The 52,641-nt window shown below is 44.5% G+C and overlaps 1 pseudogene; it reads right to left on the reverse strand.

Moving 5' to 3' along the window:
* Window positions 1-20,899: 20,899 nt before the first annotated feature.
* LOC123631056 lies at window positions 20,900-21,024 on the reverse strand (annotated as a pseudogene).
* Between the last annotated feature and the right edge of the window lie 31,617 nt (window positions 21,025-52,641).

Genomic DNA, 52,641 nt, shown 5'->3' on the forward strand with positions numbered 1-52,641 from the left:
TCATTCAAAATATGAGGGAACTAAAAACACTATTTTAAAAAACTTTCCTGTTTATGGAGCCAGTTACCATTTCCCCCCTTCTCTTTGTTCATTCCTCAATCTTAAGGAATCGAGGCATGGATTGAGCTGGCTGCTTCCTGCTGAAATGGTGTGTAATTGGGGTATGAGGAATGCAAGTTTTTAGCCTGTTTCTGAAAGTGTTCACAAGTCATAAGTGAATGACTAAATGTCTCCAGTATCATTACTTGTGTGTTTTTGTTTGTTCGTTTGAAATAACATTTTAATTTATATTTAATTAATGTATGTGTTATGAGGTAAATCCAGAAAATCAGTAGTAAAAGGGAACAGCTACCTTTTAAGATCTCTGAAAGAATATCTTGAGGAATCCAAGAGAATAATCTTGAGAACCAATCTCTCATTTTCAAACCATCTCTGTTAACCTGTTGTAACCATGAAACTTGTCTAATTTTATCAACATGTGTTTCCACTTCTGTGGAGGTATTCATATAAGTGCAGCATAAAGAATTAGCTATAACACAAGCACCCCTTTGTTCTGTTAAAATATAGTCAAGAGCAATGTGATTATCAAGAACCACTTTGTAACTGGCTCCATGAGCAAAAAAACACTTTTTATAGCTTTTTTGTAGTTCTCTTATGTTTCAAGTTTCCAGGCCAGTAAGATTTGCTGACCAAAACTTTGTAGCTTCTCTTTTGCACAGATGCATTCCCTTTTGAGTTTCTTCCCCAGAAAGATTGGAGGCTCTTTGCAGTCACAGGATTGTTACAAAGCCTTATACCATGTTTGTCCATAGAAGACAAAATAAGAGATACCCCATGACAAATCGTGCCCAAGGACCTACTGAGCTTGCACACAAGATTGAAAGAATGACCAATATTAGCCCCTAACTCATTGTAATACTAAATTCTCACCCTGGGAGGGACTTATCCACCATTTTCTGATCATGGGATGTATGTAGTAGCATGAATTTCTCACTGTGCCTGTGTGCCCTGCACTCCACCCCAAACACATAATGATGCTCACTCCCCTCATGCATTATTCATTTCACCTCCAGAACCACCACCCCCCTGACGCTAGTGATTAGGGAGGCAGATTTCAGGCATTTCATACCTCCCTCTTCCCAGTTGACACGTCCACTGAAATAAATGCTTTCTTCCTTGCTGATCCTCCTTGTCTCAGTAGGCAAACAACTGAGTAGGCAAGCAAGCTTCGTGGCAAGCAACAGTGAATACCCCCTGTGGGTTCATTAACAATTTGAACTAAAGAGTCTAAAGATTTTTGCTGAGCAACTATTGCTCATGCAGTTTCATTAGTGATACTTTTCAAGGTTATGGATAGGTTGCAGAGCATGCATTGTTGAACTGTCACTCCGACCAGGGCAGTAGGGTATATTCAAAGAGTTAGTCCTCTCCATCTGGGATTTCCCCAGGGAGGTACTGTTTTGGGGCTCCCCAGATGGGTTCCCATCTAAAATTCCCCTAGTTATTCTTTTTTTTTTTTTTTGAGACAGAGTCTCACTTTGTTGCCTAGGCTAGAGTGAGTGCTGTGGCGTCAGCCTAGCTCACAGCAACCTCAAACTCCTGAGCTGAAGCGATCCTACTGCCTCAGCCTCCCGAGTAGCTGGTACTACAGGCATGCGCCACCATGCCCGGCTAATTTTTTCTATATGTATATTTTTAGTTGTCCAGATAATTTATTTCTATTTTTAGTAGAGACGGGGTCTCACTCAGGCTGGTCTCGACCTCCCGACCTCGAGCGATCCACCCACCTCGGCCTCCCAGAGAGCTAGGATTACAGGCGTGAGCCACCGCGCCCTGCCTTCCCCTAGTTATTCTTGAAAACAATTGCAGGAAACTGGTCCAGTGAGCAAGTGCAGATCTGTTATGGACTGAGAAGGGAGTGGTGAGGAGTCCTAATAAACAAGCGTCCTCCATTGTCCAGTAAGTTAAGCAATCCTAAGCCCAGGGAGTTCCTTCTTTGCCTCTGCAGACAAAAATATGTCCAAGGGGTGCACAACATTATCTGCGCCTGTTTGAAGATTTATAGAACCATTTTTAGGTAACATTAGGGTTAAATTTTTAAACTGAGGATCTGTATAAGGGAGTTAATCTTGTCCCTCTGGGAAGTGACAGGCTGCTAGTTTCCCAAAGCCTTGAGGATACACCTTTTGCTGGTGTACTATGGTACAGCATGGTCCTTATCTGAGGGGTTAAAACATTTGTTAATAAGATAATCTAAAGAGGACAGTGTGGAAAAGATTGTAACAGTCAAGTTTTTACAATAGGTGGTCAATCTAGAGAGATCAATTGCCCAGTAGAAAGTACACTTGTGAGAGTATGGGTCCCTCCTGTCACTGTGTATATAATGTCTGATAAGTGGCTGGGTAAGAAAGAAACATGGGACCTCTGAGTACGGAGTTATTAGTTGCACCCTGTAGGTGATCCAAGAGACAGACTTCTATAAGTTCAATGTATAGGAGGGTGCAATAGTGAAATTGTATACAGGGACAGCTATAGGGTCAGAATGGTCTTGCACTGAATGAGGTTTGGGATGACAAACCCAGGAGTGAGACAGGTTAGCAGAGGAGGCGATAGTTTGAAAAATCCTAACTAAAGAGTTGTCTCACCATGCAAACAAAAATCCCGAAGGAACAAATCAGATGCATAGGGTATATACCTTCATGTTATCTTTTTTTTCAGAAGAGAAACTTTAGATCCTCTAAGGGCTCACCCTTAGAGACTGCTTCTCCAGTCTCTCTGAGGGTGATGAAGCCTGGAGGCCTGGGATCTCTGGCAGAGGTGTCTCTTTTATCCGAGTGTGATGAATCCACGGCTTAACTCCTGCAAATTTAACTGCTGAGTGAGTTGTCAGGAGCACCTCAAATGGGCCGATCCACTGTGACTGTTGGTCCCCAGGATGCTGGTTCCTCCAGGTTTTCAGTAACACCTTGTCTCCTGGCTTTATGGAATGAATGGGCATGTCCTTGGAAACTGGAGCCTGTTGGAAGCAAACTCAGAAATACTAGTTAGCATATTACCAAGCTGTTTTACATATGAGTGAGCCTCCATCTCTGGGGTCAGGCAATCATTGAGTGAGCCCTGGCTGGGAGCTCTTAGGAATGGTCTCCCATATAAAATTTCAGAGTGGCTAAGTGCCTGCTTACTTCTGGGGGCCACCTGAATTCTCAACAGGGCAAGGATAACACTTTGTCCCAACTAAAATTGGTCTGTTGATGAATTTTGGAGAGAGTCTTTTTTAAATTTCTATTCATTTGTTCAGTTTTTCCTGAAGACTGGGGTGTCCATGATGAGTGTAGTTTCCAATGGATTTCTAAAATCCTTGATATTTTGGGGGTAATTTTGGCAACAAAGGCTGTTCTGTTATCACTTTGGAGAGTTGATGGGAGTCTAGACCTAGGAATAATTTATTTTTAAAAGAGCCTTTGTGACCTTTGACACCTGTTCAGTCCTGGTGGGGTAAACTCCATCCTGAAAAAGCGTCAACAAACACCAGCAAATATCAAAAATTCTCAGGGACTCGTGGCATCATGGTAAAGTCTACCTGTCATTCTTCTCCTGGGAAACTTCCTCTCCATTGTGTTCCTTCCTTTAGGGGTGGCTGCGAGGCTCCGGGAGGCTTTGGGTTATTTTTCAAGCAGCTTTGGACTACTGTTTGAATAGTTCTCTGTAAGTTGGGCCCAACCGTATGGGGCTGTATCCATCGTAAGGTGGCATCTTGTTCAAAATGGGTGCTCTGATGAATCTGTTTAAGCACTTGTCTGACAAAAGTTTTAGGAAGGAGAACCTTCCCTTCCATGTCTGTGAGCCAATTTTGATCATTATACTTTGAGAATCCACATTCTTTAGCTCTTTCTATATCCTTTTTGGAATATTGGGGATCATGTTTATCCAATTGAAGAGAGGGAATTGGAGTCAATTGGCAATTCATTTGTCAGGCTGCCCTTTTTGCCATTAAGTCTGCTATAGTGTTTCCTTTTGTAATATGACTGTCTGTTTTCAGATGTCCCAGGCAGTGCATGATGGCTACCTTCCTAGGCAGTAAAACTGCTTTTAATAATTCAAGAATCTGAGACCCATATTTAATTTCTTTAGCTTTAGAAGATATCCTTGTGCCTTCCAGATAGCTCCATGAGCATGAACCACCATAAAGGCATATTTATTTATTTATTTATTTATTTATTGAGACAGAGTCTCGCTCTGTTGCCTGGGCTAGAGTGCCATGGTGTCAGCCTAGCTCACAGCAACCTCAAACTCCTGGGCTTAAGCGATCCTACTGCCTCAGCCTCCCGAGTAGCTGGGACTATAGGCATGAGCCACCATGCCCGGCTAATTTTTCTATATATGTTTTTAGTTGTCCAGATAATTTCTTTCTATTTTTAGTAGAGACGGGGTCTCGCTCTTGCTCAGACTGGTCTCGAACTCCTGAGCTCGAGCAATCCTCCCGCCTCGGCCTCCCAGAGTGCTAGGATTACAGGCGTGAGCCACCTCGCCTGGCCCATAAAGGCATATTTAGAATCAGTGTAAACAGTAATACCCTTATTTTTCTCATGCTATAGGGCTCTGGTCAATGTAATCAATTTCACTTTTGGGGCAGATGTTCCAGAAGGTAGGGCTTGTAACTCAATTACCTGTTGGCTAGTAATCACAGCATACCCAGTTTTTCATTGTTCCTGCTCCATGAAGCTGTTCCCATCCGTGAAAAATTCTTCATCTAGGTCTGACCAGGGCTGATCAGTTCAATCTGGGTGGCTAGAATATACTGATCAATAATTTGAATATAATCATGAACCAGGGAGTGAGAGGCTGCAGGCAGCAAGGTGGCAGGATTGAAGGTGGACACTGTCTTTAGAGTTACATTAGGGTTATCTAACAGGGTAGCCTGATATTTGCCCAGCTGGCCAGTCATTAACTGATAGCCCTCCTTCTGTTCTGGGAGGGGTAACACATAACATGAAGCATGAGCAGTTATTGGCTGTCCAAGTGTAAACTTTTTAGATTCTTGTAAAATATCACAAGTAGCGGCAACTGTTGTCAAGCAATTGGGCCATCCTTCCGCTACTACACTACATCTGTTTAGAGAAATAGGCCACAGGTCGTGCTTATGAGCCCCCAAAGTTTGGGTTCATATCCCCAGTCCAGTTCTTGTCTTTCCTGGATGAACAAATCAAACAGCTTATGCAAATCCGGGAGGCCCAGTGCAGAAGCAGTCATCAATTCTAATCTTTAACAGTCAAAAAAGGCTTTTGGCATTCTCTTGTCCAAGTGAGGGACTCTTTTGCCTTTCTCTTTAAGGCTTCATAGAGAAGTTTGGCTATTAGGCTGAAGCTAGGAATCTAAATCCAACAAAACCTTGCCATACCCAGGAATCCTCGCAGCTGCTTGCGAATGGTGGGGACTGCTACCCAGTTTATAGCCTCCCCTCGTTCTGGGAGGAGGTTTCGCGTCCCCTGAGACAATTCAAATCCCAAGTGTTTGACAGGGGGCAATGAGATCTGGGCCTTTTTCTGGGATGCTTTAAATCCTTTGTCAGCTAAAAAAATTCAGTACAATTACAGCATGTTGCCTTGATTTAGCTTCAGTCTCACTCATAATCAAAATATCACCTCCATACTGTAAAATTACTCCCTTTTCTAAAATTATTTTTCTTAAATCTGTGGCCAGAATTTCTCCAAAGATGGATGGTTGGAGAGTTTTTATATCCCTGGGGAAGGACAGTCCAACAGTACTGGCATTTGGTTTTGGTCCTTAAATCCTCCCATTTGAAAGCAAAGAGTTCCTGTGATTAAGGAGCAAGGGGAATGCAAAAGAGGGAATCTTTCAAGTCTATCAGCGAAAACCAAGCAAAGTTGCCAGATAGAGTAGTGAGAAGAGTATAAGGATTAGGTACCACAAGATGAATGAATATCTTCCACTATTTGGTTTATGGCTCTCAGATCCAGAACAAACTGATATTCCTGAGTTCCAGGTTTTTGAACTGGCAAAATGGGAGTGTTATAAGAAGAGCAACAAGGCCAGAGAAGTCCATCATTTAAAAAGGCCATAACTAGGGGCTGAAGACCCTCCCTAGCTTGAAGCTTTCATGGGTACTGCTTGAGTCGAGGGGGAGAGATTCTCGGTTTTACCTTGATATGAACAGGGTCCGCGTGTGCCCTGCCACAGGGCACACCACAGGTAGCCCATACCTCAGGGTGGACTTGATTGAGGACTTCAGCAGGTAGCTCTTGAGGGACAGCCAAGGGGGTGAGCAGAGCTGCTTGCAAGGCACAGGCACGTTCTGGGGGAACTGTGCTATGTACTTGTTTATTCTGGAAGGTCACTTGAGCCTGCGATTTAGAGAGAAGATCTCGACCCATCAATGGGAGAGGGCACGCAGCCACGTACAGAAAGCTGTGTATGAGGAAAGAATTTCTAGTAGCACAATCCAGTCAGTGGCTGGAGAAAATCTTTTGGGGAGGGTTCCTCAGATACCCCAATCACCAGCATTGAGTGTTTAGTAAGTTTAGCCAATTTAAGATTTAAAACTGAGTAGATTGCACCCGTATCAATCAGGAAATCAATCAATTTTTCTTTCACTTTTATGGTTACCTTGGGCTCCTGGTGGGAGATATTAATATCAATCACTGGCTGTGATTCCATGGATTCTGGGGAGTCCCAGGGACCCATCATTCCTTATTTTCTGCATTTAGCCCCATCACTTGTACAGTAGGTTCCCCATCATTCTTTTGCTGTAATTTAGGGCAATCTTTCTTCCAGTGACCCTTCTCCTTGCAGTGGACACATTGGCCTTTTTCTTTTTCTTCTTCTTTTTTTTTTTTTTTGGAGATAGAGTCTCTCTCTGTTGCTTGGGCTAGAGTGCCATGGCATTAGCCTAGCTCAAACTCCTGGGCTTAAGCAATTCTCTTGCCTCAGCCTCCCAAGTAGCTGGGACTACAGATGTGTGCCACCACACCCAGCTAATTTTTTTGTTTTTAGTAGAAATGGGGTCTCACTCTTACTCATGCTGGTCTCAAACTCCTGACCTCAAGTAATCCTCCCACCTCAGCCTCCCAGAGTTCCAGGATTACAGGCATGAGCCACTGCACCCGGCCATGTTGGCCTTTTGCTAAGGAAAATTTTCCCCTTAATCTTTTTCCTCTGTGGGTGGTGGTCCCTGTTAAGGGGACTCCCTAGAGTTTCTTGTCAGAACTACTGCCAAAAGTTTTGCCTGTTGTTTATTTCACATACCTTTCTTTTTACCTTTTGCTGCTCTTTAATCTGTTCGTGGTTTATAAAGACCTTAATAAGCCACTTCAGCCAAATGAGATATGGGCAGAATGAGAGCCCCCTCTAACTTCTGTAACTTCTGCTGGATATCAGGCACGCTCTGGCCAACATAGGTCATGTTAATTAACCTTGAATTATGAGGACCTTCTGGATCTATATCAGTATATTTCTGATATGTCTCCATCATCCTCTCTAGGAAGGCTGATGGATTTTCATGTGTTTCCTGTTTTATTTTGTGAACCTTGTTTAGGCTTTTAGTTTGGGGGGCCCCTTTCTTAAGCACAGCCAGGATGCATTCTCAAGAATGTGGAATCTTACCTTCCTCTCCGTCGTTTGGGTTCCAGTTGAGATCACGTGTTGGGACGGCTAAATTAGCTCCAGTTCTCACTTGGTCATTTGGGTCTTTGGCATGTAATCGATCAGCCTCTTCTCTCGAGCCTTTTCCAGGACTATGCGACATTCCTCGGAGGGTAATAGTATGTTAAGCGGGATCTGGACATCTGCCCATGTCAGGTATGTGTGGTGAGAACAGGGCCACAGCCTGAGCCTGAGCCTGAGCCTGAGCCGGCACAGCCACAACCGGAGCCGCTGTCACGGTGACCCAGAGGACTTTTTCAACGTGGGAGTTTCCTTCTGACGTCAAGATGGGGTTCTTAGATCTGGCTTCTTGTTCCCCAACCTTCTTGAAGGCTTCTGTTCTCTGCAGTAGGATCTTACATTTAATTTGGTCTGGTATGTTTTGATACAGAAGCATAAAAGACAGTACATAAGAGATTTCATCCCATTTCCCAACATGGTGACAAAACAAATCTAATTGGAGAATAGTATCGTAGCTCAATGATCCATTAAGGGGCCAAGTCTCCCCAGACCCAAGAGAGTACCGGGGCCAGGCAGTATTACACAAATATACCATTGTTTTCTTCTTCATAGGCTCATAACCGTATTCAGACCAGTTTTGAAGAATACAATCCAAAGGGCTACACTCAGGAATTGCATTCTTATTTCCTATAGTCACACACAAACACACACACACCCCACGTGGACTGTGGTTCCAACAAAGAAGCCCAGGCAGTGCCAAATACAAACAGTTGGAGGCCCTACTCTCCCAAATAGCTGAGGCTTCCAACCCAAACAGGAGCTCCAGCTAATACTCCCCAAAAAGAGAGAGGAGCTTCCCGCTGTGCCAGGGACCCCCTCTTATATGCCCTCTCCAGGCCCTGAGAGTACCTCCTTTCGGAAGCCTCTCGTACATCACATCAAACATATTAAAATGTGCCTATGGCCCACACATTAAGTATTTTTTGCTATAAACTTTTTGAAGGGGTTTTGAGAAAGTTGCTTTATAAATTATTTGGCAATAAATAACTTATTGAATTTTGATTGGCTATGATATTTTTGTGATCATGGTAGATACTGGGAATTCTTGGAGAGTGAGAAAAGCTTACAATGAGTTTCTAAATGTAGTGCCATTTTCTTGATACTGAATGAATTAATTTACAAGCCAGTTAGTAAACCACTAACAACTTAAAATCAGGTATGGTAGTGGCATTTATACCATGGAAATCAGCAAACACTGCAAAACACTGCAGTGTTAATTCATAGCTTCGACCGATTTACCCCTGACCACTGGGGAATTGTTTGGTTTTTTCCCTTTAAATCCCCACATGATTCAAATGTGTAGCCACAGATCTGAAGAAGTTCAGGATCTTGAGTCCACTTAGAGAGGCCTGAACAGGGACTGTGGCTCAAGAGGAACCCAGACGAGATTCTACCAGGAAGGGGGAACTCCGAAAGACAGGGTGTGCTCTCAGGAAAGTGCTCCCTGCCTCCAGCCTCAGGCCTTCTCTTGGGGAGGCCTAGTTTAGATCAAGGGCCAGTGAAGAAAGGGTTTAATCTCTTTATATGTTTGTATTTGTACTGCATTCAGTCTGTTCTGTTTCATTGCTGCCATTTTATTCAGTAATCTTTAGCCTATTTATTGTGCTTATTTTACTTCTCTTTTTATCTTTCACTGTTCACAGTCCCTGCCAGCAAGCAGAATGGAGGGGGCCTGCCCAGCAGGGAGGAACTGTGGCCGCAGCAAGCTGCCCCGCCTTTCCTGCACCAGGGGCAGGTGGCCTGGGGGAAGTCCTTGATCTTGAACTCAGACATTTAGGGTCTGCGGGTGGCCTCACCTTCAAAGTGCTGGGGCCTCTCCAGACAGAGGAAGTCTGTGAGCCTGAGAGGTTTCCTGAAAGCTGGGAGAGACAACTCGGCCAAGCCCCAGCTGAGAGGCTGTGTGAAATGGGACAAGAGCTTGGGGTTATTGACTGGGGAGGGATGAATGGAGCATGGCACGTGCTGTGGTGGGAGGACAAGCTGGATTTACACATTTCAACACAGAGAACTCTCAAAACAAGCTGTGAGGTAAAAAATGAAAGTTACCAAACCATGTGTATGGTATACTTGCCATTGATGTGAAAGCACTCACTTAAAAACAGTACAATGGGCTAGGCATGGTGGCTCACGCCCGTAATTGCAGCACTTTGGGAGGCTGGGGCAGGAGGATGGCTTGAGGCCAGGAGTTCAAGACCAGCCTGAGCAACATAGCAAGAACCCTTCTCTCCAAAAACTTAAAAATTTAGCTGGGTGTGGTAGCACCTGTAGTCCCAGCTACTCGAGAGACTGAGGCAGGAGATTCGCTTGAGCTCAAGAGTCTGAGGTTACAGTGAGCTATGATCATGCCACTGAACTTTAGCCTGGTTGACACAGCAAGACTCTGTCTCTTAAAAAAAAAAAAAAGCACCTTGGCTGGGCATGGTGGCTCATGCCTGTAATCCTAGCACTCTGGGAGGCCAAGGTGGGAGGATTGCTTGAGGTCAGGAGTTCGAGACCAGCCTGAACAAGAGCTGAGACCCCATCTCTACTAAAAATAGAAAAAAATTAGCTGGGCATGGTAGCATGCACCTGTAGTCCCAGCTACTCAGGAGGCTGAGGCAGGAAGATTGCTCGAGCCCAGGAGTTCAAAGTTATAGCGAGCTATGATTGTGCCACTGCACTCTAGCCTGAGTGACGGAGGGAGATCCCATCTCAAAAAAAAAAAAAAAAAAAAAAGAGAGAACGATCACAACTAACATCCCCTCCTTTATTCACAGCAGAAAGGAAGGGGAAGAAGTAGACATTTACAACAGGCTTACTGTGCCCCGGGCTCCGTGCTGGGTGGACTGAGAGCTCAGGACACCCTAAGACTTAGGTTTCTCATTCTACAGATGATGAAACTGATGAGCTTCAGTGACATTAAGAAACTTGGCTCCAGGGGCATTTGAAGTTCTGGATTTAGATCTAGCTTCGTCGGACCCCCAAGCAGCCAACAGCAGCAGCAGCAACTGGCAACAGCCACTGCTCCCCATTGCTACTGCTGGGCTAAGAGTGATGTCATTTAATCTTCCTAAGGGTGATAGGTTTTATTATTCACATTTTACAGCTAAATCAAATGGGATGCAAGAGAGGCTGAGCTGGCCCAAAGTGACACAGATCTGTGTGGTTCCAGTCTGTTCACCAGCCCACTCGCTGGCCTCTCTCTACCTGCCCCTCCCACATCTGAGAGATGCTTTGCTCCTCCCCCGGGGGGCAGAATCTCTGAGATGTGGAAAGGGAGAAGGCAGCCACATGGGAATTAGCAGATCAGGCTGACTGATTTGGGGGGTTGGGATACATGAAATCCCATGGCCATCTGGATGTCATCAAGGCTTATGATAAGGACACTCTTCAGAGCCTGGAGGTCAAGGAGACAAGGAGATGAAACAGATACTGCTTGTGTTGTGGATTGAATTGTGCCCTCAAGCCCTGTACCTATGCACATGACCTTGTTTGGAAAGGGGATCTTTGCAGATGTAATCAAGTTAAGAATGAACTCATACTGGATTAGGGTGAGCCCTAAACTCAGTAACTGGTGTCCTTACAAGAGGAGGGAAATTTGGACACAGAGACTCAAAAAGACAACTACAGAGGGAAGAAGGCCACGTGAAGATGGAGGCTGGGATGGGATGATGAAGGTATAACCCAAAGAACGTCAAGGATTGCCAGCAACCCTCAACCGCTAGGAAGAGTCAAAGATGGATTCTTTTCCAAAGCTTTTGGAGGGAGCGTGGCCCTGCTGACAACTTCACTTAGGACCTCTGTAAGAGGATGAACCTCTTTTGTTTTAAGCCATCCAATTTGTGGCAATATGTCATAGGAAACCTGGGAAACTAACATAGCTTGGTTGCTCCATAGGTGACTGGGCAATCACATCCAGAAAACACACATTATTGTCAACATGTCATGTGGACTTGTGTATTGAGCCAGAGAGTTTCATCCTTGACCCTCATTTATTTTATTATCCTCTTGGTTGAAAATAGAGAGAAAGCCTACCAACCACATTGGTGGATTATGCAAAACCTGGAGAGATGGTTAGTACTGAAGACAGGACCTATATCCAAAAACACCTCAATGAATGGCAAAAACACAACAAGGACAAAGTCCTTTATTTAGGTTCGAAGAACCATTTGCACAAATGCAAGATGGGGAATCCTTGGCTGGATGACACTCATGTAATAAAAGGTGTTGTCCGAAAGCGGAGTATGAGTCAATAACGCATTGCCATCACTGAAAAATATTTGTCTCATTTCTTTTTGTTTGCTTCGGGTATATATATTTGTTACTAATTCAACCCCAAACTCTCCCCCATTTATGTATTGGCTATAAATCTCTAGCCAATAGATTCAAAACCTTAGCTTCCACCTTCCTGAACAAATCTGTCCCAAAGCCTTCTGGTTTGCTCCAGACCCCAGCCACAACTGTCATCTTGAAATTTGCCCCCACCGTCAGCTAGAATTTGCTCCTCACTTAATCGGCTCTTGGTACCTGGATCCCATTTCTTCTTCCTTTTTCGATTTCTCTCTTGTTTTAGCAGAGCATATCCTCCAGTAGCTTCCTGAAAAAATGGGTGCAAGGGAGATACACTTTTTTTTTACTTGAAAGGTTATTTCTTTTTTTCTTTTTCTTTTCTTTTCTTTCTTTCTTTTCAGACACAGGTTCTCGCTATGTTGCCCAGTGTGGTTTTGAACTCCCCAGCCTCAAGTGATGGGTGGTATATTTTTGAGATGTTCTCTGAAAATGTTTCATGCTCACACTTAATTGCTGGAGATTGGATATCATTGTACTTCAGAAGTTTGGAGGTCTTGTTCCATTGTGTTCTCACTTCCAGAGCTGCTGCTGAGAAGGCCGATGCCATTCGGATTCTTGAGCCTTTGTGTGAAATCTGTTTTTGTTTTGTTTTGGTTTGGTTTGGTTTCTCATAACTTGTAGGATTTTCTCATTGTCCCAATGAGCTGTCCCAGCAGATTCAGAGATGAATAAGTTATAATCTCAAGGAGTTCCAAGCCCAGTAGAGAAGCCATTTGTATTGGTTATTTATTGTTGTGTAGTAAATTACCCCAAAAGTTAGAGGCTTAAAGCAATGAACATTTGTTACCTCACCTGTGAACAGGAATCTGGGCATAACTCAGCTGGGTGCCCCTGGCCTCAGGGTCTTTCATGACAAGACTGATAAGTGATCACGGGGACTGCAGTTATCTCAGAGGCTTGGCTGTGGGAGGACCTGCTTCCAAGGTCAGTCATGTGGCCTCAAGTCCTTACTGTCTGTGGGCTAGAGATATCTGTTCCTTGCCACCTGGTCCTTTCCATAGAACACATTAAAGTGGCAGTTTGCTTCCTCCTGCCATGTTCTTGTTGTTAGAAGTAAGTCGATTAGGTTGAATGTGGTGACTCACACCTGTAATCCCAGCACTTTGGGAGGCCAGGAGTTCGAGACCAGCCTGGGCAGTATAGTGAGACCCTGACTCTTCAAAGCATAAAAAAAATTAGCTGGGCATGGTCGTGCGTGCCTATAGTCCTAGCTACTCTGGAAGATGAATGGGGAGGATTGCTTGAGCCCAGGAGTTTGAGGCTGCAGTGAGCTATGATGTTGCCACTGTACTCCAGCCTGGGTGACAGAGAGAGATCCCATCTCAAAAAAAAAAAAAAAAGAAAGAAAGAAAGAAAGAAAGAAAAAGATAAAGAAAAGAAATGAGTCAATTAGCCCAGTTCACTAGACTTCCATCTTTAAAAAGAAGAGGTTAGATTAGCTGCGTCCTGTGTTCTCTGCCAGCCCTGGCTTGCTGGGATTCCATCTCTCACTCCTCCCTCTGGGTTCCATAGGCTCCAGGCCGTCATAGCATGGATTGCTAGCAAGTAACGCAGTGTAATGTGCATTCCAGCCCCCTGATGGCTGTCTGCATTCCCTCCTTCCCTCTGCTCAGGCCTGCCCTGGGGAGCCTGGGGAACCATGGGTCTGTGATGAGCTCACCTCCTTATCTTAATTCTGCAAATCTATTTTGAGGTTTGGTCTTGTTCCCAGCTGAGCACTCAGGTACTACGGTCGTGGTGTCTTGGCCTGGAATCTGCCCAACACACCATGAATCATCAGTGGACAGGGGCTTCCAAAAGTCATATAGACCATCTCTCTGCTGCAGGCAGGACTACTTCTGTTCATCAGTGATAATCTCTAAGTAGGTACGGAAGAAATCGTCACACCTTTAGGGTAACATGTTATATTTTGCAGATCCTCCATAGTGAGGTTCTTTCTTAGATCTATCCTAAACCCTTCAGGAAAACTTAAAACAAAACAAAGCTAATTCTGATGGCTTCTGGATAGAGAAATCAGGCCAGATCTGCCCCACTCAGCTTTCCCTCACAGAAGTGAGGGCTCAGGCCTCCAAGCAGTGCACAAAGGAGACCCATTCCTGTCTCCTCTGTCCTCTCTGGCGAGGCCCAGCCCACACCTGCCTTGGCCAGAGCTGCAGTTGCCCTTGGCACCCTAAAGGCCTGCAGATATTAGGTAACAGGTCTTGGCCAGACATTCTGGTTTGGCAGGTATAAGCTACAAGTTAAAAATTGTTCTAAAAATGCAGTGCAGCTGCTACCCACACAAGCCTAGAGGAGAGGCTGTGGGCAGAGGCCACAGTCAGTGGATGTGTTTTCCACAGGGACTTTGGGCCCAGAGCTCTGACCCAAGGGAAACATCAAACTTGGGGGCGAGTGGCACACACCTGCTCCCCAGAGATGGCACCTGTGGCCCAACACCCTCTTTGCTGTTTTCTCTAGAAGTGACTCAGCCTCTCTCTGCCTCCTGTGAGAAAGCTGCTCTGGCCCTGCCGCGGCAGGGACACGCCTCCCATCTGCGTCTGCACTGGCCGTTTGCTTTTTTGCTATTTTGACGGTTTGTTCCATTTCCATACTTTTAGGCGCCTCTGCCCTCTCTTACTTCTTAGTTTCTCTTCCCCCTCTTCTTTCTTTTCCTCTTTTTTCTCTCTTGCCTCTACTCCTCTATACCCACTAGGTTATGAGGATGAGTTTTCCTTTCTCCCCTCCTGAAGCTCTGCCCCTCCCCCTAAGCCTCTAGGAACCGGCCTGGGGGAGGGAAGCGGCCTCCTGTCCCTCCATCTGCGGCCCTGGGGATCCCCTTCGCCTCTCTGGGCCTGTGTCAAATGGGGACAATAACACCCACTTGATCCTCTGCCTCACACAATGGCTGGGAAAATCAAAAGAGGGGACAGTGACTTCCGGACACACATGTAAGGACTTTTTTAAAGTTTCCTTCAGTTCATTCATTTGTTCCACATTAATTAAGCACCTGTAAGTTGCCAGGCACTGTGGTAGGTTCTGGGGTATATAAAGAGGAATAAAAAACACTTGTGGAGGGGTCCCCAAACCTGCCTATCAGAATTACACGGAGGGCTTAAAAAGCAAAAATAAACTCCTGACATCCACCCAGCCACACAGGGTGGGAATCTGCAAAGGTGGGGCCCAAGGAGGCAGGTGATGCCTGTGTTTTTACAGCAACTCTGGCGAGCCGGCCCCCTAGGGCTGGAAACAGTGTGCAGGTGGGCTGGGGTGGGAAGGGCGAAGCCGGGGTCCACTCTGGGAAAGATTAGAGGGGCCAAGGTGGGAGGCAAGGGGAGCAGGTGGAAGCGGCTGGGGGCAGCGAAACATGGGGACATTTTTCACCTGCTCCTTGACGGGGTTGACCACACACGTTTCCAGACTGGCCAGCGATTCAAGGCCTGTAATGGATTCTTTTTGAAAAGTAATGGAAAGGGCAGGCATGGTGGCTCGCACCTGTAATCCTAGAACTTTGGGAGGCCGAGGCAGGAGGATCACTTGAGGCCAGGAGTTTGAGACCAGCCTGAGCAAGAGCAAGACCTACAAAAAATAGGAAAATTAGCCAGGCGTGTTGGTGCGCCTGTAGTCCTGGCTACTTGGGAGGCTGAGGCTGCTGTGAGCTATTATGACGCCACTGCATTCTAGCCTGGGCAACAGAGCGAGAACCTGTCTCAAAAACAAAACAAAACAAAACAAAACAAAACAGAGAACACTGATTCTATTTTATATTTTATAGCATGAAGTGTTGCCCCATTCAAAACAGAAAACAAAGTAAAACCTGATGCCTCCAACCCTGATGGTTAGAAAAGAGGGTTTCTTTTAGGAAGCATAATCTGATGTTAAGCAATTCCTTTATTCTACTTCAGTATCTTTTTTTCTCTTCTGTTAAATGGAAAGTTAAGATGAATATTTGTAATTTTAAAATATCAACAGTGATTTTGTTTTTCATTCCACAATTATTTGAGTATCCAGGCAGTGTTAATGGCAAAAGCAGTGAATAAAACAGAGAAATCCCTTCCCTGATGGAGCTTACAATCCGCGTGGGGAGAGAAAAGAAGCCAAAGTAACCAGATCCAATAAGAACACATCGAGTGTGACGGACAGTAATGAAATGCTAAGGAGGAAAACCAAATCAGGGGTGAGGAGTACGAAATGAGAGAAGGGAGATAGAGTTGGAATTTTAGCTTAGGGGAGCCTTGGAAGTTCTCCTGAGAAGATAACATTTTAAACTTTCATTACAGAAAATTTCAAAGTGAGAGTATGTGAAAGTAGAAAGAATAATGAATATGAATATCCATATATGCATTATCCAGTTTCAACAAATATTAACATTTTGCCAATTTGTTTTTGTTTTTAAGAGAGAGGGTTTCACTTTGTTGCCCAGGCTGGAGTGCAGGGGCACAATCATAGCTCACTGCAGCCTCCAACTCCTGGGCTCACTCGATCCTCCCACCTCAGCCTCCTGAATTGCTGGGACTACAGGTGTGTCACCACATCTGGCTAATTTTTAATTTTTTTTGTAGAGACAGGGTCTCATTATGTTGCCCGGACTGATCTTAAACTCCTGGGCTCAAGCAATCTTCCCCCTTTACCTCCCAAAGTGCTGGGATTACAGGCGTGAGCTACTGCTCCCGGCCCAATTTGGTTTTATCTAATCTTCCCCAATTTTTTGTTTGTTTTTTGTGCTAGAGTTTTTAAAAGCAAATTTGAGACATCATATCAATTTTCTTATAAATATGCCAATAAACATCTTAACTAATAAGGGTTTTTTTTAAAAGACATATCCTCCCTACTCCCAACCAAATTAACAATAACTCCTTAATATCATGGAATAACCAGCCCATATTCTCATTTTCAAATAAATTCAAAAATATCTTTTTACAATTGGTTTTGAAACAGTATAATATAAAGGCTAATTTTCAGTGACGATTTTTTTTTTTTTACTTTTTCTCTATTTTTTTGATTTTCTACCATGAACATGTATTCCTTTCACAACTTTTTAAAAATATAATTTTGAAAAAGAAAAAGAAAAGATGAAAAACTGGAGAAAAAGCTTGCAGCAAATATGGCAAAAGATTAGGTTCAGAAATAGCTCATCAAGACTGATAATGAGGCCAGACGCAGTGGCTCACGCCTGTAATCCTAGCAGTCTGGGAGGCCGAGGTGGGCGGATTGTTTGAGCTCAGGAGTTCAAGACCAGCCTGAGCAAGAGCGAGATCCCATCTCTACTAAAAATAGAAAGAAATTATATGGACAGCTAAAAATACGTAGAAAAAATTAGCCGGGCATGGTGGCACATGCCTGTAGTCCCAGCTACTCAGGAGGCTGAGGCAGTAGGATCTCTTGAGCCCAGGAGTTTGAGGTTGCTGTGAGCTAGGCTGATGTCACAGCACTCACTCTAGCCCAGGCAACAGAGCGAGACACTGTCTCAAAAAAAAAAGAAAAAGAACAGAAAAGTGTAAATTGTTTCACTCTGGGGAGCAATATAGCCATAAAGAATTTTAAAACTATATACAAATTTATGTTTCTCTTTAACAGCAAAAACAAGCAAACTAAATGCCCAGCAATAGGAGAATGAATAAATAAATGATGGTACATCGACGTGATGGAAGATCAGGCTGTCATTCAAAATTCTATTTATGAAGATTTAGGATTGTGAATGAGCATTTATGATAAAAATGTTATGTGATGTGCAAAAAAAATAGATTACTATGACTACAGTGAAATATTAATAAAATATGCATGTATCTGGACAAAGAGGAAGAACAGAAAGAGAAAGAAAATAGCATCGTTGGGTGAAAATGTTGAGATCATAGGTGACTTAGTTTTCCTTCAAAATTTCCTTTAATGCCTTAACACTGTTTTTACAATAACTCTTTTTAAGGAGAAGTCAGGATGTGGGTAGAAAGTTGGAGTCGTGGAAAATATGCCCACATACGCCATCTCCTCCCTCTTCTGAGGTCTGTGCCTCCAGCCCAGTGCTTGCCAGTGGCACTGCCCCACACCCTGGGAGGGTTCGTAAGGGGCCAGTGAGGTCACCTGCATTTCAATGCACTGCCAGGCCCTGGCGCCTGGGGCACCGCAGAAACAGCTCTGCCAGCTGTTCCCTTTTCTGAGCCCACCTCCCTGCCAGGTTCTTTATGATACTTTATCTCAGTTTAATTCTCCCAACGGCTCAATGAGATTTGAGAGTTGGGTAACTTGCCCAAGGTCACACAGTGGTAGAGAACAGTGCCAAATTCAACCCTCTGTTCTTAACCTCTGTTTTCCATTGCTGTGCTGAGTTCTCCAGTCAGCTCTGCCACATGGCTGGCTGTGCAGAGGAGCAAGCTCCTTCGCCTCTCTGGTCTCCTAGTCACTCTTAGGTAACAAGGTGAGGGGCCCTGGGGAGGAACGTGCCTCCCTGGATTTGGACTCAGAGCTCCTCATGGGTCTGTGCAGTGCAGAGGATGGCGGGACCATCACCTCTACTGACTCACCCATTCATTCATTCTTGTACTCAATGCACATCTACTGAGCACTCTATGTGCCAGGCACTGTGCTACCTCTGGGGATATGGGTAGTAAGACACGGTCCCATTGGGCTAAGGGAGGGAGACATATCAGCAGAAAAGTGTAATGAAATACTCTCTCCATTCAAATGTCAACTGCTCAGAGAGGATGTGCTGGACAGTGTTATAAAGTGTCTCTCCACTTCCATTCACTTTCCTATCACCCTGTTGTTTCTTAATGTATTTATTACTGTTTGAAATTCTCTTAGTCACTTTTCAGTTCCATGAAGATGGGAACTTTGTCTTGCTCACCTCTGTATTTCCCAGGGCTTAGCACCAAGTGAACACTGCATGGATATTTCCTGCTTATTGAGTTACCTGAGGGAAGTGTTACAGGACTTGCAGAGCTGAGCAGATCAGGGACCCAGAGGAATGATTTCAGAAGGAAGAGAAGGGAGTCTCACCGGTACAGTTTGGGAAAGGGAGGGAAATGTACTTTTATTGGCAAGAGGTCATGATAACACTCAAGACCCTTCAAACCCAGAAGAGAGGTGACAAGTGCTGGAACACAATCCTAGGATCTGGAGTCAGAGATCCTGACCACAGCCTCAGCCCCACAGAGAAGCCAGAACCAGAGGATGTGGTGCTGGAGGGAGCCTCAGGACTCATCCAGGTCCATACTTTACCTCTCCAGCTCCTGCACTTTGTAGGGAAAAAAGATAGTGAGTGGCTCATGGCTTTAGGTTTCACTGGCTTCAAAGAGACATAAAAGATTGAGACAATAAAAAGAGACATTAAAAAGATTGCATTCCCATCAAACTAGCAATTTATCTTCTATAGTTTGGCCTAAGCAAATAATGGCAAGATGAAGGCTAAGATGAATACAAGGATGTTCATCACGGCATTGTTTATAATGATAAAAAGTTGGAAAAAGCCTTGTCCAACCATAGAGGAGTAGCTATTAATAACTAATGATTGGTACATATGATGAAATAGTATGTGCTCATTAAAATGCATTCATGGACCCACACATTTATAGCCTTGAAAGACTACTCAAGATGTATATTTCATGTAAAACCATGTTCCCAATAGCATTATATGTCTGATATTCTTTCATTTTGACAATTTTATATATATGTATGCATGAGACAAAAATATATTGGTTATCTCTAAGCGGTGAACCTACAGGTGATTTTTCTCCCTTTTTGCTTAGTTTTCCCCTAAATTTTCTGCAATAAATATAAATGACTTTGATATTAAATATGAAATGTAAATACAGATAAATAAGATCTAGACTATACTCTGGAGATGGGGGTTAAGCAGGTGTGAAATACAAGGAAAAGCATATCCAATTCCGGGGACCAGTATCCCTGGGGGAGAAATCGGTGCCCATCCATCCTCGTAGGAAATGAGAACTCTCCAAATATGGAAGGAAACCCGATCCACTGGCTCTAATCAGCTTAGCGTTCATTCAGTACACTCAAGGCTGCGTCTGCTGGGTGCAGGGATAATGGGATTAGAAACACAAAATTGATTTCACGATGGCAGGACCTTCAGGGCTGTCAGTTGGGTGGAAATCAACTGTTCTACCCCAGGCCTCCATGCAAGTGCCAGCCTCCTCCGCACTGGGGTGTCTGTCCCCCAGGAGGATGGAGGGGTGGCAGAGCCTCCTCCCCGGTGACCCCTTTCTTGTCAGTCCCCATTCACGGAGTTCTTTCTTACACTGAGTTAAATTTTCTGCCACTATAATTATAAATATAATAATTTTATTGTTCTCTCATTACAGAGCACTTGAAAGATATGAAAAATATATACTTGGAATGAATATGAATTAGAAGGAAGAAAAATATCACCAATAAACCCACATCCTGGAAATATAACCCACTCATCCTTCTATATTTTTTTCCCTGCACTTCAATTCACATATAGTCATAATTGGCATCACCCATTTCCTTCCTTTGGGGTCCTTATCTCTTCATTTACCATCAAGAATGAAGTTTCGGGCCAGGCGCGGTGGCTCACACCTGTAATCCTAACACTCTGGGAGGCCAAGGTGGGCGGATCATTTGAGCTCAGGAGTTCAAGACCAGCCTGAGCAAGAGCGAGACCCCGTCTCTAGTGAAAATAGAAGGAAATTAGCTGGACAACTAAAAGTATATAGAAAAAAATTAGCCGGGCATAGTGGCACATGCCTGTCGTCGCAGCTACTCAGAAAGCTGAGGCAGTAGGATCGCTCGAGCCCAGGAGTTTGAGGTTGCTGTGAGCTAGGTTGCTGTGACGTCATGGCACTCTAGCCTGGGCAACAGAATGAGACTCTGTTTCAAAAAAACAAAAAAACAAACAAACAAACAAAAAGTAGTTTCTTTTTCCTTCTTCTTTTTAAAAAATTTTTTTGTAAAGAATGGGGGCTCAAAAAATTGGATGAAGGCTCATAACCGTTCCTCTCCATGGAAATCTTTAGTATAATAAAAGACAGAAGGTTTACACGATCTGAAGAGAAACCAGAGCATGTAAGAATGAAGTTTCCTAGACGTCTGTAGAGAAAGGCCTTCCAGCCTCATCTCCTGGGCTCAGCTCCTTGCTCCCCGGCTGGACTGTGGCCCCTCGATAGACCACTGACTGCTGCCCAGCAGAGACGAAGGTGCCCCCCACCCACGGTGTGAGCTGTCCTGAAGACCCTCAAGGAAAAAGAGTTTCTCATCTGTGGAGCACAAGCTCTCATGGGGGAGAGCGCTTGGAGGGGAAGGGCAGGAAGTTGGGATTGAAGCTCTGAAAGCCCCTGTCATCATGGTTTTTGTTGATTAACATAATCAAGACAGAACCCAGCACAAAGGGGACAGCAACAACACCACCATGTCTTACACTGGACACAGCAGGCCCTGTACTGTTTCCATCCACCAGGACTGGCCGTACACACCCTTCTCGGATGTCCCTCATTGAAGTTCCCACCAGACAATCACGATTTTTCTTGGCTTTGTTGCTGGTGACTCACATACCAAAAGCTACATGGTTCTGGCTGGTTCCCCCTCACAAAGCTTGACCTGTTGCTGATGCCCTGACTGAGGGGGAGGGGCTTTCCACCTCCGGTCTTGATGCTGGGATGTTTGTGTAGCTCACTCAGTCATGAGACCCTCGAAAGTCTCAAGCTCTGTCCCCACCCAGTCTGCTTAAGAAACCTGGGTGCTGCCAGGGCATGCAGCCTGACGTAGACCTCCAGATGTCCCACCCCAAGCCCAGTCTACACAGCCACCACTCCTCATCCCACTGAGCTGGCCCATGGCCAGGGCCCCCCTCCCTCAGGCTCCCGCAATTCTGCCAAGGCTACATTGCATAAAACCTCTACTCCAGCCCAGCCGTGTGCATCACCTCTGGTTTATCACACAATTCCCAGACCCTTCACTTTCCAACTGCCCTCCTACATGAGTATTCCGTGGAAACCCAAGACCTTTTTCTCAGGTCGATCCTTCAATCAAAACCTAATGATGATTTCCTATTTCACTCAAAGTGAAACCAATTCCTTATATCAGCCACCCTCTCCAACTCTGGGGGCTGTCCCTCCAATACCTCAGGTTTGCTCTGTGTTAGGGCCTTTGCATGGCTGTCACCCCTACCTGGGATGTTCTGACCTCAGGTGTCCATTTGGCTACATCTCTCGGCTCCTTTGAGTCTTTGTTCAAACCTCACCTTCTTGACGGGGCCCACCTTGTCCCCCATATGCAGCCCTGCAGTCTGTGTTCCCACCAGCACTCCTCACACTCTTATCACAAGACAGCTCTTAACACACGACATGATGAACTCATTTATTGTGTCTACGCATTATGGTCCATTTCCCTCCCCCGAACCGGACGCAGGCTCCCTGAAGGGTGCAGACTCACTGATGTGTCTGGAGTGCTGAGCGCGGTGCCTCACACAAAGTAGCTGTACAATAAACAGTTATCGAATGAAAGATGAATGAGCACGTTAGAACCTAACGTGTTAACAGGAGGAAATTCCTGATGGGAAAGAAGAAGTGTACTTTTACGGAGGGCCAGAGGCAGGCTGGATCACGCCCACCGCAGCCTGAGTCCCAGTTTGTTTTGGAACCTCCAGCTCAGTCTCTCTCTCTGTGCAGTCTGGAAGGGGGAGGCAGTGTGCTGCCCGTGTACACTGTCCGTCTACCTGTGGCTTGAGGCCTTCCTGGAGGCCTTGGAGACGTCTAAGACACACAGGCAGACCTGCCTTAGCCCCATCTTGGACCAATTAGGTTGGATCTCAGAGAACGTCCCAGACAGTCCCAAGGAGCAAGGTGCCCAGTGACTGAGGGCCTGAGAACCACTCTCTCTGGAGACACTTTTCTTCCTGGCTAGCTGGGTGTGTCTTATTCCCCCAGAAAATGGGATCACTTAAATGATGCCCCAAAAGCTCCTGAGGCAGCTGGGACGTGGTGGGAGGAATACGTGTTCCATCGCCAGAAGGTATTCAGCTTCCACCTCTGCCACTTACTAGCTGAGTGACAGGCTTTGAAACTGCTCTGTGGGAGGCAGAATAATGGTCCCCAAGGATGCCTGTCCCCTAGTCACCAGAACCTGTGACTGTGCTGCATTGCATGGCAGAATGGATTTTGCAGACGTGATTAAGGTCATGTCCCGAATGATCCCAGTGGACCCAGTCTAATCACATGAGCCTTTGAAAGCAGAAAACTTGCTCTGGATAAAGGCAGAAGGGAGGTGACACACAAAGGGAATCAGAGAGATGTGAGGCACGGGCAGGACCAATCTGGCTGTGAAGACAGACGAAGGAGCTGCAAGCCATGGGTGCCGGCGGCCTCTAGAAGCTGACAGCGACCCCCAGCTGACAGGCAGCAGGGAAGGAAGCACCTCATCCCACATCACATGCAAATGACCTCAGCCAGTGGCCTGCATGGGACTGGCCACCGACTCAGCCCCAGAACCTCCAGAAAGGAGCACAGCCTAGACCTTGCCTCTGGCCTCGCGAAGCAGCTGAGCCATGCCCTGCCTGGACTTCTGACCAAAGGAACCTAATACATTTGTGTGCTTTTAAGATGCTAAATTTGTGTTAATTTGTTACAGCAACAACAGAAAAGGAATATTCTCTTTGGGCCTTGGTTTTCTCAGCTGTAAAATGGAGATGAGCTTATGGTCTCCATCTTGCCGACTTGCTGCAGCAAATAAATGAAATTAGAAGGAAGGTGCTTTGTAAACTGTTCTCTGTGACCTGGGCTGTAAATCTGCCATAACTGAGTATTCTGTTCCCCGGCAGTCCCAGGGTTATCTCTCAGCCAGTGGCCTGTACAGGCAGGATTCCAGGCACATTCAGGAATGGTGGAGAAGGGCCCCTGGGAGCTAGTCCAGGACTGGCCTCTTCTCCCAGGACTGTGGCCAAAGCCTCAGGGCAGGGAAAGGCCAGGGTCAGAGGACTGGGGAGCTGGCTCCTGGCTGCCCTTCAATCTTAGTCCTGAAAAGCCACACTGCAGGTGACCACACCTGAGGTAAGGTAAGGTGAGGCAAGGCTGGGAGGTGAGGAGACAGAACCTTTCCAATAGACACATCCCACGGCCCTTCCCTTCCCTTCATGCTTCAGTTCCATTCAGCAAGCCTGGCCCTGCCGTGCATGGTACAGAAGCAAAATGCATCTGCGGCCATACCACCGTATGGTCTGCCTGATCTCGTCTGATCTCCGAAGCTGAGCAGGATCGAAGCTAAGCAGGGTCAGGCCTGGTTAGTACCTGGATGGGAGAAGCAAAATGCGACACACACACACCCCGCCCTGCCCCTAGGGCACCGTGGTGGTTCTGGCCTCCTGGGCTGCTCTCTCTTCAGTTGGGAGTCCCCTCAGACTCCCAGGCCCTTGAGAGCTGTCTGCTGTCCCTGGTATCCCCCGTTGCACACTTTTGCTCCCACCTGCTGGCTCTGTCCTGGCGAGGCTTGGGAGGAGGGGCTGGCCACCAAACCCACGTGGAGCACAGAAGGGACGTCCCCGGAGCTGAAAGCACAGAGCAGGAGTGCCCGGGGCTTTCTGTCATTCAGCCTCCTACCAAGGAGAGAACAGCCTCAAAAGTGGGAACCCCATCCTTCTATGGCAGGCAGGGGGGCAGTGACCCTCTTCCCAGCTCCTATGAGGGGGCCAAGGCCACAAGTGGTTGAGAGGGAAGGTGACCAGGGTGCCATTTCCTATTCCCCCAGCCCCAGTAGACAGCTCCACCCGCCTTGGGAAGCTCCTTGTTGACCTTCTCCTCCGATACACTCACATCAGCCAAGGTCAAAGGGCCCTGTGAGGGCATCTAATGCAAACCTGTCATCATACACGGGGAAACTGAGGCCCAGGCAGAGGGAGCCTTCCATCAACATAGGCAGTTCTAAGGGCAGTGATGAGGCCTCAGATCTTTTCCCTCTCCAAAACTGGCATAGTGCACACAACAAGCTGCACCAAAAAGTCATGTCCCAACCACCCCCTTCTTCCCCCCACTGCATCCTCTGTATCAGCCTGCAGCTTTTGGATTCGAGACAGGGGCCAGGCTATCCTGTTTCCTCTTGGCCAGAGGGGCTTATCACAGAGGTAGCCACATTCTCCCAAGATTAAATAAAAACAGCCACACTTCCAGATATTCATTCACTTATTTATTATTTATACCACACCTACTTCCAAGAAAGTATTTGAGGTGGCTCACAATAAAAGCCACATTTACAACAGAACTATTCATAAGTGAATAAATGTCCAGACAGTCAAAACCTTTCATGATTTCAGACTATGGGAGGAATTTTGTTTTTAAGGACAAAAGAAGTCTTTGAACTCAAGTACTTTAGAGAGTCGTGTCTTGCATGTAGACATTTAAAGGTGCCTAGTCAGGTCAAATAATTAAAAGTGGAGCAACTGGTAGAGTGCAGGGGTGGATACCACGGGGAAGAAAGAAGGCCAAGGGCAGGTGTAGGAGTCTACACGCAGAAAGGCATCCTCATCTACTGAAGCAGCTTTGTCGAGAATCTACCATATGGATTCTACCAAGGTCTCTATGGAGATGAAGAAGACATATCCCTGCCTTCAAGTAGCAAGGAGGCAAGGGCCCTGCAGTGGGCAGTGTGGATTGTCAACTGCATGGGACATGTTGGATGCAACTCCTCAAATTCCCTCGGCCTCACCTGTCTCCCAAACCCAGGGCCACTTGCTCATGGAGAACTGCAGCCACATCTGCCACCTTCTTGTCCACTGACAACTCTGCTGTCCTGGCCCAGCCCTGGTTGGGGCCAGTCTCCAGTGTGGCCTCATTTGTACTTGCTGTGGCAGAAGCTGCAGCTCCACTGCCCAGGCCTATAGGCTCCGGCTTCCCTGACCACTTCAGACCCGAGAAGCACCATGCCACAGGGCTAAGAGCTGGCTCCCTAAAGGGCCAGGTGTCAGAATGCAGAATTGTGATGGGTTCATTTTGGAGGAGCAATCTCTGACCAGTGAGAGGTGGAGGAGTGAGCAGAGCCAGAGAGATGTGGTTTTCCTGTGCGGCCCATCATGCTCTCCAGAGATGTCCCACGTGACCGAGTAGCCAGCTGTGTCTCTTCACATCCTGCCCTGATTGACTTCCCCCTTCCCTTACTCTCCCTGCCTGGATCGTAAATCCCAATAATGCACGAGAACTTAAAACTCAGCTCAGGTAATAGTAGTACTTCTCAGACTTTGGCTGCACATAAATCACCTGGGGGATCTTGTTAAAATGCAGATTCATTGGGTGTGGGGTGGGGCCTGAGCAACTGCATTTCTAGCAAGTTCCCAGTTGATGCCATGCTGCTAGTGTGTGGACCTCACTTTGACTAGCAAGGTAGAAAGGTTTGAGGGAAAATGAGCCAAGACACCTCCCCAACGTTCATTGCCTTTTATTTCTTGACAAGAGAACTCTGACTTCATTGGATGTCAATATACCTAGCCACAGGGGATGGTTCATGATTGGTCTAAATTAATCAGGACAGCAGCCTGGACAACATAGCAAGACTCCATCTCTACAAAATGAAAAAACATTAGCCAGGTATGGTGGTGCGCACCTGTAGTCCCAGCTACTTGGGAGGCTGAGGCAGGAGGATCACTTGAGTTCAGGAGTTCAAGGCTGCAGTGAGCTATGAGGATACTGCATCCCAGCCTGGGCAACAGAGTGAGATCCTGTTTCTAAAAAAAATTAGTCATGACAATCCCATTTCCCTTTGCCAATAATTAGTCTTGGTTGGTGGGCCCATGACCTGGTACGGGCCAGTCAGATGTAAGCAAATCTGTGTTGGGTGCTTCTGAGAAAGATTTTCCTTCTGAAAAAAGATGCATTAATGAACAAAAGGCCCTTTTCCCCCAACCTGCTTTTTTATTTCTTGGATGCTGAAGTGTGAGGATGTGATGCTTGAAACAGCAGCAGCTATTTTGTGGCCATGAGGCAAGGTACACCCAACACACTAAGGATGACAGAAGGAAAAAGATCTAGGTCCTTGGTGAACCCATCTGAAAGAGTCCACTGTCAGTTGACTGAAAAATATCTCAGCGTTTCTTTTGTTTAAACCACTGTGGATGAGGTGTTCTGTTACTTGCAGCCGAACACACCCAGACTAATAGAGTGATAGCTCTGAAATCCTATGATCAGCGTCAGACCCGGTGGAAGCCCAGAGAGGGATGACTTGCTTTACCCAGAGGGGTCAGAAAGGCTCCTTGGAAAACCCTCTCCAAGGAGGGTCTGGGAGGATGAGTCAGAGTTTGCCAGTCAGGCGAGGGAGGAAGGGCACCTCAAGGAGAGGGACGGCGGCACTCAAAGAGGCTTGGAGGCAAGAGCTGGGGAGCTGTGGTAAGAAAAGAAATGTCTCTCCAGACGAATCCACAGTCAGGAAAAAATAAAAAAGCAGCATGGCCTTGGCTCAGTGGGCAGTAGGGAGCCAGCAGGAGAATTGACGCCAGGGGCTAGAAGTCGGAACTGGAAAAACTTGAGCAGGTTACAAATATCAAGGTGATTAGGCCACATGAGGAAAGGTGAGGTTGGGGAACAAGTGGGGGGGGATCCAGCACCACCGAGAGGGAGCCTGAATCAGTATCAAGGCTTGTTCATCAAAGAACTTCTCACCCTTGTGTGGGCCTTCTCTGGGGACTCTCTGCTTTGCAGGAACTAGTCACCCTCTGCGTGATGGCGGATCACACAGAACGTCAGCGGCTATTGGGAAAATCCCGACAAAGGTCAGGATCCCGCACAAAGGACCCACCCGTGCTAGCGCGTCAGAGATTCTCACCAGATCCTACATGGTACTGATGAGAAAACTGAGGACCCGAGAAGGGCCGTGGCCTGACCAGGCCACGCAGCTAACTGGAGGCAGAGCAGGACTGGAACCGCGTTCTCCTGACCTCGAGCTCTCACTCAGCCCAGCACCCCCAGCTCCCCCCTAACTACACATGGCCGCGGATCAAACAGAACAAACGAGAAACCCCTGGGCCTGCAGGATGACACAGCCTCCTGTCCCTGCAAACTGAGAGGAGACAATGTTTGAAGCCCACGAGTGGGGACTGTCTCCCAGAGTGAGGAAGTTACAGATAAAATTCCTTAAGCCCATACTGATTATTTTTAACACTTTTTCAGAATTCCTAAGGAACTAAACTTTCATTTAAAAAAAAAAAAAGAATACAAACAAGCTTTGAAGTTGTTTGAGGATAAAAGGTATTTTGTGGGCCAAGGCTGGTGAGGGAAAGGCTTACAGGTATTTTGAAATAAACTTTGGCGCATTCATCACAGTTTGAAAGGATTCTGATAATAGATCACAAACATGTTTGTCTCCACCTGGCGAGACAATACAGTCTCGTCTCAGAGTCACATGACACAGTCATAACGTACAGAACTACGGGGGGGGGGCGGGGGATGCTAAGACCCTCAGCTCTGGAGCCAGGTGGCCTGGGTTCCAATCCCAGCTTCATCACTCACAGGCTGGGGCAAGTGTCCTCCTCCCTCTGTGCTTCGGTTTCATCATCTGTAGCTAGGACAGCTCATAGGGCCATCGTGAAGACTACGTGACTTAGTGTAAAGGGCTCAGAGCAGAGGTTACACGTGGTTGGCCTTAGCTGTCATTATTAGTTCCACACATCTAGGTGGGGAGAAACATCCGGCTGTGTCTAGCCTGACTGGGCCTCCTCACTCTCTGGCCTCTCGCCTACGCATACAGGGCACTGGTCTTCCCTATTATGTGTGGTCCCGGGGCCAGCAGTAACTGTCACCTGGCAGACAGGAACGCTGAACCTGAGGCCCCACCCCAAACCTATTGAAGCAGAAGCTTCGTTTTAACGAGATCCCAAGGGGGTTCAGGAGAACATTAAAGACGGAGGGGCGCTGGACTAGGCCACTGACATGGCGTCTCCAAGTGGAGGGGCTTCGGCCCCTTTGCAGCCAGGACCCCACGGGCACTCCTGCCTGCTGGAGTGGCCTGGCCGCCCTGACTCCTGCTTCCCACAGGACTCGAGGTCTGGATGTCACTTCCAGTTCCCTGCCTCTGGTGTGGGTCTGATGGGTAGGGGCACATGGGAGACCTAGGTTTACCTGGAATGGGGACTTGGTGGTTGCATCTTGCATGGAGCTTCCTGCCTTGCCCTTGGGTTACCTTCTACAAATCCCTGTGGCATATAGAGCAAAAGGTGGCTTCTCCAATAGCCATCCAAAGGCCAGCTCACCCTGCCACAGAGACAGTCACGGGGCTGGCTGTGGGGATGACTAATCCTCAGCACCAGATTCTGAGAAGTTGGGGCCATCAAAAACCCTGAGCAAAGCCCAGCAGGAACCATTCATTCATTAATTCTCTCCAGGAAATTTTCTTTAAATAGGTGACAGCATTTAACTGATTCAAATGATCCATTTGTTCTAGAAGTCAAGAAAGCCTTGGTTTGACCTTGAGCAAGTCACTTCCTATCCCTGGGCTCTCTGTGATTAGATGTAAAGAGGGAAGTTCTCTAAGGTGCCTTCTGTCTGTTCAAGAGTAAGGATAAATATGCCTGAATCAGTACACAGAGCATAAGTTAAGAAGGATCTGGGGCCAGGCGCGGTGGCTCACGCCTGTAATCCTAACCCTCTGGGAGGCCGAGGCGGGTGGATCGCTCGAGGTCAGGAGTTCAAGACCAGCCTGAACGAGATCCCATCTCTACTAAAAATAGAAATAAATTATCTGGACAACTAAAAATATATATAGAAAAAATTAGCCGGGCATGGTGGCGCATGCCTGTAGTCCCAGCTACTCCAGAGGCTGAGGCAGTAGGATCGCTTAAGCCCAGGAGTTTGAGGTTGCTGTGAGCTAGGCTGACACCACAGCACTCACTCTAGCCCGGGCAACAAAGTGAGACTCTGTCTCAAAAAAAAAAAAAAGAAGGATCTGGAAAACCAAGCTGTAAAATTCAGACTTGATACTCTACACTTGTGTGGGGCCACTGGCCACGTGAGCATTTGAAATGTGGCTACTCAGAGTTGAGAAGTGGTACAAGTGTGTAAAATACATACCAGATTTTTCATTCTGTATTCAGAAGAAAAACCATACTAGATTTTGAAGACTTCATACAACAAAAAGAATATAAAATACACATTAATATTATGTTGGTTGCATGCTAAAATGATAATATTTTGGATGTGCTGGGTGAAATAACATACTTTATTAAAATGAATTTCAGTGGTTTCTTTTTTTAATTTTAAATGTGGCTACTAGGTTTTAAATTATATATGTGGCTTGTATTATACATCTATGGAACAATACTGCTCTAGAGCTATTCAACTTCTTAAGGATAGGAAGGGCTGAACTAAAGATTTATTTATGCTTTCCTTTTTTTTAGAGACTGGGTCTCTCTCTGTCACCCAGGCTAGAGTGCAGTGGCACAATCATAGCTCACCGCAGCCTCAAACTCCTGGGCTCAAGAGATCCTCCTGCCTCAGCCTCCTGAGTAGCTGGGACTACAGGTAATTTACCTTGAATAGTGCTCCATGAGAATCATTTCCAACTTTAACCATCAAAGAAAGAATCCACTGGGACAAATATGAGGGATAATTCTACAGATATTCTAATGAAAGTTCCAGATTCTGCCTGTACTTTCCTAAAATGTCAGCACTTGAATATGTAACCTATTGTTCTATCTTTAGGGACTTGTCTTAGTGCTTGCTTTAAGCCTGATTGGTTGAGAACCAGGGACAGGTCTCTGAAGAGTAAGGATAATTCTCCGGGTCATACTTTGATCATCTGGCAGAAAGGTAAATAAAGACCTAAAGTAAAGAGACATGTTAATCCTGAGGATGATGTTGCAATAAATTTTCCTGATACAGCAAATTGTTCGTCCCCCTGACATAGAAGGCAGTGCTTGTATGGTTTAAAAACCAGAACAGTGGGAACATTTTAGCAGGGGCTCACAGGGAGGAAGTTACCAACCCCCGGCTCTGTGGATCAGCTTCCTCTCATGAAATTCCCTGCAGAAGCCCTGCAATTATTTGCCATGTGGATTTTGGGAAACTGGGGCAACGCATCGTGACCTCTCGTCTGGCTCTCTGTCAGCTGCCATCCTGGGAGACACAGCCTGGATGTCCCTTCTTCCTTGCACATGTCCAGCTGACCGGGCACCTGCCTGGGCTAGGAGCCAAGGTGGCAGTTAGGGTGCAAGAGGACAAGAGAGGGAGACCATTTGCTTGGCCTTTGGCTCTGGGCCTCCCTTAGCCCCAGCTGAAGCCCCCAGGCCAGCCAATAGCCCCCAGGTCCAGAGTGGCCGCCACTCCCAGGATCTGCTGAACCCTGCCCTGCTCTCTGAGCCCTTGACTCTGGGAGTGGGACAAAGTGGATAGGGCTGCTGTCCCCACCCCTGGGGACCATGCTCCCAGCCTTGTCCCATGGGGCACTAGGACTGCATGGCTTGTGCCCTTTGGGCCAGAGTTGCTTGGGCCAAATCTTATGTACAGGAAGTTCCTTTCCCCTCAGTGTTTTGGAGAGGAAGCAAACTTCCTGGCCCTAAGTTCTCATGGCACAAATAAACTCTCAAAAAGTCCTAGAATTAAAAGGACATGGACAGGGCGAGGTGGCTCACGCCTGTAATCCTAGCACTCTGGGAGGCTGAGGCAGGTGGATTGTTTGAGCTCAGGAGTTCGAGACTAGCCTGAGCAAGAGGGAGACCCCGTCTCTACTAAAAATAGAAAGAAATTAGCCGGACAACTAAAAATATATAGAAAAAATTAGCCAGGCATGGTGATGCATGCCTGTAGTCCCAGCGACTTGGGAGGCTGAGGCAGAAGGATTGCTTGAGCCCAGGAGTTTGAGGTTGCTGTGAGCTAGGCTGACGCCATGGCCCTCTAGCCTGGGCAACAGAGTGAGACTCTGTCTCAAAAAAAAAAAAAAAAAAAAAGAAAGGAAAGAAAAGAAAAAGAAAAGGAGGTGGATACTATATTTTTGGAATATGGCTCAAGCTGGTCTCCAACTCCTGGGCTCAAGCAATCATCCTGCCTTGGCCTCTTAAAGTGCTAGGATTATAGGTATAAGCCACCATGCTCAGACTGGGGGGCTGTATAATATATTTGCAAAATATATATAACATATATGAATTTAAAGAATTATAACATTTTGTATACAAATAATTTGTTGGTTATATATGTTAGAAATGTTTGTAGCTTGTTTTTTGCTTTCTTTACAAACTCTTTTAGTCAGTATAAATTCTTAATTATAATGGAATAGAATTTATCAATGTTTTCTTTCTTTTTTTTTTTTTAAGGCTAGTTAAGTGGAGCAGTGGGAGTGGAGAAGGAACAAAGGGATCTGCAACTGGTTGTGAGCAATTAGCTGTAAACACCACTGCACTCGGACCAGCCTTATCAATGTGTTCTTTTATGATTCGCACTTTTTGTGTCTGATTTTAAAAATCATTTCCTATCCCAAAGTCAAAAAAGATGTTTTTCTATATTGTTTTCTTCTAAAAGGTTTATAGTTTGGCCTTCCACATTTACATCTTCAAACCACCTAGAATTTTTATTTTTTGAGGTGATGTAAGGTGCTTGTTCTTTCTATCACGCTAACTTATGGACAATGCGCTCTCTAAACACCCCCAGTACTACACAAACAAAGCTTACTTCTTTCAATTCAGTTTCACAAGGTTTTATTTAGTATCTACTATGGGATTACCTAGAAGGTGGTCTTGCATAAGAAGAAAAAGAAAATTACAGATTGCTAAAGTTTTGAATCATTAATTAGAGGTGTATTGTTAAGGAGACCATCATGTATTTTCTACCTTCCCGATTTATTACTTGCACATATAAAGAGAGGTTTATATAAGTCCTGTGGGCCTTTCGGGATTCCCATACTCACTTCCTTTGAAATGAGTTTGGTGAACATTGGTGTGGGGTGGGGTGACGTCTCAAGTTCTTGTTCACATTCTATTTTGTTACTTAGCTTTCTCTGAAGAGATATGCTATGGTCCAGAAATTTTTCTTAAGATCCTGAAATGATCCTCTACTTTTTCAGAGGTGTTTAAGAACAAGTATGGGCCGGGTGCAGTGGCTCTCGCCTATAATCCTAGCACTGTGGGAGGCCGAGGCCAGAGGATCACTTGAGGTCAGGAGTTTGAGACCAGCCTGAGCAAGAGCGAGACCCCATCTCTACAAAAAATAGAAAAATTAGCCGGGGGTTGTGGCGTGCACCTATAGTCCCAGCTACTCGGGAGGCTGAGGCAGGAGGATCACTTGAGCTCAGGAGTTTGAGGGTGCTGTGAGCCAGACTGATGCCAGTTTTGGCACTCTACTCAGGGCAACAGAGTGAGACTCTATGTCAAAAAAATAAAGAAATAAAATAGAGAAATAAATAAAAGAACAAGTATGGTACCCACGTGACTAGATGCTTCTACAACTGGGTGTAAACATGGTGAAAATCAACTGGGCCATGTTTGGATTATTAAGTCCAAACAATTGCCTTACCATAAGCCTCCATTGCCACTCTAGAAAAACCACTCAAAGTTAACAGCCCATTATGTTTGAATTTGTAGAGGTGACTAACTGGGGAAGTTCTTTCTCATCCAATATGAAAAATTATTTTTATTTTTAAGTCATTATTGTATAGGTTTAAGCAGAGGCTTCTGAAAGGCCTTTGCAGTCCCCAGGGAGCCAGACTCCTAATGCAACAAAATGGTACTTAATAGAATAAAGGCCAGGTGTGGTGGCTCGTGCCTGTAGTCCCAGCTACTCAGGAGACTGAGGCAGGAGGATCACTTGAGCTCAGGAGTTTGAGGCTGTTATGAGCTATGATTGTGCCACTCCACTCCAGCCTGGGCCACAGAGCAAGACCCTATATAAAAAAAAAGTGTTTTTTATATATATATAAAATATACATAGAGAAGGCAAACATCTCAAAGACTATAGAAGGCTATAAAAATTTCTGTCTGCCCACCCTGGTGCTCTCCCCAGAGTTAATCATTATTAATAATTTCTTATGTGTCCTTTCAGGAATTATTTTTAAGCATATATAAGCACAAAGTATTTATATTCCTCTTTTAATGATGCAAATGGAATCACATTAAATATGCTACTTGGCAGCTTGTTTTCTTTTATTGTGGTATAATTTACATACAATAAAATTCACTGTTCTCAATTGTTTAATTTGATGAGTTCTTTATTTATTTTTTTTTTTTGAGACAAGTTCTCACTCTATTGTCCGGGCTAGAGTACAGTGGTGTAATCACACCTCACTGCAACCTCAAACTCCTGGGCTCAAGCGATCCTCCAGCCTCAGCCTCTCGAGTAGCTGAGACTACAGGCATGCACCACCATGCCCGGCTAATTTTTCTATTTTTTGTAGAGACAGGTCTTGCTCTTGCTCAAGTTAGTCTCAAACTCCTGGCCTCAAATGATCCTCCCACCTGGGCCTCCCAAAGTGGTAGGATTACAGGTATGAACCACTACACCCAGCCAGAGTTGTATAAACCCACATAACCACAACTTAAGACAAGATGTAGAATTCTACCCCCCAGCAGGTTTTCTTGTTCCCCTTTCCTGTCAATTCCCACTGCTCCTACTACTCACTTCTCCCCACCACCAAAGGCAACCACTTTGCAGCTTGCTTTTTCTACTGAACATGTCTTGGATGTGATTTGCTATCAATGCATAGAGTCCTACCTCATTCCTTTAAATAATTGCATAATATGCATGGCATAGATGTATCAAAGCTCCTTATAGACATTAAGGATGTTACCATTTAAAAAGTTACAACCAGGCTGGGCGCAGTGGCTCACACCTGTAGTCCTAGCACTTTGGGAGGCCAAGGTGGGAGGATCGCTTGAGGCCAGGAGTTTGGGACCAGCCTGGGAAGTAGAGTGAGACCCCATCTCTACTAACTAACTAACTAAATAAATAAATAAATTCAACCAATATAAATATAATGGATTAAATTCTAAGTGAAAACAAGGCAGCCTCTCAGCATGAAGCCCCTGGCATTTCTACCCCAGTCTGGACCTCTGCTCTTAAGCTTCCACTGTTGTGTGGCAACCTTTGCTCCCTCCAGTTAAGTTCCAAGTCCCAGTTTATCTATGTAAAACGATGCTATTATTAAAAGTCATAAACAGAAAAAGTAGATGCTTCTAATCTTACCCAGAAAATATAATATTTTTAAAATCCTGTACCAGCAGCTACCCCTCTTCAAAGGGACTCGCTGGCCCTTGGTTTGTGTGTTCACACATGATGGGGAGGGAAGAGATGGCCTCTAGGGATTTTTGTCCTAACCCTATGCTCAAGGGACCTAAGTGGGCAAATAAATGTAATGATGTGCACAAATCTTACAACGTTTTTAAAAGTAACCAACCAAAAGGTACTGAGGTAGAGGCACCACAGACCAATAAATCCTTGAAAAAGAAAGGCTACATTGATAGTTAATAATTATATAGTGCACAAGAATGGTTAATAGGATAGCCTACTCTTAGGTAGTAAGCGCATTCTAGAGCATATACAAGAAAAGTGAACATGTGATTCTGGCGGGAATTGAAGCAAGTAATAAAATTAAGTTATATCAAAATAAAGGCAGCATGATCTTGGTAACTAGAGTAGCTTTACACGTGAAACTTGGCATCTATCATGCGTAGTGTCAGTTGGAAATGCAGAACTTTTCTTATCCAACAATAGCTTATCATATGTGCTTGGTAGATAGACCCAAGACCAGGTTCCTCTAATAATAGGTAAAGAAAAAACTGGCGGTGTAGACCAGAGGACCATGAGCTATTTCCACAGAAAGGAGAGCATCTCTCACCTGCTCCCCCACTTGCCAGCACCCTGCCCCACCCGACACCCCAGTAATATACTACAGAAAATTTTATCCAAGTAAATAGCTAATATTGAGACTATGGCAAAAAAAATGTAAAAAATTTAAAGACATGGTCACATTTTATGTATACACAATTATCAACTGTGTCAAGGACCTTTGAGGACCCTCTTTAGAAATTAAGATAGTCCCCCCTGAGTCTGGTAAGATTTACTGCTGCTCAGCCCTCTCCTCAACTGAACCACTACAGATGCATTTTAAAAATACCTACAGCTAAGTAAGTGACCTGAAAGTTACTCCAGGGAATAGGTATTATTAGTTCAGGTGGTGTTTTTAGCTCCATCTTGCAAGCTGGAATGGGCCGCGTTGGTGTGTGTTCCCTCTTAGCTCAGATCCCTGCAGGTAGAGCTACACTAAGGAACTCATTGTTGTTGACATTTAAAATCATGACTAACCCTGAAGATTTTTACAGCTTTTCTTACCCAGAGCAAATGGTGGGTTTCCCCCTTTTGCTTACATTGAGACTTCAGAGGAAAAACAAAAACTCAGTTTTTACTAAAGATCCTTTCAGAGTAAAGAAAGTTCAATGCCTAGTACTTCTGAGAAGTATAATTTGGTTTGTTCCTCTTTAGCGGTTTGTGGGATTTTTAAAAAATTACTTTTTTTTTCATTTGAGTAGAAGTGGAGTAGGAAGAAAGGGTGGGAATTGATGCAGGAAACATTAGAATTTCTCTATTCTCTCCCAGTCTCTAACTTTGATCAGTTTCTACAAATGACCAGGTCTGGACTCATCCCTGAGGAGACAGTACCCCGTCAGAGGAACTAGGAAGGCCACATGTCTGTTGTGGAAGCATACATCAGACTGTCAGAGAGGGCCGGTTAATACCCCAGCCTTAAAACTGTCAGAGGTTGGGTGTCTGGGAAACAGACCAGAAGAGAGATTTGCTTACAGGAAGTTTATCAAGGATACCTTCAGGATTAACACCTGTGGAAGAAGCAGGGCAGCAGGATTGAGGGAGGGTGGCCTGAGGTGCTGGTGACAAAGGCCTCAGGTGAGGTTACCCTTTGGAGCTGGAATGGCCCTTGCAGGTATGCTGGCTGTCCTCGGGGAGGGCATGACCTTGGGTGAGGCAGCTCTATTCAGCCTCAGGTAGTCCCCACAGAGGGACTCTGCTTGTCCTACCAGGCACCCTTCTCATTACATTTTGGTTTCCTCTGTGTTTGTCTAATAGAGAAATAACGTGCCACACAGGTGCATGGGAAGTCTGAGCTACCTAGGAGTTTTATATTCATTTTTACCCCTACATCATTCCAAAAGATGATCTGAGGTGGCAATGTAGATAAACATAGCTTCTGTTTTTTTTTTGAGATGGAGTCTCAGTCTGTCGCCCAAGCTAGAGTGCCGTGGCGTCAGCCTAGCTTTACAACAACTGCAAACTCCTGTTCTCAAGTGATCCTCCTGCCTCAGCCTCCCGAGTAGCTGGGACTACAAGCACATGCCACCATACCCCACCAATTTTTTCTATTTTTAGTAGAGACACGGTCTCACTGTGATTCAGGCTGGTCTTGGACTCCTGACTTCAAGCAATACTCCCACCTCGGCCTCCCAGAGTGCTAGGATTATAGGTGTGAGTCACTGCACCCGGCCATAACTTTTTAATTATTACTATATAGCTACCATTTATTGAGAACTACTATAGGCTATTACTGGACTAATTATTTTACACAGATCATCTTATTAATCTCAGAGCAACTGTGTGAGATAGGTATTATCTTATGGATAAGGAAATGGGCTCAGAGAGGTTAAGTATCTTGCCCAAGGTCATGTGGTTGGTGAATGGCAGTGCAGATGGTCAGACTGGCTCCAAGTCTGTTGTTTTAACCATTTGGGCCTATTGAAGAGACAGGAAAATACAATGAAACCAGAGGGGTATTAGGGCCTCTGAAACATGCATACCCTGAAGTCCTGCACAGTGTTGGGATGGACCCCAGAATTGAGTCTGAGCTTCCTGGGGCTACAGCAGAGAAAGAAAAATCAGAAGCAAGATTCATGGCAGAACCTCTGCAGTAAAAACAAACCCATGATGATAGATGTCAGACTAGTGGTTACCTTTGGGGGGGGGGGCGTGGACTGAAGGGCAAGAGGAAGGCTTCTGGATGCTGGTAATGTTCTCCATTTCGATCCAGGACGTGGTTACACAGGTGAAATCTGGTATGAACGTTTAAAAGCTTATACACATAAGGTTTGTGTACTTTCGTGTATGTATGTTATACTTCAGTTTTAAAAAAAGCTATTAAAATTGTGTCAAAAACAAAACAACCCCATTGTTTAGGAGAAGCTCAGCCTTTTCTGGTACTGAAACCCTAGAAAAATTTCCAGGATTGCTGTCTTCTATAATAGCTCCTACGATAAACTCAATATTGAGTTTCATGTGACTTTTCATTCTAATGTCCCTTAATGAAGGCAGACAGCATGATGCTAAAGAAGAATTTAGTGAAGCTTTGAGATACCAACTCTGCGGTCCCAGGGTAAAGCTCTGTGTCTCTTTCTCATTGCTGTCAAGCTGGCATTCGACAGCGCTAATGGGGGGTCCTGAGCGGGACTGCTCTCGGCTTTCTCGTGGCAGTTCTGTGTTGGGGCCGCCCAGGATGCTGGACTCAGAAGCACTGCTGCATGGGAACTGCGGGGTGTGTGTATGGGTATGTGCAGTGTGTGCGCACTCGCAATAGTGCACGTGCATGGTGGGAGCACAGGGGATTCAGTGGTTGGGAAACCTGGGTTCACTTGTCCTGCCCAAGCTTCGGTCACCAGACCTGTAGCTCTCTCTGCCCCCTCCTTGGGATGGTCCCTCTCTTATCTCAGACTCTGCAACTCCAGGGCACCACGTACAAATGTCCACGTTGTGCAATGCAGTGACTCTGTGAGCTACGGCCTCCTTTCCCCTAACTTTCTCTCCTGGGAAGAAGGAGGCTTCCTGCTGAGGAGGGAAGGGGAGGCTTCATCCTAGCCCCATGACTTAAACAGTGTTTTGATCCTGGGGGAGCCAGGAGCCCCGAGGCAGCTGTGACCTGTGAGGCTGCCAAGCAGAGCCACCGAGAACCTGCCAACCCACTCTTCTGCCATCACTCTGAACCTTGAGTATTACCCAGCACCCGGGCTGTGCCTGTCATCCTAGCACAGGCCAACATGGGCTTTGGAGTCAGTGGACCTGGGTTCAAATTCTGGTTCCTCCTCTTACTAGTTGGCCAAGTTCCTAACCACTCTAAGTTTTCTCAGCTGTAAAATGGACATGGTGATTATATTAGTACCCACCTCACTGAGATGTTAAGACAACTGAGTAACACGATATATACACACTGGATGTCACGTTGTATGTGCTCAGTATGAGTTAACTGTCCACACAAATCTATCTGCATGGTGTTCAGCATAAGAGAAAGATGTGCATCCTATTAGAGAATAGTAGTAGATAGAATACAGTAGGAAGAGAAAGCCAGGGTTAGATTTTAAACAGATAAATCATTTTCTATTTTCATGGTTTAAAAAAGTATTTTTTCATGTTCAAAGTAATACATATTCATTAAAGAACACTTAATGGAAAAAGAAAAAGGGCTGGTCCGATGGTAGTGGGTTATCAGAACTTATTAACATTAGTGTCAGTAAAGTTGGTATTCAACCCCCCACTGCTAAATTCAACTGGCTTTAAAAAAAAAAAAGAAAAAGGTTTTAAAAACTATTGTTACTAACTTTTAGGTATTTTTCCCTTCTCTTTCCTGCAACTATGTGCTTGTGTGTGTATATTTTTTATTTTCATTTTTTGAGATGGAGTCTTGCTATGTTGCCCAGGCTGATCTCAAACTCCTGGCGTCAAGTGATTCCCCCTGCCTCAGCCTCCTGAGTAACTGGGATTACAGGCATGAGCCACTGTGCCCAGCCTATATTTTTAAATAAACTTTATACTTTCTTTTTTTTTTTAATCTTTTTTTCTTTTCTCCTTTATTTTATTTTATTTTATTTTTTTAAAGCCAGTCAAACTTTATACTTTACAATTTTTTTAATTACAGAAAAGTTACAAGGATAATATAGAGTTCCCATATACTCCACACCCAGTTTCTTCTATTGTTATCACATTAATGTAGTGCATTTATCACAACTAACGAACCAATTTTGATACATTATTCTTTGTATTTGTTTATTTGATTGTTTGCTTTTGAAGCAGGGTCTTGCTCTGTCTCACTCTGTTGCTCTGGGCAGAGTGCAGTGGCGTCATCACAGCTCATTGCAACCTCAAACTCTTGGGCTCAAGTGATCCTCCTGCCTCAGCCTCCCAAGTAGCTGGGACTACAGGTGCATGCCACCACACCCGGCTAATTTTTTTGTAGACACAGGGAGCTCTTGCTCAGGCTGGTCTCCAACCATCCTCCCACCTCAGCCTCCCAAAGTGCTAGGATTATAGGTGTGAGCCACTGTGCCCAGCCTTGATACATTATTCTGAACTGAAGTCCATACTTAATTTGGACTACCTTAGTTTTTACCTAATGTTCCATTTTTAGTCTAGGATTTCATCTAGGATACCACATTACATTTAGTTATCATGTTTCCCTAGGCTCTTCTAGAATGTAAGAGTGTCTCAGGCTTTTCTTATTTTTGATGAACTTGACAGTTTTGAGGAGTGCTGATGAAGTATTTTGTAGAATGTCCTTCAATTGGGACTTATATGATGTTTTTCTCATGATTAGACTGGGGTTTTGGGTTTCGAGGCGGAAAACCACAGACCAAAAGTGCTATTTACATCATATTATATCTAAGATATGTACTATTAACATGATTTGTCTTTGCTGGTGTTGACTTTGATTATCTGGTTGAAGGACTATTTGTAAAATGTATAAAGTTACTTTTTCCTTCATCTTTTCATACTGTATTCTTTGGAAGGAAGTTACTATATGCAACCCACCTTCAGGAGTAGGGAATTATGCTCCACCTCCCTAATGCTATATGTAAATATATCAGCTAGAATTCTTCTGTACAAAAAATTTGTCTATTCCACCTCATTTACTTGTTTAGTCAATCATTTAATTATGGTAGTAGAGTCTCATGAATATTTATTTTACACTTTGGGTTATAATCCTGTATTATGCTATTTATTTTCTTGCTCAAATTATTCCAGCTTTGGCCATTGGGAACTCCTTCAGTTGGCCCCATGTCCATAGACATATCCCCACCATTTTGTACTTTGAGCTCTTCCTTACTTTCTGGCACTAGAAGATGCTCCAGATTCATCTTATATATTTCCTTAGAATATATATAAGAGTCAGCCTTAGAATCGGCCATTTTTCCAAGGAGACTGGCTCTTTCTTATTGGGAAATGGTATTAGAAACCAAGATCCAGGCACTGGATATGCTTATTGCTGCCTGGATATTATCGTTTCTAAGCCCTCTCAGTGGACAGAGCTAGGAAATACACATGTGAATACTAATAGCTTTTTATTGGGATCGTTAGGATTTTCCCTATATAAGATCATATTATCTGCAAAGAGAAATAGTTTCACTTCTTCCTTTCGAATATGAATGCCTTTTATTTCTTTTTCTTGCCTAATTGCTTTGGCTAGAACCATCAGTACAGTGTCGAATAGAAGATGTGAGAGTGGACATCTTTGTCTTGTTCCCGATGTTAGGGGAAAGTCTTTTACTACTAAGTATGTTAGCTGTGGGTTTTTTGTAAATGCCTTTTATTGGACCGAGGTAGTTCCCTTAAGTTTGTTGAGTGTTTTTTTGTTTGTTTGTTTTCTTTTATAAGATGGGGTCTCACTATGTTGCCTGGGCTGGACTGAAACTCCTGGGCTCAAGTGATCTTCCCACCTCAGCCTCTCAAGTGGCTGGGACTATAGGCATGCACCCAGCTGTTGAATGTTGTTGTTTTTTTTTTATCATGAAAAAAACATGAATATTTTCAAATGCTGTTGGTATGGTCTATTATATTAATTTATTTTTAGATGTTAAACTAACCTTGTATTCCTGAGATAAGTTCTGCTTGATCATGTCACATATTCCTTTTTATGTTGCTGATTTCAGTTTGCTAGTATTTTGTTGAGGATTTTTGCCTCCATATTCATAAAACATATTGGGCCGCAGTTTTCTTAAAAAGTGTTTGGTTTTGATTTTAGGGTAATACTAACCTCATAGAATGAATTGGGAACTGTTTGCTCCACTTTTTTTTTTTTTAAGCATTTGTAAAGAATTGTTATTTATTCTCCTTTAAATACTTGTTAGAAGTTACCAATGAAGCCATCTGGGCCTGGGGCTTTTCTTTGTGGGAAGTTTTAAGATTATGAATTCAATCTCTTTTCTAACTATAGGTCTATTTAAATCTTCCATTTCTTCTTGAGTCATTTCAGAAGTTTGTGTCTTTCTAGGAATTTGTCCATTTTACATAAGTTATCTAATTTGTTGGTGTATAGTTGTTCATAGTATAAGGGCCAAAGGGAACCTCTGAAGTTTAGCTGAAAAATCAACTCACAAAAGGCTGATTAATCGTAGAAAAGGCATACAAATTTATTTAACGTGTATATACATATGCAGAGAATCACAGAGTGATTACCCACTCTGCAAAGGCATTCAAAAGCTCATATACCATCCTGGCAAAACAGGTTATAGGAGTGGGGAAAGAGGAATCCTGTTGAGCAGGATAAAGGCTTATGTACAGTGCTTATCTACAATTCCTTTTGTCTTTAGTCTTACAGTCTCCACTTATTTCCAAGTCCCTTAGGTCAGCTCTTCTCCACTCCTTTTAGTGAGTTTAGGTCATATGTTTGTAACACAGTTAGATTCTTTTATCACAGTCTGCATTCTATTCCAGGACCCCCTGAACTACTACTTAATTTTTTTAATTGGCATACATTAAGGTTGACTCTTTGTGCTCTAAAGTTCTGTAGGTTTTGATAAATGCATAGTCTCATGTACCATACAGAATAGTTTTACTGCCCTAAAATATCATATATGGTTCACCTCTTCAGCCCACCCTATCCTCTAAGCCTTTAGCAACCACTGATACATTTTAGGTATTTATAATTTCACCTTTTCCAGAATGTCATATTAATGGAATCATATGGTACGTAGCCTTTTAAGACTGGCTTCTTTAATTTAGTAATATGCATTTAATATGCACTTTGCTTAGCAACAATTTCTACATTGTTATGTGAATTGATAGCACATTCCTTCTTACTGCTAAATTGTGTGGATGGATGTACCACAGTTTGTTTATCCATTCATCTATCAAAGGCTATCTTGATTGCTTCTAGTTTTTGAAAATTACAAATAAAGCTGCTCTAAACATTCATATACAGGCTTTTGTGTACATGTTGGGTATAGGGGCCAAGGAAAAGCTTCCTTCTCACCCTCTGAAGGTTCACTGAAAAATTAACTAACAAAAGGCAGGTTAATTGGAGGAAAGGCATACAAATTTATTAACATGCACATGGAGAACCACAGAGTGATTACCTCCTATCCCAGTGGAGCTCAAATACTTATATACCCTTATTTCAGAGGGGAGGAGGAAGATGGGGGATATATGTGATTCTGTTGAGGGGCAATAAATGATTACCAAGGAGAATGAATTGATCTAGGAACAGAGATTCATTTGTAAATGGTTCTCTTTGGAAACTGAATGAGCCTCAGAGACAGATACTGTCCTAGTCTGTTCAGTCATGGTTACATTCTTGGTCTTCTTTCAGGGAGGAGGAAGAAAAACAATTGTTCTCCTGGGGGGACTTTCCAGTCTTTATGTAGGTAGGGGGAAATCTCCTCCAGGCTTTGTTTTTTTGTTTGTTTGTTTGTTTGTTATTTATTTATTTATTCTTTTTTTTTTATTATGTTTGTTATTTATTTAAACACAACTATCATTGTACAATCAGCCTTTGTTGATCTCCAAGGGCCTTTAATTCAAAATACTCATTATACCAGGGAGCCATATTTTGGGGTGAAGTTTCCTGTGCTCCTTCATGGGTAAATGCCAAGGAGTGTGATTGCTGGATTGTATGATAAGACTATGTTTAGCTTTATAAAAAACTGCCAACCTGTCTTCCAGAGTGGCTCTACCATTTTGCATTCCCACCAGCAACGAATGAGAGTTCTTGTACATTATCAGAGAAGACCTATCAGCTAAAATGACCCAGAATTGGTTTATAGCCTTCTGCTAATCTTGCTTTTTACTGCTCTGATGGATTTAAGGTTGTGGGAAACTATAGGAAAGTAAGGGTGTGTCTGGAAGGGAGATATGGACCCTTTGATTAATTTTATCAGTCTCCTGGCCAATGGCTAACCTTATAAACATCAGCATTAAAATTAAATCCAAGGACATCCCATTCTGCTAACATTAAAGGGCTGTTATCACAGAAAGGTAAGAGTCTTTCCTCACTAAATTTATAATCTCAATTTTCCCAGGCCATGTATATTTTGCACCTCTTCCCAATAATCCAGAAGGTACCACACTATAGGGCACTACAGATATTATACGCTTTAACTATCTCTTTTGATTTTGTTGTTTATAGTAGGAAAAGTATACATTTGGGTTGAAAGGCCATAGGACAAGATAGTCCGTTTCTTGTTAATTTTGAATTCCTAGTGGAGATGATTTTTAGATACATCTTTGATAGGGGCAAATATTATAAACATGACATTGAGGTTACTGGCTTTAAAGAGACCCAGAGGGACTGACAGGTGTTAGGACAAGGGGTCAGGAAGCTGTGATCAGTGAAGAGGAGAGATGAAGTGAAGAAAAACCTATCTGGGAACGAGGGGAGGGGCGGATGGCAGGGATGGCTGACCTTCATGGAAGAGATCCCCACAGGCTGGGATGGAGAATGTGGAGAAGGGGAAGGATGCACGGAGTCAGGGAGGAAGTCAGGGCAGGAGGGCAAATGCAGTCTGCCCAGAATGGTAGCTGAGGGTGAGAGGTTTGGGGAGAAGAAACTGAAGTCACAGTTAGCTTAGTCATTCTGTCCTGAAGTTCTAGCAGCAGCAGCAGCAGCAGTAGCTAACTTATTTGGAGCCCTTCTAAGGTGCTGAATTATCTATTATTTAAACAAACTTGCTTAAACCTGTGAGGCAAACATTATTATTTCCATTTTACAGATAAGAGATAATGGAGAATTAGAGAGCTTAAGATACTTACAGGTAAGTATCTCTAAGATACTTAAAGAATTTATGATGAAATCAGGGTAATCAGGGTGCTACAGCCATAGACCTTAGAGAATTTAAGTTGAAATTCCAATCTAGGCTTGTTTGGTTCTAAAGCTCCTTTTTTTTTTTTTTTTTTTGAGACAGAGTCTCGGTCTTCCCTGGGCTAGAGTGCCGTGGCGTCAGCCTAGCTCACAGCAACCTCAAACTCCTGGGTTCAAGCTATTTTCCTACCTCAGTCTCCCCAGTAGCAGGCGTGCACCACCACACCCAGCTATTTTTTTTTTCCTATTTTCAGTATAGATGCGGTCTTGCTCTTGCTCAGGCTGGTCTCAAACTCCTGACCTCAAGGGATCCTCCTGCCTCAGCCTCCCAGAGTGCTAGGATTACAGGTGTGAGCCACCGCCCAGTCCAAAGCTCCCTCTTTATGTCTATGAGCTCTTTTAAACACCTTCTAGGTTCCAGTGGTGGGGTATCAAAGTGCTCACAGCCTGCCCGGATGGTACCTTCAAGACCCCTCATGTCTTGTTCTTTCCAGGAGGCCTTCTAGACCTCGGAGATCACAGTGGTCCCTCCTCTGAACTCCCTGCAGCCCTTGTCTAACCACTCCCCAACAAGCACCTTTTGCTTTCAATGTCCGCCTTGGACATTGGCTCAAAGGCCTTCACTTTTTTTTTTTTCTTTTTCTAAGAAAAAAGTAAAGGAAAGAAAATCTTATGGGTTCGATCTTTGTCCCCTAAACTAGGCAGTTTTCTTGTTGTTGTTGTTGTTGTGGGTTTTTTGGGGTTTTTTTTTTTTTGGTTTTCTTACTTTTCCTTGCTTTCCTTTTTCTTTCATTTCCCTTTTCTTCCCTTTCTTTTACTTTTATTTTCTGTAATTTTTCTTTCCTTCCCTTCACTTTTTGTTCTTTGTTTTTTCTGTTCCTCATCATCCTTTTCTGAGAGCATGAGTCCAGGAGTTTGAGGTTGCAGTGAGCTATGATGACACCACTGCACTCTAGCCCAGTAATAGAGGGAGACCTTGGCTCTCCACCCCCAGCACCCCCAAAACAGAAACAGGATGGCGTAATTCAGTCTCTCTGGCAGAAGGAGTCAATGTAATGCAGACAAGCCCTGGGCAGGTGCCCCCTTCCGCTCAGGCATGGATGCTGCTGGTTTAGAGCCATTCATGACCCAGCCCAGTGTGTGTGCTACATGGCCAGAAAGAAATGGGTCAGAGGCACGGCTGGCCTCCCAGGAGCTAACCACACAGAGATACCCAGACAGGCTGGAGGAGGTCTGCAGGTGCAGTGCAGAGAGCCTGGCCTCAGTGGGGGAATCAGTGGCTTGGCGAGGTCAGTGCATCCTCAGCAGAGCCTCAGTCACCAGGGAGGGTCTGGGTGGGCTGAGGGAGCCTCTGTCCCGGCCCATCCACCAAAGGATAATCTTGGGAGCCCATTCCCAGGCACAGGATAATAATGCCCCCTGCACTGTGCCAGCACCAGCCCTCCAAGTGTGCGTGTCCTTGCCTGGAACCCACCTCCCTCTGCCAACTCAGAGAGGCAGAGAAGAGGAAGTAGGTCAGGGCTGGTGCTTCACTCAAGCTGACCTTAACCAGACTCCAAATCTAGATTCCCAAATGTATACTCTGATCTGTTTATTTCATTCCTTATGAACATGTGAGTGGGCTGGGGGTGGGGGGAAGAGTAGTGTTTTAGTATTTGTTTCCCTTTACTTTCCCAGTAAGAGTTTTTTGTTTGTCTTTGTTGTTGTTGTTGTTTGGGATGGGGGTGACATTTGGTTGTTTTAGAAAAATCCTACCCTTGCTCCAGTCCTGGCCCTGCAGGGAAAGTTCTAGAGCAGAGTCTGTGAAGACTGTCTATGCAATGCAGCTGGTTTTCCCAGGGAACTGGATCAAATTCACAACAGGTCTAGGTTGTTCCTCTGGTTTGGTTTCAGAAACTCATTTTATCAGTTCACCAAGGTTATCGGGTAATCTGCTACCCAACGTCACAAAACATAAGACCTATTTATTAATTTGTGTGAAACAAGAGAACTGCCGTGTAGGCCAAATCTTCCCGTTGGAGTCTAGTGTCTTCTCAGGAGGGAAAATCGTCTCAAGAATTAGGTTGAGAGAATTGTTTGGTAATTGTGAGTCCCTAGCAAAGGAGGTGAATGGTTTTTTTTTTTAGAGATAGGGTCTTGCTCTGTTGCCCAGGCTGGAGTGTGTGGTGCAATCATAGCTTACTGCAGCCTAGAACTCCTGCCTCAGCCTCCTGAGTAGCTGGGACTACAGGTGCAGGCCACCACACCCAGATAATGCTTTTTTTTTGTGTGTGTGTGTGTGTGTGTGTGTGTGTGTGTGTGTGTGTGTGTGTCTGTGTGTGGAGATGGGGTCTTGCTATATTGCCCAGGTTGGTCTCGAACTCCAGCAATCCTCCTGTCTTGGCTTCCCAAGTGCTATGATTACAGGTGTGAGCCACCGCCCGTAGCCACTGAATAGTCCTAAGGGCTATGTAACTTAAGCTGTGATAGCCCAGGAATTGCCCTTGTCCACTGAAATGCTTTGTAGAATAACAAGCCAATACAGCTACATAAAAACAGCTGCCAAGCAGAAACCACTTTCATTCCAGTTGGCCACACAGCGTGCCCTTTCTGTGGGGAGTGCTGGAGAACAGCTAATGAAAACCTCCCCCGCCTCTGAATCAGAATCTGCATTTTAACAAGGCCCCCGGGTGACTTATATGCACATTAAAGTTTAAGAAGCACTGGGCTAGAGTCTAGGCTCCATGTGGATCTCAAAACCAACTTCAGCTTGATTCATCTCAGCACCTGCAGGGAAACCAGCCTGTACTTGAATAAAGTCAAGGCTGGAGCTGGGATCTTGACCACAGGCAGGAGCAGCCCCTGAGCTGGGGAGTGCAGCTGGCTCAGCAGGATCGGCTCTAGTTCCCAGTTTTCTCTTTCCCTCTGCAGCTCCTGGTGGCCTTGCGACCTTTAAGTCCTGGACTTTATTTTTTTTACTTTTTAAAAATTTATTTATTTTTATTTTTTTGAGACAGAGTCTTGCTCTGTTGCCCAGGCTAGAGAGCCGTGGTGTCAGCCTAGCTCACAGCAACCTCATACTCCTGGGCTCAAGCAATTCTCCTGCCTCAGCCTCCCAAGTGGCTGGGACTACAGGCATGCGCCACCACACCTGGCTAATTTTTAGTTGTCTGGCTAATTTCTTTCTATTTTTAGCAGAGACGGGGTATCACTCTTGCTGAGGCTGGTCTCAGACTCCTGACCTCAAACGATCCTCCTGCCTCAGCCTCCCAGAGTGCTAGGATTATAGGTGTGAGCCACCATGTCCAGCCTAAGTCCTGGACTTTATTACAGAAGCCAGTGGGCCTCTTCAAATGCTCCCCTTCCTCATTGGGACCCCATTTCAGAGGCAGTAATCTTCGATGGATTTAGAGATGTCATCACGATTACATTTTAGGCTGGCTGCTTTGCTTTCTGATGACCTGGCTGGAGGCTGCGGACCTTTATCTCCTCAGTTAAGCACATTCTAAATCTTACTGTAGCATAAATTACTTCTAGGAAGCATCCTGGGAGGTAGTTATCCCAGGCACACTGGACCTTGTGACCTCTTCTTTATATTTTGGGGTCTTTTAGTTTGTGCCCCTGTCATGTCATCAAATTCCACCGTAAACTTGACTCTGGCCTTCCTAAGATGGGTATAGTTATAAGGCCCAGGCTGCAGCCTGGCAGTAAGGGTATAGAGCTTCAACTATCTGCCTGCTAGAACTGTAATTTAACATTTTAATATTTGAGATGTAGTAAAACGTGGTTTTAAGATAAACAATCTCAAAAATCTGAAGTTAGGCTCTGGTATTTAAAAACTGTGCCACTTCTAGCCAATTATTTTGTATTCTTTGCACATCTACTTCTTCATCTAAAAAATGGGCATGATATCTATTTCACAGAATTGTTGGGGCCAAACCAAGATGACACAAATATAAGTAGCCAGCCCAGGACCTAGGCGACACAGGGGCTCAGTGAACGTTAGTTGACCCTGACTCCTGGACACCCCCAGCCCTGGGTACAGCTTTTTCCACTGCTCAGGAGACGTGTGAGATGAACAAGGGAAGCCAGGCCAGGCCTTGCAGAGGCAACCACCGCACAGCTGCCTCCTTGGCCACATTTCCACCTACATAATACAAGAAAGAAAGGTTTTGGCAGGATCATGTTCCAAACCAAGGGAAAGTTTGTCTACCATGTGTATTAAGCTGAAGAAACCAAAAAATTTCTGCCGATTTGGTATTTTTCCTGAACACTGGATCTGCTGACTTGGGGTTTAGATGGAGTGGTCCGTTTGCGAGTGTTTTCTTCACACATTTTTCCCCATTTACATCAGCAGTCATCCAGCACTTCACCATGTTCTTTTCAAAGGCCTCTTTTTCAGTCTTTTTTTTTTTTTTTAAACACAGTGTTTGGCCATCTGGCACCCAGTTAATCAGAATTATTATTGCTTGAGGTGCTAGATTGAAACCAGAGAGGAAGGGAAGGTCAGATATAAGTGAGAGTTGCAAGCTCAGACTTCAAAAGAAGACGACGAAAATAAGAAAAAACAACTGACTCGTTGATATTTAGGATGCAAAGTTAACAAAACTTGATTAATTCAATAACTCTCCTTATCAAAGGCGGGTATACATTCTGAGAATTTAAGGAAATCAACTGTCTTGCAAGGATAGTATGAACGCATGGCAATTTTGTCAACTATGTATTTAGATTTCTGAAGCGTCAGTTATATTAAAAAGTCTTTTTTTTTAGAATTATCTAGGACTCCCTCCACATGAATATGAATCCAAATTTGGAAATGAAATTAAATCTGAAACGAAAAATAAATGGATCCCCCAGGCGCCAAATCTTCTCAAATTGTCCCCCCTAAATGGTCCCTGGACCTCTTTAGTAGAAATTCTGCCTTGAGAAGTCTGTAGATCCATGCACCTAGTGCAGTCAGGCTATGTCATGCTTGGCTTTGGAAGGGGGCAGTGTAGTGGGATTGTTTAGGGGCAGGTTCAGAAGCTAGTTGGCTTAGGTGTGAATTCTGGTTGTCACCATTTATTTGCCATGTGACCTGGGCAAGTAACTTAACTTCTGTATATTGCCCATTTCCACACCTGGAAAATGGGGATGATATTTTTATTTTTATTTATTTGTTTGTTTATTTTTAATATAGATAGCTTCCTTGTGTTTTTTTTTAAATTTTTAAAATTTTTATTATTTTTTAGTATACCGTGGGATAATATTCATTCCTATTTTTAAGAATTGTTCTGAGGATTACATGAGCTAATTTTTTTCTTTTTTTGAGACAGACTCTCGCTCAGTCACCCTGGGTAGAGTGCCATGGCATCAGCATAGCTCATAGCAACCTCAAACTCCTGGGCTCAAGGGATCCTCCTGCCTCAGCCTCCCGAGTAGCTGGGACTACAGGCACTCGCCACTATGCCCAGCTAATTTTTTGTTTCTATTTTTAGTTACTCAGCTAATTTTTTCTATTTTTAGTAGAGATGAGGTCTCACCATTGCTCAGGCTGGTCTCAAACTCCTGACCTCAAGCAATTCTCCTGCCTTGGCCTCCCAGAGTGCTAGGATCACAGGCGTGAGCCACCACGCCTGGCCTAGCTAACATGTTTAATGCCCTAGAATTGAGCATATAATTCTCGATAATTCTTAGCCCTTGTTATTCAGCTTTAAGGCAAGGATGCTCCCAGCCAAATAGATAAGACTCTTCCATCTTTAGTTAAATTGGACTGGTGATAAATGGGACAGATATTCTACATACAGTGTATATCAGACTATAATAATATCTGGATAGCACCATATCCATGGAAAAGAGAGAAATATGGAATACTAGTATAATTAACTAGTACTTGGCAAAACTAGATTTTGGACCTGGGTCTCTCTGTTTCAAAGATCCATCTGTTCCCATTGAACCCTACTGAAAATTCACCATGAGTTAACAATGTGCTGTGGCTGTTAAGGTAGCAAATGTGGTGGCAGACAGATGGCATTCATAAAAGCTATAGTGTCTGGAACTGAGGAATGATGGCCCTGCCCCCTCTGGATTGGTCAAACCAGGCTTCCGAAAGTAACCAGTGAGTGGAGAGACATGGAATCACATCCCATGTGGCCCTAGAAGGGATCTGGATATTTAGGCTGAAGAAGAGAAGACAAGTGTGGACAGGAGAACAGTCTTCAAACAACAATCAATTTATTGGGCCGAGCGCGGTGGCTCACGCCTGTAATCCTAGCACTCTGGGAGGCTGAGGTGGGTGGATCGCTCGGGGTCAGGAGTTCGAGACCAGTCTGAGCAAGAGTGAGACCCCTTCTCTACTAAAAATAGAAAGAAATTATCTGACCAACTAAAAAATATATATATAGAAAAAAATTAGCCGGGCATGGTGGCGCATGCCTGTAGTCCCAGCTACACAGGAGGCTGAGGCAGTAGGATTGCTTAAGCCCAGGAGTTTGAGGTTGCTGTGAGCTAAGCTGACGCCACGGCACTCACTCTAGCCTGGGCAACAGAGCGAGACTCTGTCTCAAAAAAAAAAAAAAATTTATGGAAAGTAGAGGATGAGAGAATTTAGCTCAATATAAGTAAAAACTTTCTAACAGTTCAAACTTCCCAAGGCTCTCTGCTTTGAAGAACTACAGAAGTGCTCTCATTGGAGACATAAAGGAGAAATCTGATAACCGATTGATGCGATAAAGTAGAGGGATTTTATTTAATTAATTCAACATACACTTATTGAGCACTTACTATAGGCCAGGGACAATAATGCATGAGTTAAAGTATCTTCCAAACATGAAATTCTATTATTAAGCTATTAATAGTTCTATTTTTCCCAAATGGGACTAAATAGGATCTCATATCCTGCTCAAAACTTCTAGTTAGCCCCCTATAGTAGTTGGCATAAATATCCCTGTAATCAATTTAAAAAATAATCATTCTCTTTTCCCTCCCCAAAGTGACCTTTGCCATGCTATAAAGTGAGGGCAGACTCCTCCATATTCACCTGGATATTGCTCCTGTTCCATGCCCTCCTTTGTGTAAGCTTCCTTTTAGCATTGGAGAAACAAAAAATAATTTAGTCAGCAGAATAAGGACAGGAAACTGAAGGTTTCCAAGTACATTTTTAAGGGTGGAAAATAAAAAATATGCAAAATAAAATGGAAAATAGTACAAACCTCAAATCTATGAGTTGATGGTCTACCAACCATTCTCTGGAATGCATCCTGTTCCAATGTGGCAGAGTTCCACAATTTTATTTTATAATGCCAGCCCTAAAGTGATGGCCCTAGGCTTAGGATTCCAAGAAAATGGACACAGCATGTTAAATAGGAACTGTAGTCAGTGCTGAATGTAGGTTAGAATGATCTTCATAGAGGTTGCTATGAAGACGTGCCGTGTGACAGACAGGCAGAGTTCTGCCATCACTGACCAGTGTGTCACTATTTGCAAGCATTTGAAAAGACTTCATTTCTCTGTTTTCTAACTTTGCCTCCCAATTCATAAAACTTCAATCAATATTGGCTGAAGTAGGGTGGTAGAAAGTTGAAACAGTGAGCAAAGTAACAGGGAGAAACCTTGGGAGTTGAAATTTAACTTTGTTCTTTTTTTCCTTTTAAACGAGTCTTATAATTTTGAGTGATTCAAGCAAGTCACAGAAGTCTCCATACAGTACAA

Source organism: Lemur catta, chromosome 1 (genome assembly GCF_020740605.2).
Source record: "Lemur catta isolate mLemCat1 chromosome 1, mLemCat1.pri, whole genome shotgun sequence".
Taxonomy (NCBI): Eukaryota; Metazoa; Chordata; class Mammalia; order Primates; family Lemuridae; genus Lemur; species Lemur catta.